At 40.4% G+C, this 71,694-nt stretch overlaps 4 protein-coding genes across 4 annotated transcripts; 3 read left to right on the top strand and 1 right to left on the bottom strand.

Moving 5' to 3' along the window:
* The first annotated feature begins 12,805 nt into the window (after positions 1 to 12,805).
* Positions 12,806 to 35,305, top strand: rbm20 (RNA binding motif protein 20). Its single transcript, XM_030056450.1, has 14 exons — positions 12,806 to 12,813; positions 14,211 to 15,267; positions 15,773 to 15,837; positions 16,212 to 16,321; positions 17,317 to 17,417; positions 26,063 to 26,209; positions 26,873 to 27,004; positions 27,100 to 27,179; positions 27,975 to 28,683; positions 28,872 to 28,958; positions 29,158 to 29,743; positions 29,864 to 29,929; positions 32,498 to 32,619; positions 35,080 to 35,305. The coding sequence occupies exons 1-14, from the start codon at positions 12,806 to 12,808 to the stop codon at positions 35,146 to 35,148; spliced, it is 3,339 nt and encodes a 1,112-aa protein (XP_029912310.1). The 3' UTR covers positions 35,149 to 35,305.
* A 1,931-nt stretch (positions 35,306 to 37,236) lies between these two features.
* Positions 37,237 to 46,319, top strand: pdcd4b (programmed cell death 4b). The gene is made up of 12 exons (XM_030054284.1): positions 37,237 to 37,378; positions 37,883 to 37,989; positions 38,293 to 38,610; positions 40,808 to 40,902; positions 41,277 to 41,390; positions 41,574 to 41,795; positions 43,605 to 43,702; positions 44,245 to 44,359; positions 44,750 to 44,857; positions 45,194 to 45,304; positions 45,417 to 45,556; positions 45,668 to 46,319. Exons 2-12 carry the CDS (start codon positions 37,947 to 37,949, stop codon positions 45,726 to 45,728), a joined length of 1,425 nt encoding a protein of 474 aa, XP_029910144.1. The 5' UTR covers positions 37,237 to 37,378; positions 37,883 to 37,946; the 3' UTR covers positions 45,729 to 46,319.
* On the bottom strand, positions 46,302 to 49,092 carry bbip1 (BBSome interacting protein 1). The gene is made up of 4 exons (XM_030054297.1): positions 49,074 to 49,092; positions 48,053 to 48,159; positions 47,715 to 47,783; positions 46,302 to 47,040 (listed from the first exon to the last, which is right to left on the bottom strand). Exons 2-4 carry the CDS (start codon positions 48,129 to 48,131, stop codon positions 46,883 to 46,885), a joined length of 306 nt encoding a protein of 101 aa, XP_029910157.1. The 5' UTR covers positions 48,132 to 48,159; positions 49,074 to 49,092; the 3' UTR covers positions 46,302 to 46,882.
* A 1,115-nt stretch (positions 49,093 to 50,207) lies between these two features.
* Positions 50,208 to 70,525, top strand: shoc2 (SHOC2 leucine rich repeat scaffold protein). Its single transcript, XM_030052843.1, is given in 10 exon segments — positions 50,208 to 50,341; positions 56,090 to 57,172; positions 58,296 to 58,433; positions 58,649 to 58,779; positions 59,276 to 59,464; positions 60,087 to 60,209; positions 62,159 to 62,296; positions 62,434 to 62,515; positions 62,518 to 62,550; positions 65,294 to 70,525. Coding segments are annotated over 9 exon segments (1,746 nt in total). The 5' UTR covers positions 50,208 to 50,341; positions 56,090 to 56,469; the 3' UTR covers positions 65,503 to 70,525.
* Positions 70,526 to 71,694: the final 1,169 nt, after the last annotated feature.

The raw sequence follows: 71,694 nt of genomic DNA, 5'->3' as shown, positions 1-71,694 counted from the left end.
TTCTGACCGTGTGAATCTGCCATGTTCAAAGTACCCACTGTTTGTTGTTTGAAGAATTGGTTCATTGCAATCTCACCAATAGAGCTTCAGCCATCATTTCACCTTCTGCTTCTTCTTTTTCTTAGTGTATGATTTGCAGCTTCCTCTTGCCATGAAAAATAGACACACAAACCTCATTTTTTGCTTTGCAAAATGAGGAGGTTAAGAACTGTTAAATCTTAATGTTCTACACATATGAATCTGTTTCACAAAATAAAGATAATCCATTCATCTTATTAATGAATTACAAGGGACCCAACATAATTGTCTCTGAATTTTTACCTAATCCACCCAGCAATTTTTATTTCATGAAAACAATAATAGAAATAAATTATTTAATTTCAGCTGTGGTGACATGGTTAATTATTTTATCAGTGATTTTTTTTTTTTTTTTTTTCTAATTCAGGTTAATCAAATCATACTGGGGAAAAAAGCGTTTTCTTTTCTCCATCTCCACCTACTTCTACTCTGTCTGATACTGTGCAGGCATTCTCATACAGGGAATCCTGTGCATCTGTGCCTTGACCGCTATCACTTTCAATCACATGCATGACAGAAAGCGAGAAGATCTGGGGGTGGTGGGGTGAGGGGTGCAGGCCACCCCGGAGGCCTTGCTTTGGACCTTACACCATCGCTCAGGCGCAGGGACATAATTTTCCTTGGGAGGGGATGGGAGTAACTGGAGGTTGTCCACAGACACTTGTCTGTGGTTAGTTTTTAAAATCTATTTAAAATAGTTTTGGCCATACTTCATATTTTAGTTATTTATTTTATGCTGTTAACCTGAGTGCCTTAAGCAGTGAGTAAACAGGCACAAATTGGAGTTGGATGGCGTTGTGGGGATTGTGCCTTTTAGTTCCTGGATGATCTCTTTGGCAACGGTGCACAACCACCTGTATCACTGGTGCTGAGCTTGGAGTGTTTGTAACATTCCTCTGGAGCAGCAGTGCTGTGCATTGGCCTGCTTTTCAGAATGTCCAGATTTGCAGATTCACTCAGAATTCACACTGTTGTAAAAAGAGAGCAAGAAAGGCGATTCCAAGTCAGTGCTCAAGGGCAATGAAGTAATGGCAAAATGGGTGGGAGGTAGGATGGGAACAGGGCTGTTATTGGCTGGGGAGGCCGACAGTGTTACAGTGCAAGTGGGTGTGATTGGTATTCACAAGCGTGACAGCGCTGACAGATGGTAAAATGCAACGCTTGCTTTGGACAGAGACGGAGAAGGGTGGGAGTGAGGTAAGAGGTGTGAGAGGGGGTGATATGAACAGAAGGAAAGAGGGAGAGAGGGGCTAAAGGAGATAGAGCGGGAAACATTGCTACGTCACCTTGTGCACTAATATAGCTCTGATGTTGCTGTCCACAGTCAGGGAAGACTGCGGCCGGACCATCCTTACTGTACAGCCAATCATGACTGTAGCCACTTAGTAAGCCTGAGCAAAACGTAATGCCCCTGTTTTATATGTCAAAATTTAAAACGGTGGGATTTCATAAAGAGGAATTATGGATCTGTTAGGTCCCAGGCACAGCCAATGAAAAAGAAATGTATTCTCTACAAGCAGGCAGCAGCTATAAATAACTCTTACAGAGCAGCGGGAAAAATGGCTGGTCAGGCTCAGTTGTCAAAGCCAACACAATCCTCCCCCACCCCGCGTATTACTTCACCTCTGAGTCTTGTGACGCTTCCTCTGCATGAATGCCCAACTCCACTCTATGCCTTTCCTAATCTACTGATAATAGTTGGAATATTTGCAATCTGTATGCACAAAATGATGGAAAAAATATTTCTGTAACCCACCTTGGACAGCATGAACATGAGGAGAAAGAATGGAATTTTTGTCTTTATCTGATTTGGACTCACTCTTTGCCCCAATTCTCCTTCCTACCTAGTTCTTTCCCCTCGTAAAGTGAATTGGCTGACTTGAGGACTAAGGGGACACGAGTTTTGTTTTTTTAAGCTCACGGCTACTGTGATGTAAGCTATAGCTGCTGTAAGTTTAGACTCTCCCTGCAGCCTGTGCGGTCGCCATCCTTCTTTTTGCCGGCAGCAACTTTGACAAGCCAGATGGATCTCTGATGTCACCCTGTACAAAGTCCAAGCAAGCTGTCCGAAGAGTCAGTCACCTGGCCCCCGGCTCTCAGCACCCAGTTTGACACTCAATGTCAGCGGACTCCAGGTAACTGGAGGGCTTTTCTTAGCCCTTGTCAGCACACTCTCATCAAACCTGGCTGCAGAACACCCGATAGGCCAGAAACGAGGCGAAGTGTTGATAAAATGTCAGAAAAACTTTGGTGCGGGAAGTCATGGTTTACTTTTCCAGGCTTTGCAGGTTTACTTAAGGAACTTTGAATAGTGAGCACATTTTTAGTTCATGCAAGAAAACATATAAAAATGTGTGCTGGCACGCTTTGATGGTTAAAAATATTGTCTTTCAAAAGTTAGAGGTTTGTCAAAGAGACACAGATCGACACTTCCAGTGATATTTTATTTCTTTAGCAAATGTTTAAAACAGGTGTAACTCCAAAGCCCTCCAGAAGCCACTTCGTCAGCAGAGCTATAAAGACTAATTGCAGTATTTCCTGCTAGGAACATATTTGTTGGAATGCTCTTAAAGTTGCACAGTTGGGAGGCAGCTGTCAAGTCAGGAGGTTGCTTTTGACCTGCATGTTTTTCTGTGACCCCGATATCCCATGTTACACCTTCCTAATGGGTGAAACAAGATCACCTACTGCTACTGTGTGCGTTCATGTGAGAGAAATGGAGAAAAATGTTTTCCCAGCCTCAGCTTCTTAGGGTTTAATCGCGTGTCTGTGGGTTGAACGCATGTGTGTGGGGGACCCAGGCGGTGACTTATCTCACCCCCATGAGCATGTGGTGCTAGCAGGTTTATTTGACAACAAGAGACAGCGGCCGGGCACATGTGACAGTTACAGTCTCCCCACTAAAATTGAGTTTATCTATTGGCATTACTTAATAAAACCACACCACTCATGTGCATCATAAATCTGCCCATTTTACAAGCATCATTGAAAGAACACTTGCTTCACTATTACTGCCACACGGTGTGAATCAAAGTGATGCATAAGTCTGGAGGGTCTGGCCTTATGGGGGTCACAAGGAGCCAGAACCCATGCCTCTGTGGCCAAGATGCCTCACCCATTCCTGTGGTGCCATAAATCAGGGAACCCCCCACCCCACCCCCTCACGTCTGTGCCAAATGTGGAGCTAAGCAAGCTGACCCAGCTTCCTCACCCATGTCTCCCCCCTGTACAAGCAAGCAGGCCTCACCCTGAACCTCATCAACCTCTCCTCAGGGCACGGTGATGGGCAGGGCTACGTGTCGGATTGGTTGAAAAAGTCGAATGAAGGCTCTGGAATGTCAGTCACTGATTCTGCTGTGGCAAGAAAAGGACCTGTGATTGCCTCTTCATTAACATCACAAAATACGGAATGTATATGTGCTTGTTTGTATGTGTCTCTTTGCATATATGTGTGCGTCCACCTGTACCGTGTGAGCATGTGTTGCCTACCATGAGCATTTTGTGCATATGGTGGTGATATTCTACATAAATCATTAGTTTAAGCGCACTTTCAGCCCACTCCAAAAGTGACTCACCAGAGTGACGTTGTGTTATGCATTATGTAAATCACTGCTTGCAAATGTAAACAACCTAACAGTCATTCTAGCAGGCTGGGTAAGAGCTACTGATCTGAATGAGTACAGTGCCCTCATATGGCTGACTCATATTCTTACTAGACCTCCTGGGGCCAGTTGAGGCCACCTAGTGGCTCAAGGGAAAAGTGTTTTATAAGACACCTACGCTTTTTGTGAATGTGTGTGTGTGTGTGTGTGTGTGTGTGTGTGTGTGTGTGTGTGTGTGTGTGTGTGTTGTTTTTGGTGGATGCTAAAGCCGCCATGACTACATAGATTTTTGGAGTGGGTGGCCACGGTGGGATCATATATGGAATCTCAGCTATAGAGCAAGTCTTGAGGCTGTAGTCCAGGCTCAGGCCCCATGATGCACTTGTACTGCATTCCCTCCTGTTCCCTTTGGCACATACTGGCGTATCATACAGTGATAGAGAAAACAGTGTTAAAGACATTTGTTTCCTCTGAATTAATTTAACTTAGCTCTAATGCAATCTAATACTAAACTATGTGCTATTCAGCTTTAGAGCTATTGATTATCTAGTAATTAAAAAACATTTTTAAAATTAGAACCTCAACTTAAAACATAACTGAGATCCAAGCAGCAACAGATATGCAACAAAACTAGAATTATTGCCCAAAGCACTACAACTTTATTCAAATTACAGAAGAAACACTGCTTAAAGAGGCAATAATTTCAAGTTTTACTGATTCATAGCTCAAAATGACCACAGTAACATCTGCAGGGGGCTGATTGGGTTGTTGATCAATACCAATGACCCAGCAATCACTTAATCAGGAACTAATATTTCTGGCCCATCTTATCACTGCCCACCATCGTCAGTAGACAGTTGGTCCACGGAAAGCTAAAAAGCCTTGCTCCAAAGGCAAACTGGAAATGACAAAGCAGTATTATCACATTGCATTGTGAGGTGTTACCTCTTTACTTCCTGTTTTATCTCTGCTCTAATAAAATGGCCTGTTTGTTTCTGTTTTGAAAATATATGGGAGCCAAAGGGTGGGGACTGTGCATGAGACTTAAACTGGATAAGTTCTTTCTTTGCTGCTGCAGTTTGCACTGGTTAGTGAGAGAGATTGTTAAAGATCGATTGATGACTTATTGCCCCTTTAATGATTTAAATAGTGGCAACACCGACACTGAACCACATCTGATCATGTGCACCATCTATTTTGATGATGGTGAAGCATATGCACAGCGGGTACAGTAATTTTTAAGCAGGGGAGAATTTGAAAAGCAGCTTTTAGTCTCTGTGTCATTCGGGTGTGATACTAACAGATGGAGTGACTGTAAATCTGTCGGAGTGACACCTCTCTGGGAATGGAATGCTTGTGTGCTAGGTAAAGGAGCGCTCATTTACAGCTGGTCAAAACCTACACATAGGGCACTAAACAGGAGGGTGGGATAGACAGGATGCCCATGTAAGTACTTATGCAGTTAGATGTATTTTTTGTCCTAGTTACCTTAATTATCATTAGCTTTTTTGTTGTCTTCAAACATAGAAAATCATGAATAAAGTGCGTTTGCAATTTTGTGGAAATGAAAGTGCATGGCAGCATGAAAAATAATGACCCAGTGAAAGTGAAAAAAAAAAAAAAAAACAGTTGTTGCAAAGTAGTAGAGGCATTATTTTAACAAATTGTAGTTTTTCCCCTAGCTCATAAGGTGTTGGTGATTAGTAACATGCAGGGTTTTGATTTGTTGATGTTTAAATTTTCATTTTTGTTATGAGCTAAATGGATTCAAATACGTCTGAGATATGAGCTTTTATTATAAACCATATGCTAGATAATATTGTTATTTAAATTCTAATACTAAGTCATTAAATGAAAAATACAGAAAAAGATAAGCAAAGGCAAATTGTTTTATTCCTTATTCTCTTGTAATCTTTATTGTATTTGCATTGTGATAAAACGTAAAGCCACGGTGAAGAAATTATTAATTTGTTCCAGTAGCATAAATATCCTTGGGGCTTATGAAAGCATCTTACCTGAAAATAAACATTGATGTCTGTAATTTATTTAATTAAAATTTGGCTTATAATAAAAGACACTTATTTGTAATTGTAATTGTAATTAAAGTAATTTGATTTTTAAAATCTAGTAATACATCTTCCAAATGATTTCATAGCTGTTATGTTAATGCATAATATATGAAATTATAATTATTTCCCAATAGAATGTCTTTCACCCCTTTGACGTTTTATTTTATTCAAGTTGCTGAAAAATGCTTATAACCTCTGCTCCAAATTTTGAATCCCCAAAACACTGAAGTGTAACAGCGTGAACAGGCTGTCACTTTCTTTTTTAAAAACTTCATTATGCATTTTGTATTCTGTCTTTTTTATATCTTCATGTCATTTATATCTCTTTTATTCTCTATAATCCAACAGCATGTTAAACTGTGTATGTGGTTTTAATTTAAGTTAGTTTATTATAACTTAATTAATATTCCTATCAACGTGTTAAAAGTGTAGATAATTTGTTTTGCTAAAAAAATTGCTTTGCTAAAATATTGTAATTGTAGATTCTTTTCTTGTTTTATCATAAATAATTGTGCATTTTCAAATTAAGGCAAAAAAGGAAAAATATTAATCGCCAGACGTACCCTTTTTTCATGAGAGTTAATGAATTACATTTCCTGCTTTTTTCTGTAGTGGTAAAGTAAGCAATATGAATACAAATATGAATATCTCCAAAAGAACAATTATTTCTAAATACATGTGGTTAAATGTAATAAAGAAGAAGCAGCTTATTGATATTGGTGACATGCTATAAATGTTTATATCAATGAAATTTTAAAATTAAAGTTAATAAATTAAAATGATTAATTAATTTACATAGACAAGGATTATTTGACATGTGTCAAATAATACTTTATAATACTTTACTATAATAGGTCCTAACACTCTTCTCACTTGTTTTGTAAAAGTTTCTCTATTTAGGCGTCATTTCAAATCTCCACCAGGAAATAATCCCTCAAAAACATGACACCGTACAAACTTTATATTTTACACAACAACAACAAAAGAGTGAAAAAATGACATACATGGTGTTGCAAAGTGATTGGTGAAATGTAAACTAAATGTAAAAAGTTGTAAATTAGAAATGAAAACAGAATTTAGTAAAGTGTTTTTTATTTAGTGATGAATGAAGACTTCATTTCTAACATGGATGGGAAAATGTCTTGTGTTTGAGATTGTCGGCCATTTGCTGTTTCTACTGCTTTGGAGCTGAATGCTGAGTCCAAACGCAGCTTCACCCAGCTTCAAGCTGTTGCCAGTGCGGAGGCTGCTGCCCCTGTGTAACATGGCAGAACCCGAAGCCATCTTCCTCCTCTTTATGTGTCGTTCGACCCCCGTCCATGCACACACATGCTAACCACTTGTGACATCTCATCACTTACACGTCTCCTCTGCCTGTCTGCTGGTAAATAACACAGGGCAGCAGGGGAAAGACCAGTCGCAGTGATGTTATGCTACTTTACATGTGCTAGTGTTAGCCGTCATGATAGTGGGTAGAGGGAGGTGGTAGCATGCCTGAGCCTCAGCCACTGGGCAGAGGTCATACTACAGAGGCGCAGTGTGGAGTAATAGTGTCAGAGCTGTAACTCGCTCTTCCGGTGCCGCTCTCTCAAGGTTTGTGTGTTTCTCCTGATCCCTGCAGGTCTGCTTCAGGACACAAGTGAGGCTTGTGTATGTGGAGGTAAATCTTGTCTTGTGTACTGTTGTGTGGAGGAGCCACTTAAAGACATGATTGATAGCTCTCTGTGGAGCTTGCTGCTGTTAGTTGGGATGTCGGTTAGGTGTGGGACGTCTCGGAGGAGCATTCCCTAGTCAGCCCGACTGGGATCCTTCCTTTAATTTGTTGCTTCCTCTGGTGAAGCTCTGTGCACTGGCTGAGCCCTTGTGGTGCACTGTTGTGTCTAGGCAGCTGTCTTTGATCTCTGTTAAAATGTGCGTGGTGTTTTGTGGGAGCTGTGGACCAGAGCTAAGATTTGCACAGGCATACTCACTCGTTTTGTTGAGTAATTGTGAGCACTCTCCAAAACTGGCCTGAAAAGCGCTGCTTGTTTGCTTATTGTTAAAAGCACATATCTTAATTGTGCCATGATGCAGTTGGGGCTTGTAGAGGAGTTACATGTGTTGACGTACTAGTGAATTTTTAGGAACTGCTGCAAATATTCAGAGCTGTTTTGAATTCAAGCTGAAGCACATAATCCATCCTAAAAGTTACTAAATGTTGTTTTTTCATCAGCACCAATCTATTGTATGTGCCCTTTAATATCAAACATCTTAATAGAAACAGAGATTGGAAATAGCTGTTATTAAATCCAGAAATAGGGAGTGCTGTGTTTATTTTTCTACTGTACTGTACTGTAGGATGTAGGACTGTTTCATTGAAAGAGTCCTACATCCCAGTCAGATGATTTTAATTAATATGTCACATGGGACAATGTGCTTGTTTTCAGCACTCATTTGTTGAAGTATTTTTTGATCAGGTGGAACGCCGCAGCAGTGGATCACACCACATTCATCCTCTGAGTGCTAACTGTCATTAAGAGCTCTTTAAGGTTGCTGCCACATAACATTGAGATTTAATTCTAATGTTTAGTTTTTATGTTGTTGTGAAGTTTTTTAAAAACATGGCTTATGAATGTGTGACATAATGAGAAACGTCGGTGATGCTTTTTTTCTAAATATAAACGCGCTTTACTGCATTGCTTGTGTTTTATTGATGTAGGACGTTTTTTTTCCTCCCGCGAATTATATTTCACGACTGCTCCAGCTTGTCTACAAAATGCGACGATGTGCAGTAACAGTATAAAGACACAGAATACGGCTCAAATCATTAGTTACGGAGTTGATCCTTTAGTTTGGCACAGGCAAGTACCAGATAGTGCGCCTAGGGTTTCCTATAATCATTTGTCAGATAAAAGTGGAGCTGTATGACGCTGTGTTGGGAGTTGGTGAAAGTCCTAATCCAGACAAATTAGTTTTTAGAGCCCGAGAGCACTGAACAGGAGGATGGTGAAACCGTACGGCTGCATCAAGACTGTATCAACTCTTAATTCACAATAATGTGTTTTTTTGGACATATTCTGTTGATTATTCCGTCTAATCAGGGTGTTATTTTCACCACACTGAGAATAACACCATCAACATACAGATTAATGCATCATTCATCGTTAAGGCATCAAACTAAACAAATAAATGCAGCCACTGATTTAACTTTTTTTTTTAACTTTCTATTTTATTATTTTTTTTATTTTACATTATCAGAAGGTAACTTTTAGCTTGATCGGAGCAGTTAACGTTGTGTAAAATTAAATATATCAAATTTAAATGCTGAAATGGGGAATGCTGTGTTATATCTGAATTTTTCTACAGGCCTTTACAAATGAACAGTCCCAAATCACAGTTAGATGATTTTAATGAATGTGTTACACTGGAAAATTAAATACACTAAATTATAATTTATGTATTTATTCCTAAATAAGAGAATCGTGATGTAGTTTTCATATCTATGTAGATGTTGGACAAATCAATCTCCCTTGAAATGAACATGATTAATAATTGACTAATAATTGATAATTTGACTGTTTTACATTTCTTTTTCTTTACAGGACATAAAAGTGGCGTGTCATTATCAGTGTATAGCTTATCTACAGATTTAGTAGAGGCATTATCGTTAATTACATTGTTGAAGAATTCAAACAAAATTACAAGACTGTCCTGTTTGAAGGCATTTTCACATTTATGAGGACATACAACACCCGCCTTATTGTTGTTAAGTGCTTTCCCAGCTATGAGCTTCTATATAAGAAAACAACAACATATCATAACGTAGCATATAAAGCATGTTGCCTTATTTTTACTTGAACGTTCCTCCCCACTGAGAATATGTAACACTGTTCAACTGAGAAAGTGGCTTACAAACCACATTGTTCCTACTCTGCTACTCCCTAACTTAACTTTGATGTTGGCAACTAAAGATACTGTAAGAGTACAAATGCCTCTTAATATTTTATTATGCTTAATTATTAGTTAGAAAGAAAACAGAAATAGAAAAACGATGTGTCAGTGTGCATGTGAGTTATTAAATGACTACCTCTGGCTATTCTTAAGACTGAGCTAAGTATACTGTCTGTTGGCGTTCAGGCTTCACTGTGACGTGGCTTTGTGTGTGAGAGGCTTTTTATGGCCATATAGGAGGAAAGGGCTCGGAGAGCAGCACAACAGCAGCAGATGAAAGCTGTCACAACACATGGGAAACAGAAAGCAATGTATATCAAATGTATATGTCATGTAATGAATGTTGCCAACATTGCATCTTAAAGTCATCTCATAGCCTGCTCTGTCAGGTTGTGTGATATTTTTTCCACAGTTAGTCTCTGAGATGTGAGAACAGGGGTGTGCAGCAAATACTGCATGCTTCTATACTGACTGGGCTTCTTGGTGCACCTGATGTTGAAGCTGATATTTGTTTTTTGCTTCACAGTTTATTAAATCAGTTGCTTGCATTCATAAGAAGGGAGTAGCATCTGTTCTCTTACAGTTAAATGTCATTCACTTCATGTTATTTTGCAATGGATCTACTACATTGAAAAGAGTGAGGCAAACAGTTGAGACAGATCATTCTTGTGCCATGATTTTTTTTTTTTTTTTGCTTCAAAAGCCAAACAATTTTAGTCTATAAACTCACAAATATTCCTGAAAAGATGCTGTTTATTCTATGACTCTTGTTCACTCTTGTTGATTTTTTTTTTAGAATTGTAGATATCACTGCAAAATAATACAACACTGTGAACATGTCCCTCAAAAATGTTGAATGCTTAACTTGTTTTTTTTTTTTTTTTCTTTTTTAAAGATCGCAGATTTTGAGAACTGTCTCAGCATTGTAACACTACACTCAAAGGAAGACCTTTATAGCAGCGTATAGGTTTTCACTTCATTTGCTGCTGTTCTCTTATTGGTCACCGCTGCCTTTTCATTCCTTTCTACAGCATCCCCTGTTTATGCTTTTCAAAAACAACCCTAGCACACCTGATTGCAATTCATTTGACACCCAAATCTTTTCCATATCTGCATCACAAGATGTCTGAAGTGTCTAGCGCTCTCAGCCAGCTGCCCAGGACGCCATATTAGTCTATTAAGGGCACTGCATGTCAGGATGGCAGAGGGCGACTAGTATTTATAGCTTTGAGTCATAAGCTGGAGACGTGTAAGTTTATCTCTCCATCAGCAAGCTTGTTCATTTAAGAGTGTGTACAACCGACAGGGAAGTTAGACAAGTCAAGTGTCCAAAATTAGTTAAATGTCATATTTACACGCTTTACCCAATTAAAATATAGGATGAGAGTGTACAAGTCCATGAGGAACGACGAGTTTTAGGGGTTTATTTTAATCTTTTCAATCATGAAGTCAGTTAGTCAGACAGTTTTGAGAGCATTTTTGGATTTTGCTGTAATCTTTTGACTAAAATCCCACTTAGATTTGGTTAAAATTGCATGCCATTTTGCTTTTATACCATTTCTTTTTCCAGTGGCTGCAGTCAGCCTGAATTAGGTTTCCAGAAGAGTTTTCAGCAAATTTCAAACTATGTCTGAGGGGATCTGTGGCTGCTTGAAATCAGTAGTGGGGCAAAAGGAAGTTAATTATATGATAAAGAATACACAGTACGTTTTTCAGCTGTCGTTTAAAAGGAAAAAAAGTTTGCAAAATATAGTTTTGTGTAAAGCTGCGGTTGTATCATGTTTTAGATAAATTAATATTTTGACTTTTTAATAGTTTAAATAAATTACAATCTTTATTGTTTAGTCATGTTAGAATATTTCTTGGAGAAAAAAATGTAGTTTAAGCAGTGTAATATGAAGTTCATGGTGTCAGATGTTGCTGTTGTAAAAATGTAACAGCTTTGTCCAAATAATATTATTATAAGTAACTTGAGTTGTTGGTTTGCAAACTGAATATTCTGTATTGTAGAGCAAAGGAATTGGGAACTTAAAGTAATGATATTTTTTCCAGCATGGATACTGTGTTTTGGAAAATATAAGATTAGTGTTTATTTGTCCCTTTGGTGAGTGGCAGGTCATAAACAGTATCAAATGGTATGTGGTTTATCTGCTGGAACTGGAACAGACATTATTGCGATATTATTGGAGCTTTAATGTTATGCAGCAGAGGGCACTTCATGTTTTTCACAGCTTGTCGGGCATAAGGCAGGACTTGAGTCTGTGTTTTAGGCAACCATCTTATTGGCTGCCTTTGAAGTAATTCATGGTTCACACCCGAGGCTCCGTTGTATACATTTCTTAAACCATTTGCACAAAAACCTTAGATCTTCAGGAAAGCCACAAGGATTCAAAGCACAGCTTTACTATACCAGACATTACAGTAATAAATCATGGCATGTGCTGTGAGGTGATTACAAAGTGAAAGCCATGAACAAGGTCATGTGTATGTCTGCAAGCCGGTCTGTAGCCCGGCTGTGGTCTGTAGTCTGTGGACACGACCTCAGAGATCAGTTGGTTCTGAATTGTCAGTTATTTTTTCTCTCACTTAAATTCACACAGCTGTATGAGTGAACAAACAACTTACAGTTTTTAGATGACATTCAGAAACATCAATCATTTGAAGACATACGGAACTAATAAACATTCCTCGTCTTTTTTTCTACTTCAAGTGAGATTTCAGACCATATGTTTAGACCATAGTTATTATACCAGCGGCAGGAATGTGAGTGATAATTACGATATGAAGAATTTACAGTGTGGCAATGTCTTTGTAAGACCATTTTGACAACTCAGGAAACCAGTAGGAACACAGACATAGAGGTGATAATCCTCCGCAAGATTTGGTTCCCCAAATTCATATTTGAAAATGTCTCATGCACTTTACATATTCAAGACGGGATGGCAATCACAGCCGTTGTAACCTATATCCGCATATCCAGTACAACCTTTCAGAGGATCAATATATGCCATGTTCAGAAATTCCAGTCATGTGTGCAAAACATGGCTGACAAAGTCTCAAGCAACTTTGGATTTCACTACGTCTGATCTGATTGGTCTCCTGCCTTTCTGCAGGGTGGGGAGAAGCATGGCTGGGTATGGCAGTGTCAGGTGCTTAACATGGATGATGTGATTAATAGTTGAGTAGACTAAGTTTAGACAGCATGTGAGAGAGTTCATCAGAAATTGAAAGGACAGGCCAGTCAGACAGGGTCACAGTGCCAGCAGGGTATGTGGTTTTGTGTGGTTCTATTACAGCACCTTTTGCTGTTTAGAGCTGGTGTCACTCATGTACAGTATAGCAATGCATAAACAAGCTCGTGGTGAGCTGCCCTGTTAACCTCTTGATATTTAAAGAGTTTTCTATCCAGCTAATTGAAGCATGTACAGATCCTTTTTGCATGTCATTACACAAGGCTCAGAAACATACGGCAAATCTGATAATTGTGTTGTCTGAGAATCTCCAGAAATGTCTGCAAAAGACAACTGACTTACTGGTAATTGATATAAATACAAGATCCATCCTAAAATAGTTTGGGTATTTGCCCAGCATACAGCATAATTATGAACAGTGAACCAAAGATGAAAAATGTTTTTTGTATGATGCACAACAAGACACATTCATGCTTATTCTTTTGGGGAAGACCACTCCTAGTGAAGTGCTCATTTTCATGACAGGGAAGGAGTTGACAGGTCAGACTTGGGGGATCTATTATATCTCGTATGGAGTAGCAAATACAGCCATAAGGGTAAAAGCCCAAATATCACTTTAACATTGTTCAAAACAGCTGTTGTTGATATACCTTTCTGTAGCATTATCACTGATATTTTAGATAAAAGAAAAATGTTTCAGCTCTGGTTAACATGAACAAATATCAGGCTTTGTCGTTAGCCCCTTAAAGAACAACAGCTTCCTTCTACATTTTGTACTGACATTCATCAATCATACAGTAAGAAATGTTTCTGCCAACAGTGGTCTCCAAAGACTAGAAAGCATTGCAAACAAAAGACATGGGGTCTATTTCATTATAGTAAATATGTTATAGTGTTATAGTAAATATTCATGTGCTGATAGCTCTGTCTGAGATGTAGGATATAAAACGTTGTCCTTGTAGGCAGAAGAAAGCGAGCTGTCATATAAGAGACAGAGGATCAGACATGCCAGCCGATTAATCTCTGCATTGAAAATTTTCACAGGGAAACTCTTTGGTAGTGATTCTCTGTTAGTGAAGCAACGTCAATCTACGTCAATAAACAGGGATCCAGAGACTTATTGCAAACAATTTCCTTGTACTTGTACAATGACAGTAAAAGAAATTAATTAAAACAAATCTGGGCATGTTGAGGGAAATACCAAAATGGTAAATTACAGCACCTTGTCACAAAAGACCTGCTTGAATGCACTGAACATTTCAACTTGATGATATCCAACAATGCATCTGATGGTGGGTTTATCCTGTTAGAAACTTAAGTCATTGATTGTTTGCTTGCAGCATTGGTGCGGCAGACAGTGCCGACAAGAAGGGACTCCCGGTGGGTGGTCCCCTGCCAGGTGGTGCCGTGCAGGCCGGGCAGCAACAGCAGCAGAACCAGCAGCTCCTCCTGACCCCAGCCAGCCTTCAGCTTGCTCAGCTCCAGGCCCAGCTCACCCTCCATCGCCTCAAACTGGCCCAGGGCACTGTGGGCGGCAACGCAGCCACTGCTGCCTCCGTCCTCAATCAGGTCCTTTCCAATGTGGCCATGTCCCAACCCTTGTTCAACCAGCTCCGGACTTCGGCCATGGTCGGAAACCCACAAGGTGCCTTTCCCTCAGGAGCCCTAGGTTTCCCCTCTCCGAATTCAGCCCTGGGGACTCTCGTGGGTGGGGGCTTCAACCAGAACCAAAGTAATGTGAGGCTGAACCATTACGGTGGTGCAGGTGCAGTGGGTCAACACGGAGGAGAATATGGCAAAAAGACAAGCTCAACCTACCCGTCTGATACCGACAGGCGTCTTCAGTACGGCTTCCTTGGAGGGACTTCTGCAGCATCAACTAAACCTGGGGAGGGACAGTTTGCATCCATAAATACTCAGGCAAAAAACACAAACAATGTTGGTTTTCAGAGAGATTTCTATGGGCAGGATATGCAGGGGCAGCAGGCTGGATTTGGTGTAAATGAACAGAATGTGAATGCTTATACCTCCGCTGGCCATAAGGAGCAGTGGAAAGGCCCTGCAAACCTGAGTCACACTGGAAAGGTAGATATGGTTCCTAATGCTGCTGCAGTGTGGACGGCAGCTGGGCAGCCGGTTCACCCCAGAGCAGAGTTGTACAACCCTGAGGAGCCCACACCTGACCCCAAGTTCAACCCCGGTGGAAGGGCCTCCTCTTTTGCCTCAGGTGGCACACAGGGGTTTGTGGGCTATCAGCCCCTACAGGGAGGTGAGGAAACCCTGTCTGGAGGCTCCATGACCCTGCAGCCCCACCAAGTCAGTGATTACAACGCTGTTACCCCCTCCCACCTGCCACACCAGTGCACCATCTGTGACAAGAAGGTCTACAACCTCAAGGTGGGTGTGTGGAGTAGAATGACCACATAGGAAGTGAAGTTGTAGAGTTTATACTTGAAACCTAATATAGTTTCACAACAGAAAAGTTAAAGATTCATCAGCACAAGCTTTATAAAACAATCTGCAAATATCTGTACTTTGTTGTGACATCAGTAAAACATTAGGTCTTTTAGATCTCTTAGTGACCTTTTATCCAAATCAGTCACATCCTCTTGTCCTGCGATGGCTTGGAGTGTGAGGAGGGCAGGTCTCAGAGTGAAAACAGCTGTGAAACAGAGTGAAAACTATGCTTTGTGATTCCAGCGATAGCCACTCCCTAATCCAAGTTGTTGTCTCTTTAATTTCTCCCTACTATAAGCTTATAGCATGAGTATGTCAGGGTGATCAAGGGAGGGCATACCGAGAGCTCCTTGTGTGTCCTAGCTGACTGAGTCTATGTTTGGATGGTGGCGTGTGTATGTGTGTGTGTGTGTGTGTGTGTGTGTGTGTGTGTGTGTGTTTTCAGGACTGGGACCAGCACGTGAAGGGAAAGCTACACCTGCAGAACCGATCGCTGTACGCGAATGAGAGGTGAGTTGGGAAGAGCTCTAAAATTCATTGGACAGTAGTTAAAATTACACTGTGATCGCAGAATCTGTTCTCCCCGTGCACTGTCACTTGGCTACCAGGCTTTGATTTTCAGGCAATTATCGCCTTATTTTTTTCCTATTATGATTATCCTTACCTGGTTTTATCCAACTCTTACCGTGTTTGAGTGTGAATTCAATCCTGAGTTTTAGTACTGTACGTATTAATCCTCTTGAGGCTCGGGGGCATTTGTTTTAGTTTTCCTTGCTCCATATACAGCTGTCTTAATGTTTCTATGAATATGAGCTCTGTCACAAGATATGAGTGAGCAAGGCAGGGGAGAGGCAGCTAAAACCAGCCTCCTATGGTTGTTGCAGCCCTGCAGTAGTAGCGGCCGGAGCTGTTCACTATGCTGTCAGCGGGCCTTCTGACGGAGGTCTGAGCGCCGGAGGGAATAACTCCATGGTCTACTCTGCTGCAAGTCAAGGTAAGACAACCCATCCGTCACCTCGATCTCCTCGTTTGCTGACGATGTTACAGTGTTATTTTTTGATAGCAGGAATATGTGAAACAGAGTGATAGATAGAGATCAGGGAGTATTTTTAGAGTAGCTAGTGGGTAAGGGGGAACATGCTATTATAACTTGACACGGTGTATGTTTACATTCACCGTGAGAATCTAGTATCTTAAGGCCCAAAATATGTCGGGTCACAGAGCACCAAACAGTCTGAACTTTTCATTTTCGAGCTTTGAAAGTACATTACATAGACCTGAGGATTTTAAGACACAACAGTGGTGTTTTCAGAAAAGACACTGGTGTATCCTTGTTCCCAGTTTGTTTACACCTTTTCAAAACTTTATCTGTCAAAGTGAACATGCCTTGCTTTCTGAGCTGACTGACCTCTGGGTTTTCTTTTCCTACATAGGAAATATTCAGTGATAATATTCAGTGATTGATTATTGACAAGATACAGGAAATAATGGAGCAGCTATCATTTTTAGCTTCCAAATAAAGTTCACATATCCACACTTCCACAACACGTCCTGAAGCCACAACATTACATTCAATTACATTCAATCTCCTGAAAGCAGCCTTAGATCACATATAGAATATTAAAACACTTTTTATTTCCTGCCAGATGATAGTTCTCAGCATTGATATGTTATGTTTTGAGAGCCTTTCTTGTAGTTATGCAGCCTTGCTGTTATGGTAGTCTCAAATTTCATAAACAAACAAATAAGAAAAAAAAAAAAAAAAAAAAAAAAAAAAACACCAGCAAACAAATACTGTTCATTTTTAATGTTGCTTTGTAACCTTACTTAAATGTTGAGTTTGAATGATACACAGACACTTGTTTGTAACTTTGTGCTGTGCTGCCAATACAATAAAATAATCCATAATTTTAAAATATTTTTTCCCAGAATAATGTCCCTTTTGTCTGTGTTCAGTTTCAGGCCTGATTTTCTGAATTGTTTTCATAGATGTATCCTCAGGAGCTGCTGCGTCATACTTGCCAGCTGCAGCCATGAAGACTTATCCCATGTCAGGCGCTGGATTCACCTCACACCAGCCAGGGTCAAAGGTCAGACAAATGTTTGCCTTTTTGCTTTGAAGGCTTATAGTTTGTTATGTGTATATAAATCATATTTCATGACCTTAGGAATGTTATTGATACTGTATATGAACAGCTGTTTGATCCCAGGATGTGATGCATGTTAGATGTACCTTGCTGCATGGAAATCAGAGAGTAAGCTTTTACATATTTGATTCACATGTGACACGCATCTGCGATTCCTCATACAGGAAATAGTTTTGGAGAATATAGGCCCATTCTCATTTGTTTGGTTGTATTTGGAGCTGAGTAATGGCAAAGTGTACAAACTACACCTAATTTGATAGTTACCTAATCTTAAATAATGATACGTTTATTAAAGTTAGTATTTTTTCAGTGTTACCTAAGCCCTGTCACAAGTAGAACATAATCACCAGGTCATGTTTATCTGAGCTGATCACCTTCACTTTGCATTATTGTTAGGTTCCACAATCTCAAGTCCATCCAGACATCAGGGGGATTTTAAACAGGTTTTCGACATGTCACAGCAAATAGAAAACAAATCACTTTTATGAAAATAATTAAAAAAAATCAAATCATAAATACCTTTTTTCACCCTCTATTTTTTTCTCCTGCCTGTTGTGGGTTAGCAGTTAATTGTCCTTATGTCCTTACCTGCAATAACAAATGATGCAGGACAGGTACCACTGAGTGGAGCAGTTCGCTGCACTCAGTGGTACCTGTCTCTCTGAGTGTTGGGTAGTTCAAAACATCACCAATAACTTAAAAGTGTCAATTTGTTAATAGACACTGTTACTAATAGAAGCCAGTATAGTATATAGTTTGAATCAAACTCTCAGACAGAGGACACAGCATGGTGAAAAACATCAATTTAGAGGAATTTTATCATCTACACATGGACCGTACATAGGAACACATACACAAACACACACACACACACACACACACACACACACACACACACACAGAGTGTGGCATCACAATAATAATGGTAATAATGATAATGGCAGTGGCAATGGCAATGGCGTTTAATGCTTAGTGTTTCCCCACAGAATATTAAGTTTTAAAAATAAAATCAAGCGTCCTTGTACATTGTACAGTGTACTGCATTTCTCATTATGTTAGGTAAGCCTACACCATAGTTTTAGATCTAGCTGTCTGGAATACATCTGTGTGCGGTATAGTGAGACTTTCAGACATAACATGTACCAGAAAAAAACACACTGAAATCCTTAACTGCAATTATTTGTATTACAATTAAACAGCCAAAATGTAATGATTGTGTCATAAATTTACCCTGTATCTTATTTTTTTTTAAATGATTAACAAATATTAATAACATTAGAGAGCAGCAGCACATAGGTGCCAGTTTTGTTGGGTGAGGGTGTTATGAATGGACCAGATCCATTGTTGACAGCTGCCTGGGCCCAACACCAGGTTTTGTCTGTGCCTGACAGCTCTTTTCAAATGAAGCAGATAGCCTGGCACGCTTTGTTATTAAATGCTGGCTTGACAACCTGTGCTGAGTTTTGGTTCATTTCTGTTTAGTTTATGTCATGGAAAAACCATTTAGTCATATTTTTCGTCAGCAAAATGAACACTGTAAAATAAATCATGGGAGTGTATGAATGAACAATACAGAGTGGAGCAAGAACAAATCACAGAGGCGTTAGGAAAAAAATAAACAATCCCAGATTCCATGAATTCTTAATTTATGTGTCATTGGCCAGAGGCTTAATTAAAAATTAACTATTAATATATTCATATTTTATTTATTCTGATGGATACCAGTAAATCTCTATTAACAAGGCTGACAGGAGACAGCATAAAATTGGTTAGAATTTACACACATATCCCTTATACTGTTGCTGCAAGTTGTCCTATTTATATTTATTGCAAGGTCTCGCAGTCTGCAAAGGCACTTAAACTTAACTGGGTGATTACAGTGTTGTGTACAAAGATCTTCAATTACAGGAATGTGGCGGGTGCACCAGCGTGGAGGCGCAAGTACATGTCAATCTCACCTCTTCGTCTTTGCCTAAAATTAATTTAGAGTATTCCTATGTGCATCTGTCGCTCCTTGCCGCCCTCCCCTCCGTAGATCCAAAATTGTTGGCCCTGACTGGCGTTGAAAAATAGCAGCTGTTGATAAGCGTCCATCAGGCGAGTTGTGTGAAAAGCTAGGTCCTGATGATGAGCAGGGTGAAAGGACCTCAAAATGAGCTCAGGCAAATCAGAGCAAAGTCCATTCCAGACTCCTGCAAGTAGCTTTCAACAAGCAAGCGTGCATGAATGTGCGTGTGCTGGTGTATACGCATATGTGACATACGCATACACACACACACACACACACACACACGCACACGCACATGAAGATATTGGTTGACAATCATGAAGCTTGTGCGGCCAATATGATCAAGTTGTGAGTGCAACCATCTCACTGACCCAGAGTGGGTGATGAGAAGAACTGTGTGTGTGTGTGTGTGTGTGTGTGTGTGTGTGTGTGTGTGTGTGTGTGTGTGTGTGTGTGCGTGTAATCATGCTGCCTGGCCTATGCAGTACTCAGCAAGGTGTTGAGTATCGCCTCCACAGCTGGACGTTGCCCCGCAATGTTAATCTCAAAAAAAACGATTAAGAGGATGTACTTGCACTAGTTTTGCTTAGTTCTTATTTCGGTTTGGACGGCTATATTGAGGCATCCATCTGCCATGAGATAACACTGTGTCGCTGCCAGTGGATGTGACTCAGTTTCCATGTGGAGCAAAGCTTTTCAGCGACCTTTGTCAACCAAGCCCCAAAGCACTGGGACTTCATGCCAGTGGAGCTTCTGCTGGCAAAATCTGTGCCTTCTTTTCATTTCGTCTTTCCTCTAGTTACATTTACATTTTGAAAACATGCCTTACCAGCAATTGTTTATTTGTGTGTAATTTTCTTTTTAATCAGTTTTTAACCCATGTGAGTCTGGATGTTTGATGCTTTGTTCATTATTATGTTGTCTATAAAGTACTGCTGTTCAGCTACAGTTAATCATTAGCATTAGTTAAGTAATGGATTAAACTTTATACAGTGTGTTTCATATATAATAATGCAATTAAGTGCACTTCAGACAGTAGAACAGATGGGACTTACTCACATTTCCTGCCCTCAACATTACTACAAGTGTGTGTACTTTTATTGCTTGAGTCATTTGTTCATCATATCTTTGCCAGAGAAATCCAGTCAACAGGCAGCTGAAACTCGGCCATGTACAGCTCCTATAGATGCTCGATTATTACAAAAGCTTTCGTCATAGTAGTGTGAAACATTTTCTTAGGCTATGCTACATGAGCTAATGTTAGCTGCTATAAACACACACCTGTCTCAATGTGACAGGTGGGGGTTTTACTGCCTTTACTGGGGAAAGATGGCAACCCTGTGGTCAAAAGAGAGCACACACACACACACACACACACACACACACACACACACACACACACACACACACACACAAGGATATGTGCACATGTACACGTTAAGTAAAAAAAAAATTGAAATGTGATCTAAATAAACCACCAAATTGTTACTTTTTGTAAAATAAGTAAAGCTGAAACAAAGTCACATGAAAATTTAATGTGATCAAAATAAAGGAAGAAATTACTATAGTAATGAGTAATACACACAAGCATGCACAGATGTGCACAAACATGCAACCATACAGATGCAAATACATTGCCGCTTCTCCCCAAAGTGTGATTGCAGCGGCTAGTAGCACAGGTTAAAGTAACACAGTGGCTTAATGTGAGAGCAAAAACACAAACAGAGATAAACACTGGATTACAGCTAACTACTGGTAGGAGCAGAGACCCGCAGCCTGCATAAAGACCCCGGTTGACACCCCCAGGTGTCAGGGTGTCAAGTTTCAGACTGGCGAGAGCCTCGTAAGGCGATCCGGGGGCAGGCGTGCATGGCCTATGTGCAGGAACGTAGGGAGAAACTGCGAAACCAGCCTGACCATCTCCCCTGGATCCACCAACATGGATGTCACTTTGTACAAACAAACAGGCATGTCCTTTGGGGAGAGTCCAGCTGGTGTCGGGCAGCAGGAACAGCAGGAAGAAGTCGAGAAAAGCATTGTGTGTCCTTTTGAATGGCGTCGCTTTTGGCTCTGGTAGTTTGGTTCAACTGCTTTTGTTAGGATGTGTGTGTGTTTTTTTTCCTTCAGGTTGAGGCTCTTGTGAAAAATGAAGAAGTAGGGTGTTCAGTGTCTTTGCAAACAGGGGAAAGGATAGAGCATTAAGTTTAGATTAATGGTGAGAACACACGTCAAAAAGAGATATTTGCATTGCTTGGACTGTTTTTTTCTTTAGACTCAAAATATCAGTCAAATCAAAGTAGTAGCTGAAAAGCAGAATGTACTGGTGTAGTGAAGCCTGCATTTAAACCAAAAGCTCCTGTGCAATTACACTGAAAGAGCAAATTTTCCATTATTGTTTAAGTGATGGCATGGCAGTGACAGTGGTTTGGAGTTTGTTGAGTGGAGAGTTGTTTGTTGACTCACAGAGCTCTTGATGCAGCTGCTGTGTAGAACTATATAAAAGTTTTGTCTGATGGGTACGTGCTTATATAAACACTGACATAATATTGACTTTTTTTAGCCTCTCAGTTGAGTTGGCACCGATGATTTTGTTATGATCACATCATCAAATATCCAATTCTATTCAGCCTAACCTCTTGATTTTTGAAATTGAAGTCATTTGGATAAATGGTGCACAAAATCTTTATTCCTCACAAGCAGTTTCAAATTCAAGTCTTTTAAAACCCCAGAAGTATTAAAAAAAAAATTCATACAGTCTTACACAGGAAACGGTCTTAACCATCATTATCTCATTTGTTGAGTCAGGAATATAATGTTTTATAGGTGTCGCCGCCAGATCAGATGGTGTGTTACCTCACCCACTTTATACCTCCAGCAGCTGTCAGCCAATTAAGTCAGATTGCAAGTATTACTTCAGCTCCTTAGCAACAGACTGGGCTGTGATGCAACTGTGATACAATCTCTCCTCTCAGTAATGTAGCCCACCGCCCTCGTCTAAATTTATTATGTAGTGTTTATTACCTGTCGTTGGGGAGCTCTAGCTGTAGACATGTCCCCACCCAAATCCAGAATATGACTGGACACTTGGCCCTTTTTATTCAGCTGGATGAAGTGACTTGGCACCCATCTACAGTGAATGTTTGATTCAGTTTTATCAGAGTAAAAACGATTCTGATGTTGTTTAGCTCACATGTGGCTTAAAAGAGAAACTCCTCTGTAACTGCATTTTTGTGATTAAAATATGCATTTTGACAAAATTTCTAGGGACAGGAACTGTCAGGGACTCCTCAATATGATATAAATCACAATAATTGTGATTCAGTATTCAGAGGTATGTGCTTCTGAACAGTTAAAGACTCTTTAATTTTGCAGTTATTGTAATTTATATATAACGATGAGAAATACAATCATACAAAATGAAATAATTAACAAAATTAAATAAGTAAAATAAAGTTAAAATTAAAAAAATTAAGAACTGCTAAAAATAAAATATAATAGTAAGGATGTCACTTACTACGTGAATGTATTTTCTAGATATTTTGATGCAGGTAATGTAATTTGATTTAATTCAGTTTAATTTAAATTTAGGACAAATTATTGATTCAGGGTCAGCATGGTGATATTATATAATTTTGCAGTAAAATTGTGTTTAAGTGCAAGTGACTGTATGTTAAGAAGACACTGACACACTTGGCCATCTGTCAATAAAATTGTATGTATAGGCAGTGGTGTGTCATCCCCGCTGCTGCCAGCTTTCAGCCGAGGTTTGTCGTCAACAGAAACAGCTACTGTCCGAAGCCTGAGCCAACCCTGACAGTGATATTGATGCTGTGGTCACACTGTAACCACTTTCAATCGTAGCCGACATTTTACAAGCCAAACACCAGCGAGCGCAGGCACCAACGAGCAAGACTCTTGTTCTCTCTAATATTCCAAGGACATAAACAGCGCCCTATTCCTGGATCTGTTTATTGAGCCCGACTTACAGTGACCTTTCTTACGTTTTCTGGTAGAGGCAGCGGCACTGGCACGACGCTGTTAATAGAATTATCGCTCTTGAATCTGAAGCTGTTAATGTCAGGTTGTGGGCTAGATGCCATTAAGTTGTGGCATAACAGTCTAACAATTCAGCGATCAGTCTGCAGGAGATTAGGTTTTGGTTGAGGTGGAATGGTAACACACAGTGACATGATCTTCCTGCAACTTGTACACAGGGATGACAGCAGTAAGTTGAATTATACCAAATTAAGACTGCAGATATGTACTGAAAACAGGTAGTTCCAATATTTAGAAGCCTGTAGAATGATTATTGTACTACCAGCAACACTATACTTTAAAAAGTACTACTATTGACTTTAATTCACTCGGTCAACTGCTATGCACCTCTTTATAAGTTTAAATTGATTATCAACGAGGCTTGTGTGAGATCTAGTCAGATGTGATTTCTGACCTATCTATGAACAGTACTCCATGTATATTTCAAATGCTGAGCCACTTGCCTCTGATTATGTTTCAGCTGGAATCAGCAGGCAAGCGCATGTCAACATGCATGCTAAAGCGGCTTTAGGAGCACAGCAGTCTCAAATTGCTCATTGCTTTTTCTTTTTTTGTGCCTTGCTCCTCTATATACATTCTGTGCTTGGTGGCTACTGGACCTGCTGTGAAGTGTAAGTTAGTGTTGGGTTTTCCCAGAACATATTGCTTATAAAAACAGAGACCCTGGGTGCTGGTTCAGTGAGGAATTAGGATCCCAGTCTGTCCCACACATGGGACTGTCTGTCAGGTCTGTCAGCCCGGGAAGGAGGAGGAGGAGGAGGTGCATTTGAAAAGTGGCAGCAGAATTTCTACAGAGGACTACACAATATAACCAGCTGAATTCACAGCACCATTCCACTAAAGCTGTTGTAAGAGCATTACAATGTGCCACAGCATGTGCACAGCCTGGTTTGTCGTGGCATGTCATGTCACATCATATCAAGTCAAGCCAAGATAAGATAAGCCAAGTGCATTTATAAAGGGCTTATAAAATTAGATTTATCACAGTGAACTATACAGAACAATCGAGAATATAAATAGTTAAAACAAGAGAGATCAAACATGAATGTTTGTACAAGAGCCAAAATCGTTCCTCTGACGCCTCACTGAATGAAATATGAGAGCAAAATAAAGTACAAAGTGTTGCATTAATCTTTTATATCTTTATTTATCGAAGGATGGGATTCACTGAGCATACTTGCTCATTTTTAGCGCCTCCCTTCATCACATCCATACAGCTATACACACATGTGTAACTCATTGACTTTCCAAACCAAGTAATTTGAATCAGCAAGGTGCCAGTCACAAACCACTTCTCCAGCTTTTATGTTACCAGCACTTGTAAAGTGATTAATCTCCCTCAGGTTCACTAGTTTTCCCACCTCGCAGCAATAAGGGAAGGGTGTTGATGCCTTTCTCATCTGCTCTCTTTGCTGGTCATCCATCATGGCTGGACTCCTCAGTGCTGCCCCGCTGTGGGCAGAGATAGCGGCTGGTGAACTCACCAGGTTGATTTAGCTTCTGGAAAACAAGCAGTACTGCAAATGTCAGATGGAAACCAAACAGCAGGGGGCAACTAGACAACTCCTCACCTCTCTTGAGGACACCATCAGATGGAAACAGGGAGGGAGTGATGTCCTTATAACTATTAACTTTATCTCTCTAGCACCTGTAAAGTAAAAGTATAAAAACAATTAGAGTAATAGGCACACATAATAAGCAATAAAATGCCATAAATTTATTTTAAAAAATACCTGCCTTTATTTAAAACACAATGCCAATAACAAAACCAAAAATAAATTATACAAAAAACCCTGGATCTAAAAATTTATTTTATTAAGTCATTTTATAGGTGACACTACTTGTGTCTATCTCCCTCTCAACCTACCTACTTTGTGTCTCATTAAAGAGAAATATATGATACTAATGCCCCCTCTCCTTTACAAAAAGAAGGAAAAAAAAGAGGCAAAAAAAATGTAGAGGCAGCTGTACTTTGCAGTCCAGAGGGATTAGAGACAAAATGTCTGACATGTCTGGGGCCTGTCAGCTATCACATCTCTAATTCCAAACAAGAAAACTCTCATTATCACTGTTGCCTCTTGCTGAGGCATTATTAATAGAAGCAAAGAGGTAGACTGTCTCAGGGTGGGAAACTTACATGGCAAACTGCACCATGTGATAGTGGAACACTGATAAGATATTTCTCTCAGTATGTTTGACGATGGATGACTGCACTTTATGTTAGGTCCTGTTGTACTAGTAGCACGTGTGTCAGTGTGTACAATGAAACTTGTGAGTCATCAGCAACTCTTTGTAACTGGGACACCAAAACAAATTCCTTGGTGGTAGTAGAAATTCTTATTTTGATTCTAATCAGATTTAAAAAAAAAAAAAAAAAAAAAAAAAAATGCATGTAAAACTTTTACATGAATGTTTTCCACTGAATGCAAATTGTTATGAGAGGTTCAGTAGATTCCTGATTGTGTGGTGCTGGAATCATTATTATTGGATGCTCAGGGTTAATTGTTTTTGTGATTATTTGCAGCCATTTCCTCCCAGGAAGTCCATTGCAGGGCGGGTTGTCCACATCTGCAACCTCCCAGAAGGCAGCTGCACAGAGAATGATGTCATCAACCTGGGACTGCCCTTTGGCAAAGTCACCAACTACATCCTGATGCGTTCTACCCATCAGGTGAAAGAAAGATTTATTTATTTGTAATTGTCATTCTGTTTTTGTTTTTTTTTTGTTTTTTCAACATTTTTAACATTTAGAAATGTATTTGCAAGCTTGCATATTGTTCTAAAAAGCATATAATTTGTATTTTATATTTTTGGTTCTTAGCTGACACCACTGCAACTTGACATGAGTACAAGAAGATTCATTTCTAAAATCACCAGCAACAGATAATACAAAGCCAAAGTCACAAAGTCACTTAGACAATACATGTAGCAAAGTTTAAGTTAAGTTAAGTCTAAGTTTAAGTCTTTTGGCTCAGAACAAAAGTTTGCCACATCCAGTCGGCCATTTTACTGCAGTGCATGATGTCTCACTCAGGTTCTAAGGTTCCATTTATCAGACATGTGATTATCATGTTAATATCACCCCTATCGAATTTAAAACGATGATACTAAAATCATGGTATTGGTTACAGGGATTAACTCAACCAGAGGAACAGTGCCATGAAGATTTATTATACTAATGAAATATGATATCTTACGATGATGGTTTAGAAAGATTTGCCTGCATCCAGTCTGACATGTGTTATGCGAAATATGTTTCTGCAGACGTCCTGCAAGAAAGACTATAAAACTGTCAGACAGGGACTGTTGTCTAAATTGGCTCCTCTTCCATCAGGCATTTCTGGAGATGGCGTATGTTGAGGCGGCTCAGGCTATGGTTCAATACTACCAGCTAACCCCAGCCATGATTAATGATCAGAAACTTCTCATTCGAATGTCCAAGAGGTACAAGGAGCTGCAGCTAAAGGTAAGATGGAGGAACAAAGTGAATAGGTTGACAGATAGGCTATGATTCATGATTGTTTGTCATGATATTGAATTTTCTATTTCACCTCTGTGAAGAAACCAGGTAAAGATGTTGAATCGATCATCCAGGATATCAACTCTCAAAGGGAAAGGGACGAGATGCAAGAGCTTGACCAGTAAGATGTTTCCTTCTCCTTTGTATCTCCTGCATGAATTTGCCTCCAATTCACATGTCCAGGACGGATATGCAAATAAACGAAGTTCTCGTTTTTTTACTGTTTTATCACCTCCACCAAGACAGTGAAGATCTCAGGCAGGAGGTTATGTAATTTCCCCTGTCTGTCTGTCTGTCTGTCTGTCAGCAAGATAACTCAAAAAAATCCTAAATGTATTCACACCAAATTTGGTAGGAAGTTTGGTTATGGGCCAGCGAACAAGACATGAATTTTCGGGGTATGGGTGCATGCCAGTGGACGGGGCTTAGAATTGTCAGCGATTTAGTTTGTAAACATATCCATGTAACATCACAAAATCCAATGGGAACATTGGTCACAGGTCAAGGAGACAATCACCACTTTCCCCACTTACTGGCCAAAAGGCATGTGTTCTATAACATGAGCATTCCCAAAAGGAGAGAGGCTTATCACAAATAGGAAACTTCAAGTTGCAAACTTGGTAAAGGTGTGCTCTCTACTGACTGTCCTCTTGTTTTGAAGGTGTCTTCGTCTACAGCCCTTCTTTAATCCCATTGATCTGATCTGTGAAATCTCAAAAACAACTCTTGATTATTCTCATCCCACTGCCATGGAGAGCAGCAAATTGAAATTTATGTTTGTGAAAATGTCACATTAACCTTTAACTCCTTTAACTTGAACTTGTGTAGTTTTCTGATTACAAAAACAGAGAGTACAAGTGCAAAATAAAAGGAATGGAAGAGTCCTTCATCTGATCTGCATGTTGTTTTCTTCCAGCTACATGCCAGAGAGAGCACGCTCTCGCAGTCCCATCAGCCGCTCTCTGAGTCCTCATTCCCACAGCCCCAGCTTTACGTCCTGTAGCTCAGCCCACAGCCCACAGGGGGCGCCGGGTAGGGGTCCCGAGAGAGCCAGTAATGGCATGGGCCCTCGCCGGGGCTCTTGGGACTGGTCATCACATCTGAGGAGGGGCGAGGAAGACAGGGAGAGGGAGCGGGACGACCTGTGGAGGAATGGGAGTAGTGTGGATGATGAGCGGCACAATGGACGTCGGAAGGTGTACCAAAAACCCTCAGATCATATCAGCTCCAGATCTGCAGAGGAACGAGGAGGAGGCGGAGGTGGGGGAGGCGGAGAGGGCATGAGGGGCAACAGAGACTGGTACCCACGAGGCAGCCCTCAAGGGATGTCCTTCAGCTCTTATAGAAACATGGAGGATGACTTCTACCTGAAGGAGCAGATGTATAAGGTGGAAAAGCCTCCAAGAACTCCATACCAAAGACATGATACCAAGTCAAAGAGGAGGGATGGAGGTGACTACCACGGTAGGTCGAGGCACTCTGAGTCCGAGCTGTCCGAGGAGCCGCTTCCTAGGACACCAGAAGTCAGGAAGCAGAGTTCGCCAGGCAGGGGCAGGAGCAAAAAATCAAGTTGGAGGCACACCACTGTGGAAAAGCAAGAGAGAGAAAACACTACTGAAAACAATGTGAGTACATGAATCCAGTGAAGGCATATTAATATTTGGTATGCAGCAGTACCACGTTCTAAATTATGATGCCAAATACAAAACTTAAAGCTTTTGGTGTGAGACATTAATATTGGGTAAAATTCATGACATGTATACTCCATTTTGATACATTCTTTAAGCATCCATAATGTTGTCTCTCTTGCCAGGATCGGCAGTCAAAAGAAAAATCGGTTTCACCTCCGCAGAGCAGCAAGCCAGTAGAAGCTACTGAATGTGAGAAAGACAAAGATGGTGTAAGCAAGAATTTTGATCTCCATCACACATTTATGTCACAAGTTCTGCCAACTGGATAAAAGATTTTAATATTTTAGGGGAAATTTAGCTTTTTTTTTTTTAACTTGTATTTGCCCAGGCAGATTGACTAATAACATGTTTTAAGGCAAGGAATGGTTGACAGTTCTTGCCTTGATCCATTTTTGTCTCGTCCCTCAGGTGGATGAGTGGGAGAGCGGGGATGACACCGAGGGGGAAAGCTGGTACCCAAAGAACATGGAGGAGCTGGTCACTGTCGATGAGGTTGGAGGGGAGGATGACTCCATCATTGAGCCAGACCTTCCTGAGCTGGCTGAGTCCACTTCCTGCCCCGAAGCATCTACGAAGCAAGAAATGGCAGAGGAGCTCGTACCACCACCAACCACCTCTTGCTCTGAGATGCAGGAGTCCTCCAACAAGGCGTCTGAGCAGGAAAAAAACAAGGGGAATGATGGAGTCGAGACAGAAGCACCTGTGGCTGAGAAAGCAGAGGATGTTTTGACTGGAGCCAGTCCTAAAGAGCAGACACTCAATCCAGTGGCTCCCGAGGTTCCCAGCACTGACATCAGGGACTTCCCCAGTGAGGAGTTCAAGGCTGCTCTGGAGGAGACATGTTTGCCGGATAAAGTACCAAACAGCGGGCCATCACAAGAGCTGCTGGAAAATCATGTTAGTGTATCTGAGGGTAGTAAGACCCAGGAAGTAGCACAGGTCACTGAGACAAACAGCAAAGGGGCACAGCACAAGGATGAGACTCTCAAAAAAGGTAGTTTGCATAAGAGGCTGAAGATAATGCATAGAGACATTGTTGGAAATCAAGATCTGTATCTGTCAGCATCATATTATATAAGTGTTCCATAACATTATCATAACGTGTATTTTATAGAGATTGAGGCCCCCTCGCCATCTCGAGACCAAGAAAAGGCTGTCAGCGAGCACAGCATCCCTTTGGGTAAGCGCAGCACATTGTATTATAAAGTCAATTATGACAGATTTTTTTTAACTAGGTGGTCATGCCAAAAAGGAGACCCATTCTGATTTCATTTGACTTGACTGTTTATAAATGGGAATGTCCCAATGCCATAGTTTTGATAATTAGTACCAATACCAGTAGATTCCATTGTTCTGTTCTACTCTATTTTATTTCAAAACTTTGTTTGAACGCAAGTTGACAAGGTGTTTCATATAGTATTTAAACTTACCAACAAAGGTACATGAGTTACAGTGTGAGTCATTGTATCTCCTGGATTAAGTCCGACAGATACTCAAAATCATAATCCATCAGCCACTGGAAAAATTTTCTTGTGAACACTCCTGAGGCTACAATTATAAACCTATTGTTTCAATATTTGGTCTGGAAATGGCTTGTGGTTAGGCCACACTACCTATTGATTTTCATTGCCATGGCAGCAGTATTACCTGACTAGGGTGCAGTTTTTTTGCTGACGCATTGCTTTTGAATACTCTAGAGCAGTGGTCTCCAACCCAGTCCTCAAGGACCCCCTTGAGGACTGGGTCCTGCATGTTTTTGTTTCAGCTCTACTCTTCCATACGTGATCCATTTAAGGGCTTCATGCTGATTGGTCAAAACAGGTGTACCTGAACACGGCGTGTGTGAAGGTATGTGGACCTTAACTGGGTCAGGTTTGCAAGAGTAGAGCTGAAACTCAGTAGAGCTGGGCTGGGGACCACTGCGCTAGAGGTCACAATTTTGGAAAAAACTCGTAGGTCTTAAAAATTTTGACGAAAACTACAGTTGCGGAAACTATTTCGGCAAAAGCTCCTAAATGTGGGATACACTCATGCAGTCATTGATGACCAATATTCTAGTTAAATGATAGTTATTAGCAGTACTAAAAACACTAGTATTGGTATCGCTTTCAAACTGTTAGTATTGATTTTTGTGACATCCCTATTTGAAGCACAACTCAAGTCGGTCTCTTTTCTCCTCGTGCTGGACTATATTTAACCCCTGACACACACAAAGGCTCGTGGAGCTCCAGCTAGTCAGGAGCTGATGGCTTTGGTCCTAAAGATAATACATTATCATAGATCATTAATAACTGCACCGACAACCTGTTGCATTAACACTCTAATTGACTGGAATGGAGCTGGATGAGTGGTAGTATCAGTTGCTTGGCCACTTGCAGGCTTATTTTAGTGAGCAGGTTGTGAAATACACCCTTGAGAGATGTGTATTTATATTATCATTAGGGCTGGAATGACACAGCAGAGCACGTGGCCAATGCCGGGCCTGCTGGAAAGAGGCCTACATAAGTGTCAGGGCAGCACAGTAACAATAGACCACAGTGCCCACTATGCTTTTGTTTTAAAAAATTTAAATGAAACAAAACTTTGTATTTCATTCATTTTGAGGAAAAAAAAATCAGACACAAATTTCGTTTAAGTTATATTTCATGATTTTCCTTGCTATTACATTTTAGAAGGAAGAGAGCATGCACTTTCCAATTTCATTTCTATTTATTTCTTAATTTCCCCATCCTTTGTTCTTTGATTGTCTGTGGTTATTGGACATGGATTTGCATGTATCCCGAAAGAGAATGCAAGTGCAGGGATAGTGAGGTTTGTACATTTTGGCCTGAGGATGGCACCAGAGGAAAAGATATAGTCACCAATATCAAAAGGAATCTTTATTTGAGAAGTATGAGTGCGCTTAACCAAATATCATGGCATCTACTACCTACATTTCATGATTGTGTGCAAAGTGATTGTGTGCAAAGTTGACATTTTTGGCTCAAAGGCGGCGCTACAATTAAGGGTCATGACGTCGCCAAAATTGAGAGGGTTCATCCTCTGTGGTGCATGAATGTGCTCATCAAATATCATGGCAACCCACCCAATAGGTTTCATGATATGTTCCCTCAGAGTTAAATGTTGAATACATGGACGCACCGATGCATCCATCCTTTGCCCCCACCTGCCAGTCAGACAGAAACATGCTGGTTAAGGTTGTTGATTTTGTGTCCAGCACTGTGTAAAGCACTCTGTATAATTTGTAGCTGTGTAGTTGTTTTTTTGGGAAGCACAGGGAAGTGCCTTATCATAGCTATGCACGCCATAGTCTAAGACAGTGACAAAAAGATTTGAATAAGTGTGAAATTCTGAATTTCAGTATTTCTTTTTTTACTTTAAAAACATTTTTTCTTTAAGCCACTTTAAGGCTTTTTATTTGCTTTGAAACATTTTTCTCGATCTTAAATGTTTTTCTTTTTTCAGTATGAAGATACAAATGTAACAATATATTAGATGCACCATTAAATCAGCTGTATTGCAATATCTGAGATTAGTGGCTAATGTTAAACAGCTTTTATTTATTTATTTATTTATTTATTTTTCAGGGACCATACATGCTAATCAACAGTTAAACTCTAAGTGAGTCAGAGTTAACCGGTGAGGCTAGTTTTGGAAATGCTCCTTATGAGGGCCAGAATTTCCAAAAACCCTTCTTCTTCTTTTTTTTTTTCTTTTTTTTTAATGGTTTGCGTTTGCTGTCCAATAGGAGTTGAGTTCATCGTGCCAAGGACGGGATTCTACTGTAAGCTGTGCGGACTCTTCTACACCAGTGAGGATGTGGCAAAGACAACCCACTGCCGCAGCACCATCCACTATAGGAACCTACAGGTAACCAGCATGGTGAAGATACTGATCATACTGGTGATACAGAGGAGGAGGAAGATGAGAATGATGATTATGAAAGCACTGATATTGCTGAGAAGGAGGAAAATGATGATAATCAGGGCTTAAGTGAATTTGGAATTAAGAATCCAACGAGTACTGCTTGCTTCCCTTTAAACTCCCATTTTAACTTAGATCAGGGGTGTCAAACTGGTGCCATGGAGGGCCGAGAGGCTGCAGGTTTTCATTCCAACCAACAACTCCTCCAGGTGATTTCACTGATCACCCTACCTCCAAACAGAGAGGCGGGACTAATCAGTGAAATCACCTGGTGGAGTTGTTGGTTGGAATGAAAACCTGCAGCCTCTCGGCCCTCCATGGCACGAGTTTGACACCCCTGACTTAGATCTTTTGAGGTAGCTACAAAGTTATTGTGAAACAATGTCACATACATTCTGGATCAGCTCTTCATTGAAGCTTCATCACACTTACATTCAGTGAAATATTCAAGGCCAAGATACCATTGTTTTATGACTAGCATCACATCAAATAGAAAATGTCTACATGTCTTGTGTATCATTTTATACCCATTTTACTGGAATTCAGTGGATTGTAATGGAAGCGTCCTCCTTGGGATCTCCACTAGAGTTTAAAATAAAGTTCTGTGGGTTTGAGGAGAGCAGGATGAATTTGTAATGACAAACCTACTGATGGGACCAGCAGGGTTGGGGCTAATGTTAAAGATACACACCTATATGCTTACACACACTGCTATACTAAGGCTGCTACTGGCGTGGCCCACAGCCAGTGTGGACTGATAGCCAAATTCATGAGATGTCACCGCCTGTTGCCGGGCTGGTGAGTAATCTCTTTGTCTCATACTTAGACGCTCAGCATGTGCATATTCAATTTACACAGACTTGTTGGGATGATAAATCACCTCCCGAAAATGTAATAGAATGTTACTCACCAATGCTGCAACATGCAGTGAAATTTTATCCATTTGGTGATTATAGTGGTTACACACACACACACACACACACACACACACCCACACCCACACACGTGCAGTCTTACAAGACATTTTATACATGTAGCCTCATCTTCATTCCTTTGTAGTATGGTGCAGTCACATGAGCAAACTCAGATGTGTACGCAAGCATATATGCAAACACACACAACCCCTCGTAGACACATGTTCCCACACACACACATGCATGCATACAAATTTGTGACTGTATTAAGTTTCTTATTAGTGGCCATTCAGCAGCGAGCGCTCCAGCCTCAGCAGCACAGCTGAGGAGAGCTGGAGGACGAGAGAATCCCCCACATTTGTTGGATTACATTCTGAGAAGAAAAAAAAGTTTGAAAAACACTTGTGCTGTCTGTCAAAGCGCCATATAAGCTGTGTGTATGTCTGTGTGTGTGTGTGTGTGTGTGTGTGTGTGTGTGTGTGTGTGTCTGTGTATGTGTGTGTGTGTGTGTGTGTGTGTGTGTGTGTGTGTGTGTCTGTGTGTATGTGTCTGTGTGTGTGTGTGGTGTGTGTCTCTGTGTGTGTGTGTGTGTGTGTGTGTGTGTGTGTGTGTGTGTGTGTGTGTGTGTGTGTGTTTGTGTGTGTGCGTGTGTGTGTGTCCTGGTTGTAACTGTAGATTTTTGGTTGAATTTGATCACAATGTTCGTTTTGGTTTCAGTTTCTGTTTGTTTGCTTAGTTTGCACATTTTTGGTTGTGGGTTCATGTCTGTGTTGATAGAAGTGTATTTTACTTGAATCAAATACTTATTTATTATGTTAATTTAAAGTTTCAAATTAAGGATTTATTTTTAGATTTTATTTTATTTTAGAAATTATACAACAGACCTATTTTATGTGTAACAGAAATGCAAATTTAGAATCACTGCTTTTATCATATTATCTGTTTTGTTACGTTTCAGAACATTTTTCAAAATGGTTTTAATGGTTTATTTTAGTTTCTAAAAATCTTTTACCCTTCCTAATGTTACGTTTTGTGTATTAAAACCACTTTGCTCTGTCTACATGAATGAGCGTCTAGAACTGTAAGAGAAGTGTCATTATGTGTGTGGACGTGACTTTAACTCAGCAGTTTTTCGTGGTAAACAGTTTTCAGTTGTTCCAGGCAGGGTGGAAGAGCCTCCAAAACAACATTGAGACCACTGGACACTGAAAGCCATACTATAGACATTCCCAGGCTGGTGAAACTGCTCAGAACTATCACGCCATCGTCTCCATCATATTCACAGCGGACAACAGTGATTGGCTGATACTGCATTTCTAATAAAATGCTAACATCTGTCAAATATATTTACAGGGACACAACTTTCTTATCCTGGTCTCTATCTGGATAAATAATGGTTAACAAATGATAGAGGTTTTAGCTTTTGCTCTAGATGGAGAGATCTGTTTTGAGACATCTTTGGGCTATAATTTGCTGCTGTCTTTGTCTACAGAAGTACCTGTCTCAGCTGGCAGAGGAGAGCCTCCTGGGCGCACTCGCTGAGCCTTCGTCCTCAGAGTGACCACAGCTTGACCTTTCACCTCCTGTACAGCTAACAGCAGAAGAAAGCTCTGTGAATGTGTGTTGTTGTTGTGGCCCTATTGGCCATGCTGTGGCCAATATGACTTAAGTTATTACATTTGGAAATTTTTCAGAGTATGGTTTTGATGGGTGATAGATTGGGGAAACTGTGTGGATATACAATATGTCTAGATTGGTGCTGACAATCCCAGCCATAGCTGCCCTCAATTTGTACATAATAAAATTATAATGTATAGTGCCTCAGTGTTTCATAGAAAATTGCATTGTTTTTGCATTTAGCAATTTTCCTACAGTTTTCATCGGGTGATACTGTGCAGCATCAAAGTTTTTCACCAAAGATTTTTGTTTGATATAACTAATTTGTTATTCTTATACAATGGAAATGTATATGTCATATTTAATGACTGATAAGACAAAACATATGATAAAGTATTGTCCTGTCTCAGTACATTTGCTATTTTTTAAATCTATTTTTTCCTATTAGAAAACCTCTGTTTAACTATTTTGAATTTAGACATGTCCTAGTAATTTCGTGATACACTTTTTTTGTGCAAAAATGACTTGAAAATAAGTGCCAAAGAATGGTTTTACTCAGTTAAAAAAAACTGAGGTAAATTCTCAGGTTTGTTGCATTCGTTGAACAGATTTGAATGTATAGCTCAGTATGAACCGTACATTTTTGTCCATTAATGATGGCTTTAGAGATCCTAGTTTCTTTTTTTTTTCTTTTTTTCCTGCTCAATCCAAAATTTTGAATATTGGAATAATAATACTACTGCAATTCTGGGGGAGAGGGGGGAGTTTTTGACGTTATATATAATGCCTTTGGGGTTTAAGCCTTATACTGGACCATGTGTTTAATTTATCAGAGTTAAATGAACACTGTTTCCAACTGAGATGTCTAAAAGAGACTGTTTCAGCAGGAATATCAAGCCATCCTCTGTTTTGTACACTGTGAATACTGATCCTCCGACATCAAAGATGGTGTTGCTTTCTTTGATTAACTTTTCATATGATTTTTCTGATGCAAAAAAGGGGAAAAAACTTGAATAAACATTTCAAAGCAGCTGCCTCCCATTCTTTTCTTTCTTTCTTTTTTTTTTTCAAAAAAATGCAAAGTATGCCTAAAGGCTTGGAACTGGTGCAACAGGTCATATGCAAAAACACTAAATGTCACTCCATGCACTTGTACTACACACTCCCAAAGCCAGTATGAAACAAACATGTTACTTTGTTTGTTATGATTATTTTCATTATTATTTTATCTGGATAATACTTTTGTTGCCACTTCTTTTACATTGCAGAAACAGTTACTTTCTGTATGTCGACAAGAATGTACAACATAATTCCTTCAAGCATTTTAATGTACTGGTAATCATGAGAATCCCTGAAGTACATGGTGTTCAGTTCTTGTGGGAGGACTTCTGGGACTGTTGGAGGAGAGCGCCCTCAAGTGTTGAGGCAAAAAACCGTACATCTGAGTCCTGAAACAAAGTTCAGGTGAAAGCCGCAAGTACTCATTCAAACCATCAGCAGCTGTGTTTTTGGGACACTATGGGCACACATTGGAGTATTCTAAAGCCAGCAATTTATTAGGCTACTCTATACTTTTTTTTTTTTTTTTTTTTTTTTTACAATCAAATTCTATTTATTTGACCCATGCAGGGAAGTGGTACAACATATACCCTCTATGCAAATCCTCAGCAAGTTAGTGTTTAATCTTGGAAGACTGTAGCAAGGAGTGAAATTATACTTGCAGCTGTCTGTATTTGAACCATGCAGTCTATGTTTTGATCAGTCTAGGTTACTCAGACTATTACTATGGTTTAACATTGTATCAAGTGGACAGCTTCACCTTGGGATGAAACAACTAATTTTGTTTATTCAGGAAGACCTAAAAGAGAGGGAAAAAAAGTCATCAACATTTTCTTCACATGACCGACAGATTATGGCAAAATGTAGAAATTACGTAAATAAAAACTGCTGTTCTGTAAACCAAATGATGGGGGCAGCACGTTAGTGGGACACACAATACAGAATATGCCAGAAGAAAAGCCAGTGCTGCATTCCCATTGGCCCTCTGCTTTTAAAAACCCACGTCCCTCCAGCCAATCAGATAACGAAAACACAGGACTACGTGCCAGCGTTGCTGGGTAGATAAAACAAAAACAGCGTTCGTATCAGAGTTTGGAGCTTGGACACCAGAGACGGTCAGTGATTTTCTTGTTAGCTTTTTAAAGGAGACAGCAAGAGGGTTATTAGTTGCATATTTTATCTGGCACTGTTGTTGTTTTCGAGGTTTGAACCAGAACAAACGGTTTAGCCAGAGCTGTTAAAGCGAGCTGGCTAGCAAACACGAGCAGTTTGTTGTTTTTTCAGACATTTGTGTTGCCATAGCAGGGAAATGTCGAGTCAGCGTTCACTCATAACCGAAAGCTAACCGTAAACTGTCAATTTTGACTTTGCGCAGGGCTTATAATGATTTCATAGTTATATTTAGTAGAGATAAGCCGCAGATAAACGGTCGCCGTTTGACGCAGCTCTTTCCGCTACAGTGCAGCGATCAGTAAAGCTAACGTTAGCTATTGTTTATCAACAGTGCCTATGAATGAACTGGGGGGAGGGGAACCTAGCTGTTGCACTGCTGCAAGTCTGGACATGTTGTTCACGTTTGTCTGCATCCATAATTTTGTATTTCTCCCCCGCTATTTCAGGTATCATCTGAAATTCTTTGATTTGCACGCAGTTCCGCTGCATAATATACATTTAACTTGAAACATGGCAACTGACTGCGAGGCCTGGCTGAACGCAAACCCTGTCGGTGAGTGTGAAGTAGTCGTCTGGATTTATAAAGCCCCATCAGCTGTCTGCAGATGCCTCTGATCTGGGGCACTGGGACTTTTCATGCGGTAGTGGTGGGTTGCTTATTGCTTGCAGTGCGTGCATTTACCACTACAATTCGGTACTGTGGATGATGAATCAGCGCAGTTTTGACATTGCAAAATGATGCAGTGATGCAATGATACAGTCCATTGTGTAACATAATGATGATCATGACCAAATGGCTCAGAGCTTGGTTAACCCAAACTCACGCTCTCCCCCACCTTTCCTTGAAATCTAACAGAGGCTGAGAACCTGAGTGACTCCTTTGTATCTGGTGATGAAGACAACGGAGGAGCACCAACCTCCATCAGAAACATAAACAATGAGATCAACGGCAACTGGCTGTCCTCCTCCAGCAACAGCATCCATGAAGCGCGTCTGAAGGCCAAGGCGAAGAGGAGGCTGAGGAAGAACTCCTCCAGGGACTCGGGCAGGGGAGACTCTCTCAGTGATAACGGAGACGCAGTCAGGGGAACCTCTGCGGCACCCACCAGCCCCAAGAGCAAACTGCTGGACAGAAAGTCTCGACTGGGCAAGGGCAGAGGCCTGCCAAAGAAAGGTATTTAGACTTGACACCAAATAAAGAACTCGTATTTATAATGAAGGTGATAAATGCTGTGCAATTTGTTAGACTAATATGGCCAACGATATGATTTTGCTCATCCCTTCTTAATGACAAAGTGATTAACCATTTACAATAGGCTTTTGCAAGATAAGCAAAGAGCTGGTCCTTTGGTATGTGCACCATATGGTCTGGAGTGCCTGTATGGTTTTTGTCACCTGTTGCCTGGTCATCTAGCAGCAGTAAACCAATTAGCATGCAAACAAATGGTGAGGTGATCCTGAGCAGCTCACGCCCACTTACATGCACTCTTTTCTTTTCTTCTTCTTTTGGCATCTGCATGGCCCGGCATTTCTGGAAATTTCCACTAGAAGCCAAAGAATAATCTTGCCTACATGTACTAGAATAAAAGATGCATTTGTTTGTGATAACACATGGCACAGGCTGAAGGTATTCTACTGTGAGTGCTTACATAGAAACCAAGCTTTGATTTTATGAGAAACTGAGAACTGACCTTTTTCTTAAAGCACATTGTGTATTTGTGCTGTGTTTGATTTGGAAACTGTCTCCCTTTGTGCAGCTGATGTAAGAGGACTATTTATCAAAGGGCACAGTGATAGCTATGATAAGTGCATGGCTGTTGTGTTTCACTTTAGTAACAACAGCATTAGAGAATCTGATGTTTAGTGTAATGATTTACCAGTAAATCTGTGACTCCTTGTTCAATTCACATATTAAGGCAATGACAGAGCTACATGCAGCTGACCCATCGTCTGCTCCCAATAATCAGCTGCATTTTATCTAAAACACAAACCCATCTCCTACTTTTGAGAATAATGAAAGCTGGTGAGTATCAGTATCTTAAAGATGCAGCTGTCGCTCACTGCAGGTTCTAGTTGGGTGATGTCAGTGTGCAGCGCCCACACACACACGCCTCCATACAGCAGTAGAATGAACGGTCTGCAGTGGTACAGTTCAGTCACTTTGCTCGTGCTATGGGCTGCGGCACTGGACACAGGGTAGTTTCTCTTGGCATGCTGTCAGCCCATTTCTCTGGTTATGTAACATAACCTCCACCCAGTTGAAATCTCCTGCGGTTTATAAGCTTCATGCTCCATGCGTAGTGTTTTTGGAATTCGTGCAGCGAGGGCAGTGAATGTGTGGAGTCCCCCTGCGAGGGCGAGCCAGAGAGAACACAGTGTTTCATGCTGAAAAACGGGTCGGCACAGTCTGTGGGCCGAGCTAAATATAGCAGGATGTAATGTGTCACATACTGGGTTGGACTTAAGGAAGGGTTGAACCATGTCACCCAAGCTGCTTTGCTATCAGGCTTCTTAAATTGTCTGCAATCTGTTGTTGCTGACCCCGAGGCCCAACAGATGTTTGTTTGTATAACACTTCTGAACCCATCACCTCATCTAAATCTGGACCAGTTTGGTCTTAATGTTGGTCAAAAAAGCACAGCTACGTGCAGAGATATCTAAGTTGACTTAAGTGATATTGCTATGGTATTGACAATAATACCAAAGTTTGGGTCTTATGTTGTTTACTAAAGCCCAAGTTTTTTCACTCTCGTGTCACAGGATGTCATGGTGGCCATGTGGTTAGCCTAGATATTGTTCTGTAGCAGGAAGGTCACAAGTTTGATCTCCGCTGTTTCAATTGGAGCAGTTCATGAAGAACCTGCCTGCTCACTCATTATAAATTGCTCAAAAGAAGGGTATCATCTAAAGCTGATACCTGACAAATGGGGGAAAAAAAAACCCTCTTCCAAAACGTCAGGATGTTTCAGTGCTAAAGAGCAGCATCATCTTTCTGTTTCCACAGCTATGTTGTATTTGGATGCATGACATCATGGTCTGTAGCCCTCACTGCCCCGCCTCCCTGTGTCCGCTGTGAAAAGGCTCTCCAAGGTGTTTCTCTGGGGTTGTATTTCAAGACATCCTGTCAGAAGAGAGCCCCGCGCTCTCAAAAGTGTGCACTGGCCTCTTGTTCAGCACTAACCATGTGATGTGAACTGTTAAATGTAAATGTTGAAGATGTTTTCTTTTCCAAAGCAACTCATGTTTCAGGTGACCAGGATATGTGGGTCGCTGCATCTATTGAAAATGACACCCCTCAGGTTCCTAACACAGATCCTGATGTTGTCAGCTATCTTTTCTTAAATGACATTATCACTGACCTTTGTCCGCAGGTGGGGCCGGAGGCAAAGGTGTGTGGGGTCGGTCAGGTGAAGTGTATGAGCCAGAAGAAGTAGATGTGAAAGACCCTAACTATGATGAAGCTCAGGTACTGATTGCACTGTTGATCATCTACATCTGCATAATGTATCAACCAGTATCACTTGCCAACGGCTGACTGACTAAAAAAATATCCCTGCCTTGAATGATTTTTACCAGATGAAAATAATTGATGTCACACTACATACTTCCAGTACTATTTTGTATATAGAATTGGGCACTGACCATTAATTTAAACTTGCTCACTCACTTGCACAGTGGATCAAATTTGTAAATTATTAAGAGATGCGACAACGTTTAAAATATGAAAAAGCTTTTGAAGTGCAGATTAAAAGAATAGACTAAGACCAAAAACTATTGATTCAGACTGTGATTTAAGCAGCATTAATTTCTTGTCAATGTCCCATGTGTGTGTTTTGACAGGAAAACTGTGTGTATGAGACAGTGGTCCCCCCGCTGGAAGAGAGGGACTTTGAGAAGACAGTTACCCCCATAGTGCAGGAGTACTTTGAGCACGGAGACACAAATGAAGTAGCAGTAAGTGCCATTAGACCACTGTAGAGCTTGCAAGACAAAACCAACAGACCTGACAAAGTGAAATCTACACAGAATACCTACACATATATGACACTTTTCATTCTCAAATTCTGTCATAAAACCACAATTATGCACAGTTAAAGACAAAGCGTGGGCCTAGTTCAAACTTGTGTCTGCCTCCAGGAGCTGCTAGGGGAGCTGAACCTGGGGCCCATGCGCAGTGGGGTGCCCACGCTGGCTGTGTCTCTGGCCCTGGAGGCCAAGGCCAGCCACCGCGAGCTCACCTCCAGGCTGCTGGCTGACCTGTGTGGGCCCGTCCTGGCTCGCAGCGATGTGGAGAACGCCTTCGACAGACTACTACGAGAGCTCCCAGATCTGGTGCTGGACACACCCGGAGCCCCGCAGGTGGGTACCCATGAAGGATTTTGGGGAATTGTGTGTGTGTGTGTGTGTGTGTGTGTGTGTCTACATAAGGATGTGGATTTCCCTAAAAATTCCAAAATTTAATTGCAAACATTATTCTTATCACGGGGACTGGGCGATGTATTGATATCATGATATGAGACTAGACAGAGTGCACTGAAGACTGCATTAAAATAAATGGATGCAGTTTGTTTTAACTCACTAGACTCTGTTGTCATGTCCTTATTAAAAATGGTTGTTTATCAAAAAGTCTGTTGTGGATACCGAGATATTCAGTCAATGATATTGTAATATATAGTTCATATGACCCAGCAATAGTTTTTGTCTCATGGCACAAGTGTTATTTAGAGTTGTGTGAACTGATTAGCTCTCTGTTCAGAGAAAATATAGGTCATTTGCTATTACATTTCCATAATGTAACCCCCTGCAGCTGTGTGCATTTCATATACTTTTTCTCATGCAGATTATCACTGTTAAGGAAATGAAAGGGTCAGAGGAATCAAAGGGTCAGAGCCCAATCACTAATACTATTCCTGTGGCCCATGAATGGCAAAAAATTATGAATATTGGGAAAATTAGGAGGATGATATGTGTAAACATTTGCAGCTGTTTGTCCTAAGATGCATGCGCACTCCTTGTTCAGTTTAGATAGTGGCATCTGCTATGAAAATGGTGGCTCTGTAGAAGTCATCTGCCAGTGTAATTACAATGGGGGAAAAAAGACTGCAGACAAGTCAGCTGAAAGTATCATTTTGGTGCGAGGCGTGCGCTCATCTAAAACCTCCACACAGCCCGTGGTGGAGCACAGGGGAAGAACACTGTGGTCTGACGTGTGTGTGGGTGAACTAGCGTGTGTATTTCAGCTCTTTCCTTTCAGCCTGCACAGACATGAGATCTCTGGCCATTGTCTCTGCGCGCCGGCAAAATGCTAGCTCAGCGTAGGAGGCTAAAAGGGTTATTCATCCTCCTCTCCCCACCCCTCCTTTCACACTGTCTCACTTTCTCTCACTCGCTCATTTCTGTCCCACTCTCCTTTCTCTGTTGTTTTAAAGGGGCATTATGGCTCTGCCCCTCCCCCACCTCTCCCTTTCTCACTCTCCAACACTCTCACTCTTTCACACACACACACACACACACACAGAGGTCACTCCTCTCATTCACTTCATGTGCCTGCCAGTCTAGCCACAGCTACAGGTCAGATGAGATGGAGCTGCCTTTTCGTCTGTACAGGAACAATGGCTGCTGATTGTCCAGGCCAGAAGAGCAAAGCCAGCTCTTTCGTTTCCCAGCTCACGGGCCTGTACTACTGTAAACAAACACACACACAAACACACACATGTGCCCATGAGGCCACTGTCTGTCATCTATTCGGTCAGTGTTTTTGAGGGGCCTCCAGTTCTTTGGGATTAAAGGTGTTGGTATGTTTTTTTTTTTTTTTTTTTTTGTATGGATCTTTTCAAACATCAATCAGTGTTTAATCATCGGTGCATTCTTAGAGTTTTTATGTTAAAAAGAGAGAGAGATTAGGTTATGGATGTGAAATTTTTTTTTTTTTTTAAATTGTGAATACAGCCATGACATATGTCTAAACAATATCTGCTAACTTTTGTTGCTTGTAATAAACTTGATTTTAACCATGCAAGGAACCTGGCAATCCATGGGTCCAAGGAGGCTGGACAGTGATGATTCAAGGCTGTGCTCGCTGAAAGGCTCACACCCCACCCTGATGTTGGGTTATGTAATTTGTTTTGAATTGTTAACATTTTTTCCCCTCTTGTATTGGTCTTTCAGCTGGTGGGCCAGTTCATTGCGCGGGCTGTCAAAGACCAAATCCTGTCCAAGAGCTACATCGAGGGTTACAAAGGCAGAGTTGACTGTGAACATGCAAGGTATTATTTGTCAAGCATATGTATATATGTATGTACTGTACGTATTTATAAACGCTGCGGTCATGACAGTCTCAGAGGTTATGTCAGGGTTTTCAAACAGGCTGTCTGTGGATCATACTGACTGTTGAAGATTTGTTGAAAAAGACATGGTGTAAACAAGCCTCTGTAGGAAACAAAGTAACTTCATTTCATGAACCATATGTAGTAAAAGTTTGTGTCTTCAGGTAGGGCAGTGAGGCTATGCAGGAACAGGAGAATCCAAAGTTCTCTGGGGTTCGATGCCCACAAGAAATAGTTACAGAGAGGAGGAAAGGTTTCAGGGTACTCTAGGGGTTTTGGTTTACAAACTGTATATAGGATGGAATTAAATTTCACCCTTTGAGCGTTTTGTTGAGTCTTACTTAGAGTATCTTAATAAATACAACAATATAGTGAATGTTATTTCCTAGATCAGCATTACAACCACTGATGCAGAGGGCCAGCATCAAAGCCAGTAAGGGAGATGGACCAGTAATGAAAGTGGAGTGTTTTTGTTCCTGCAGGGCGGCGCTAGATCGGGCAGCAGTGCTGCTGAAGATGAGTATGGGTGGTCTTCGCATTGACAACCTGTGGGGGACAGGCGGGGGCCAGAGACCTGTCACACAGCTCATCAAAGAGGTGAGGCCAAAGTTCAAACAAGAGGCAGACCTTAGGACACTCAGCAGAACAAAGCTCTGTCAGCCATGATTGTTTGATATTCCTTTAACTTGTTTGTTCATGCATGCATGTATTTATCTCAGAGTCAGGACTAATGATTTTCTGTTGTAAAGCTAATTTCTGTGCAAATACTGCACCAGACTAAATGACATTTTAAGCATTCGAGCTGCTTTTGAGGATCTTGGTTTTTGCAGTGATTGGTAATAACACCACTTCTGCTGAGAGATCCTTGATGGAGCCAGCAGTGCACGTCTTCTCTTTTTAATACAACTGATTGTCTAATATGCTTTTTTCAATGCACTTTCCGTTTCTTATGTCACAGTTCTAATTATTGTCTTTGTGTCCTCTCAGATGAACCTGCTGCTGAAGGAGTACATCCTGTCTGGAGACAGCAAGGAGGCTGAGAGATGCCTGAGAGACCTGGAGGTTCCCCATTTCTACCATGAGTTTGTCTATGAGGTAAACACTGTGTGAATCAGCTCATCCAAAAACTGGATCTGCACCTGACCACCTGAGCAACAAACTGCCACGTGCTCAGGTGGGACGGTACAAAACCAGATCAAATAACCCGATCCATTAACAAGACCGGCATGACTGTATTTAGAATGAACATAAATGCATACAAATGTGTATATGTATATCCATACAACTTTTTTGCACACCTCTACCATGGCATTTAGTTGTCATGTTTAGCATAAAAATGTTTGACAGCATCATGAAATATGTGAATATTTGCTGTGCTGTCAGAAACACGGTATTTATGAAAATTCACCCACTGTATCTCATTTTCTACAGGCAATTGTCATGGTCTTGGAATCCAAAGGAGAAAAAACCTGCAAAATGATCCTGCAGCTACTGAAATTCCTCTGTGAGTCCTCCATCATCACTGTGGACCAAATGAGAAGGGTAATGTGCCACCTGGTGTTTCAATAATGCATTACACACAGCCACCCAGCAGCCACAGCTCAACTACCTATTGCAAGATGCTGCTCATTATAACATAATTTATTTTTTGTAGGGTTATGAAAGAGTTTACATGGACATTGCTGAAATCAACATTGATGTCCCCCGTGCATACTTCATTTTGGAGCAGTTTGTTGACAAGAGTTTCAGTGCAGGAGTCATTGATGAAAAGCTAAGGGACCTTTGTCCCTGTCGGTAAGTGTACACCACTGGTTTGTGATCACATCCTTAAATGTTTCAACAGATCTGTTAAAGGCAACGGGACAAGCATTCTTTTAACACGATCTTGGTCTTTTTTCTCATCAGGGGCCGCAAGAGATTTGTAAGCGAGGGAGACGGTGGCCGTGTGAAACTTGAAAGCTACTGAGCCCTTTTTGTGCCAGATTTCCCTAAAAACAGGAGGAAAAAGCTACTTTTTACGTAACATATTTTGTCATAATAGTCGGGTACAACTTTTTCCCCTTCTAACAGTGAAAAGAATGTACGTTTTTGAAAAAAGGGGTAGGGTCAAATAATGGCACTTTCTACTGAAACTTAAGACAAGTAGTAACTTTTTTTCCAAGGTGTTTCCAGGTGTATATACATATACATAAGCTAACCCATAAAGTGCCACACCTCTCAGTGTCAGTCATTCCATGTTATTTTGTACAGTATTTTCTTGATTTCACTGCCACTCCTTTTCTGTTTTCTAGAAAGCAGTGTTTGTACAGAAATGACTGGTTTGTGTTAAGAGCTTTATAATGGGGTAAAATATAAGGGGGCACATTATTTCTAAGCAATACTGGCTCCCTAACTAGCTGCTGTTTTTATGCTGTGCTTGACTTTTTTTTCTTTTACCCTTTAAATCACACAAAGATGTCATTACTGAAGGCAACAAGACATTAGTACAGTTAAAAAAAAAAAAAAAAAAAAAAACACCAGTTGGGATAATTTCACAAAATGGTGTTCAGAGTGTTTATTTTTATATTTGGGGGATACTGGTGTGTCAAATGTACCAAGTATTGCTCCTCGTTTGTTCAATAAATCACTGAAACAATCCATGTGTCTGTGTTTTGTGAATGTTTATTTTGCTAAACCCTCATTCATTTAGGTTGGTGGCTGATGTTTCCTTTAAAATTAAATCAATTTATCAGATTTAGAGTACATGATGTGACTAAAAGGATTCACAGTCCATGCATAATAATGGCCTGCAGTAAGTCTAAAGGCTATGAAATGAGACTGCCCTCTCAAAGTTACACGTTGTATTTCTGAAAGAAAAGATGACTAACCTAGTGAGCTCCACCACCTATTCAGATCAGGTCAGGACCAGGCAACATGATCACCGCTCTTCAGAGAGGGGATTTCAACGAGGGAAATCTCCACAATTTCATCAGTGCTTCATGCAACATTACTCAGTGTCTTAACAGGACTGTACATGACTGTAAGTGTACTTGGTACGCCAGCAGTGCCATGGAGCGCTCTAAAAGCAACTGTTATGCCGATCTGACAGTTCCTGCGGTTGCAAATCCCCCTGCTGGGCTTCTACTGAGATGGCTCCTTCGATGCCAGCTCCTGCTGTTTGACGGCCTCTTGAGCCTCCATCTGCATCTTTTCCAGTTTCTCTAGAGTGACTGATTTGAGAGGGAGCAGCTTGGGCTTACACAGGACCAAGGTAGGAACATCCTCCATGGAAAGTTGCCCTGTGGACATTCCCAAAAAGAAAATGTTTTTAGAAGAGATCTGGCTGGAGTATTGCTATATTGCTCAAATGTCTCCCACACAATAGAAACAGAGGTGTTTTCTTCCCAAACAGACTAAAAAAAAAAAAACAGGTGAAAACATGAAAACCCAAACAGGTTTGTAAGCCAGTTTCAACCTGCAACACGGCAGTAGCCTGGAAACCCCGGTGCAGTACATGGGGCTGTCACACAACACCACAATAGGTCTAATTTCTAACTTCCTGTTTTTTTTTTTCTCTCTATTTGTCTGTTGTAGTGGTAGTTTTAACAAATCAGTCAAAGTGGCACAGAGTTGACTGACTAAATGGGAAATTTTGTCCTTTCACACACTGGTGCTTGATGCTACCACTGAACTATTGTTACACATAAAAGGCACAATTTTAACACCACAACAGGACTATACTATCCAGCTGTGGTGCTGAGCCCACTACTGTACACGACTTAGTTTATACATATCATCTTTGTCTATAGTGCAACAACAGCAATGAGCAGCAGCTCTGAAAAGAGACTGTGAGCACAACACACAGCAGTGTGTATGCAGTGGGTGGTTTGGTGAATGCCAACAGTTCACATGTTGTATTTGGGGCCAACAAACACACTTTTGTTGGAAAACAGCTATCCACTGCTGTACTAACCTTGTTTAGGCAGGACTTCTCTGAATATTGACTTGACCTCCGGCATTGTATCTTCTGAGTGTGCAACTGCTGAAAAATAGCAAGACAAAATGAGTTTATTACATTATCATTGTCATTTCCCAGCTAGAAGTAGCTGAAAGAGCTATTCCTGAGGTTGGTATTCCTGAGTTATTCCTGAGGTTGGGGACAGTCCACTCTGTGTTTGTGAGGGCAGCTCTCTCTGAGGGCCGAGGTTTGCCTAGACTTGCTTCTGAGAGATCACACAGATGGCTGCAGCTCTGATAGTGATGGATGGGCAAGATAATGGGTATTTCTCAAAGGAAAATTAATGAACTGACTTGTCATATCCATGCAAAGTGTAACTCCATTACAGCATGGTTGTAGCATCAATGACATCATCCTGGCCTCCCATCCCATACCACAATGCAACAGCTTCCCAGCAGGCCCAAACTTATAAGAGACGCCCTTTTCAAAGTCCTTGGATACCAGCAATCTACATATGTGAGCACACAAGCATGGCGTACAGTTCATTTATTTTTGTATATTTACTTGCACAATGATAAAGATCTGTGTGTTTTTATACTGTCTGTTGTCTTATGGCACTGTGTCTGGTAGCAGCCATGGAGCCAGCTGTTTATTGTCTGAGAGCGTCCTCTATGACAATAATCTCACCTCAGCTCAGCTCAACTAAAAATGTATTCATATAGCACCTTTCATGCAAACACTGCAGCCCAGAGTGATGCACAATGCAAGATAAAAAGATCACAAATAAAAAATACAAACAATCGGCAACAATAAAAAAGATACTGAACCAAAAATTACAACAATGAAAATTATAAAATGTTAAAAACAAATAAAAAGACAATAAAACAAAAAAATTAAAATAAAATAAAACAAACACAAGGATAAAAAATTTATATGAAAATCAGTGATTAAGCTGAAAGACTAAGACTGAGACATTACTCCAAAATAAAAGCCAGATTAAAAACATGGAGACAGGCACAGAGAGGAATAGGCATCGTATGTAGCTTTGGGATATATAACAATAGGTTTAATGTTCATTCATAAAACTTCATACTCTATAACAGCGGGCAGCCTCTCATAAAATGCTAAGATAACGTTACTTTTATCGTGAAGTGACTGACTGAGTGGTACAACTTCACTAACGTTAACACGCTAGGCTTAAACGTAACGTTAGCTCAATTCGACGTCAGCGCAGAAAAAAGCCATCTTAAAAACACCCGCTCAGTTAGCTGACTTTTAAACGTTGGTCGCTGCTTCTAACACAGCGATATACTCCCGTTATTCTTTCTGCTTGGATAACCTTGTTCAAAATAGCGAAACATCTGATAATCTCACCGTTAGCAGCAGGCGAAGATTATGACGGTTGTCAAGCCAACGCTTCCGTGAGAGTCACGTGACCTTCTTCTGGCGCTGGGTCTTAAAGGCGCAGTGCTTTAGCGACATCTAGAGGCGCATCTAGGAACAGCTCCAATTCACTGCTGTGCACTCGAGACAACCTTTGGTTTTTCCCTTTTCTAATCCCTGCAATATTCCCAGTGCAACATGGCAGTGTGGAATTTCTTTTGAAATGGTTATCCACTAAAAGAACATAGGGAGTTTTGGTGTTAAGTATTGATGGACGTATAAATACTGTTATTGTTAAATACACAGCGGGCCTCAGAACATTATTCCATTTTCTGCGTGCCTATCATTCACTGGGTTCACTTATTTTTATTTATTTATTTATTTTTTTGCCAGTGCCCCAAACAGTTATTTTCGTTCACTCTTCTTTAGGATTCATTTCAATTAATTTTTACTGATTTCAAATAAAAATAATCTCAGGTTAAAAAAAAGTACATCACCAATTCAAGGGGGGGAAAAAACAAACAAAAAATGTATGTGTGTGTGTGTGTGTGTGTGTGTGTGTGTGTGTGTGTGTGTGTACAGCTATCTATATATATACATTTACGTATATAATATATTTAAACACACACACACACACACAGAGAGAGAGAGAGAGAGAGAGAGATATGACTATTGGAGTAAAGATTTCAATTTATTATTATTGATTGAAGAAATCACATGTTAAAAAGTAACAATGTCATCACCAATTCAAGAAAAGAAAACATATCTATCTCCATAGCTTTATTTATTTATTCATTCAGACATTCATTCATTCATTCATTTATGGTCCCAAATTAGAAATTTACAAATTTAGAAATTTGCAGCAATTTCGCCCAAAATGTCCTGTTATGAAGCTGATAGCAGCCCTCGCGTCCAAACAAATCTATGCTGTCACTATAACTAATGTATATGCATATATGTAGGCTGTGTTTATGAGGAATATTTGATCGTACTGTATTTCAAAGTCTCGTGATACATTGGTTAGGCGTGCGAGTGACGCAATTTGGTGGCAGGGGAGGGGACCAGAGCAGCAGCAGTGTAGGGAAGAGGAGGAAGCAGGGATGGCGGAGTCACACCTCTGAAGGTAAAACAGTTATATTATCACATAGCCGCGACTGTTTTTGCCTCTGAACGACGTTACGGGTGGTTCCAGAGATCACAGACGTTTCCCTCGTCAGCCTTTCGCCTCGGTGTGTCCGGCGGCAGTGTCATTTTGCGGGGTGAGAACGTACTCTTTTGTTCAGCTTCGGAATGGCCGCTGTTTTCAGAATGTGTTTTCTTTTTTCCTCCACTAAAATTCAGTGAGGGAGGCGAGGGAACGCTGCTCACAGACTGTGTTGTGTAGCAGCCGGAGAGCCGCCGTGTCCCCTCTGTGCGCTAAAACATTATTACGGACACCACGGCTGCCCTTCTCCGGGTGTCAGTGCAGTTGTAGACGGTGGAGCCGACTGCGCACGACCAGCTGCAGCAGCGGTCCCCCCCGGCTGGGCTCAGTGTGCTCGGCTTGGAGCTCCACGTCTGACAGCTGCTCGGTTCGGGCCTAACGGCAGGACCACAGACACAGCCAGCCCCGTTAGCCCCAGCTACAGGCGCTGAATATCAATTCATGTCCTGGAAGTCGACAAGACCGACACCAGTTTTACCATTATGTGCTGTGGTTTGTTTCAATGCGTTCATTTTACCGTAGCTGTCGCTCCCCCGCTCGATTGGAAGGATCGTTCACTAAAAATGCAGTTAGCTAGTTGGCTAGCTTGCTAGCTAACGTTAGCAACCTAGCATACTGACGTTGGCATTGCTGTTGACGTTTACTTTTTATTTCCTGCCTTGTTGTCAGTCCCTTTGGCCAGTTTTGACTGCCACAGTTACGATAGTGTAACAATGAAGGATGAATGTCAAACACATATGTGGTAGAAATTCCTTGCCAATCCGTTTAAAGGCAGGTTTGGCTGGCGTTACATGGGTAGACAGCCTACGTTAGACGGCTAACGACAATTAGCAAGCTAATGTTGGGTTGAGATTGACAACGTATAGTGTATACTCAGGGCATTTTGTCCCACAGATTATTAGATAATGCAGTCTTTACAATGCCATCGTGTGTTCCTAAGGTTTGTGTCTCTCTTATGTAAAATCAATTAATCTTGGTAGGTGACTTCTCCGAACTGGCACAGTTTTGTCGATAATCTCTTTCCGTGGATTTGTCATTGGCTTGTGTAGCTCCAGCTAGCTACATCCTGTGAAGTGTTGTTCACTCGTACAAGACAGTTGCCATCTCATCTACGTTTTTTGGCATGTCACGTTATTCAAGGTTTGTTGAAACTTTGTTGCGTTAGGTTATTAGGAAATTGATAAGCAAACAACACTAGCTAGTTTGCATGAATCCTCCGACGTGGTGCGGTGTATTGCACATATTTTGTCCCCACACTTCAATTTTATCTACCAGCTTTTCACCGGGCATGCACTTCATTGTAACGACTTATTAGCGATCAGTGATGCATTTCTTGATCAAATAGCCAGTGTAATGGAGAAACACAAGCTGGAGAACATTAGACAGTGTTGCCAAGGCCTAAATGCATTGGCATTATTAGATGGGGCCCATGATATCCTTAATGGAAACCTCATTTATCTATGTGGGTTTAGAAGTGGCGAGAGGTCTCAGCCTATAGCAGCTTTCCATGGTGTCGTTGATATGTTAAAGTTGATGGGCATATAATACACTCTCAAATCTACATGAGTAGAGCCTCACATTTAAATTTACCCAACAGCCCTTCTCTAGACATTGCTTAGTCATACAAAAAGAATTAATATGTGTCACTGCAGGAGTCAAGACTTGCATTAAAATCGTATTGCATTAATATTTTCATATGATCCAACCCGATTGACTGCACAAGGAGAATGTTCCATAAATCCCTAACCCCTTATCACTATAGTAGACAGCTGCTAATGCAACAGCTTGAAACAGACACACCGCCGCACAAATAATATGTACAGTTTAATCTGTAGTTTTGAATGCATTTAGGTCTTGTATCAAGAAATGAAATTTTGTATACAGCTAGTATACTGTTACGTTTGCATTGCAACATGTTTTGGGCCTCAACTAATGATTATTTTCACTGTCAATTAATTTGTTGATAATTTTTACAGTTAATTAAGAAGCCAAAAAAACCCAAGTGTTTCATTTTAGATCCACATAAATGGAGAACAGCAGGTAATTCGAAGTATTTGTGAAGCTGTAACCAATACATTTTTGGTATTTTTACTGGATAAACAACTAAAACAAATTTTCAGTTATCAAAATTACAATGTATTAATTTTCTGCTGATTGATTAATCGACTAATCATTTCAGCCATAGACATATTCCTCTTCTGTTATTTTTTTCACAGGGTTATGGCCAAGTTAGGGTAAATCAGACTGTCGTCCAGTTCTGACATTCATGCACTTCCCAATAGACACTAGGAAAGGCTTCAACACTGGATATGAATGAGGGCAGAACAGTTTTTTTTTTCTTTGACAAACACACAATTTTGTACTCATGGCAATTGCAGGAACTGAAATGTAGTTCCAATGAACAGCTACTCCTGCAATCCAGAAAATATCATGTAGATCTGAGAATAAATGGGGTGGTGATGGTATAATAATTCAGCTGCTGCAGTCTGTTGCTTTGGGACAGGAAAATTCCAGCATTTCTTGTGCATGGAAAGCATAATCTGTGGCTTGACAAGAAACCACCAAACTTAGCCTGCTACGCTGGTATTGACACATTGTGCTAAACTGTGGCTCCTTCTTATTGATTGTTCCTCATAGAGAATTGTAAAAAATGTTGCGTGAATTGTAGCCTGGCCCTAAGCTTTTTTGTGTTGTCAGGGATGAAAAATAACTGGAAAGTTATTCAGTGTGAACCCTGGCTCTGTGCTTTTTCTAACAGCAATCGCCCACAAGTGTGTCTTTTTTCCCTCTTCTTTTTATTCTTCTGGAGTGAGAGCTTCTTTGGTCACCTGCATATTAAACTGCAGCGTTGTTTTTCAGTACCTTTGTGCACATTTTAAAGATGCAGTTAAGAATATACCTACTTAGGTTTGGTTAATCCTTTGTTTTGATGACCGGGACAAACATGACCAAAGAGTCACTGGCTCTAGGATAAACAGGCCTTGGATTATAAGGCTATGCGACTAAGCTTGATTCTTTTGCCAGAATTTAACATTTGACTTTTATGGCAATTCTAAGTAGTAAAAAATATCACATACTTGAATACTTTGCTCAACTGGATCGAGAACCTTTTGCTGTTCTCGTTTTTGTCTTTTCAAAGTTAAGAATGGGAGAAACTGAGAATAAAATGATCCATTAACTGCAGTTTGTTACACAGAGGATGGTGTACTGTGGCCAGTCCATATAGAATAGAACCATAAAAGGAAGTTTCTTTTGGTTTAGACTGTCCTTGAGATGAGACTGGCCTGGCTATGCTCAAAGTTTGTATGGTACACAAGTAGGCCTGCTACTCCTGGTTTTAAATGTTCATCGTCTTATTTATGACTGTAAGCAACGGTGGTGCATGCCTTTTTATATTTACAGAACACACTGTCAAGTACTCTGTCATGTGAGGGGTGCTGCTATTGACCCCCTTTTTCTTCCACCCAAAAGGTCACATGACCTGGTGTTGTGGGGACTTGATGCTTTGAAGGCCACTTCTAAAGATTACTCTCAGCAGTCCTAACCTTTTCACTTAGCTCTGATCCTGAGCCAAACCTGCCTCACTTTTTTTTCCACGGCTTAGCTTGTACTAGTGCTGGAGAGCTGTACAACAGCAACAGAGACTACACAAAGACTGGCTGCCAGAGACACACAGACTCGCTTTGTCGTTGTTAAGATCCGAGGGCTGTATCTTTTGGTCTGTATGTCTTTCTGTATGACATACAAAATCAAAGTGGTTGTTGTGCTGCAGACTTTATTATGGAGAGCTACCCGGCAGAATGTATATTTAGGTGGGGCTGTAGGCTTACAGCAGTGTCAACACCCGCAAGGCCATGTTTGTTTAGTTTGAGTAAGTTGCTGTGAGGTTATGCCTTGTACATTCAACAGATTTACGTAGACTGTCACTGGCACAATGCACTCAATTCCAAGTATCTGATGCCACTGTCAACCTACCAAACCTGTTGAAGTGTTTGGTTTTCTGTCTGCTGTATGAAGAACATTGTTGGGGCAGGGTTCTGGCCCTTACACCCTTTTACTGTTGGTTGTTTTTAATTTTAGTGATTGAGGAATCAGTATAATTTAAAAAAAAAATAAATAAACATTAACATTTTGTATATATTGGACCATATGTCAGAAATGAATTTGTTTCTCCCTAATATCAGTATCGACTGATACCTATTGTTCGGGCTCCAATATTCTTTCTATGAGGTCTGAAGTTGAAGTTGAAGTTGGGGGTTGAAGTTGACTCTGCAGAAGGGCTGATGGATTTAGACAAAATCAAATCAAATATCACAATATTTTTCTCTCAATACCTCAATAGAAATATTGTAGGGGTGACTATTGGGGATTGGATACGCTTATTACTGGTTTTTATTTATTTATTTATTTTGCACAGTATAAGTAGTAGTAAGTAGTCACTCAGTGTGTAGGGTTTATGGTGAGTGTGCAGTCGAGAGCAGTATAGCTATGAATGTAGCAGATCAGTATGTGTACAATTTAGGCTGATTGTCACTGAGTAAATGCTACAGCTCCTCAAGACCCAAGCCAGGTTCCCATGTTTCTTAGCCCTGAAGTTAGCAACAATGGTTTAGCCTAACATGATTAGTCTCACTTAAGGTGGACTGACCTTAAGTTAGACTGACCTAATTCCTGTGAAACAGAGTATCTTAAATAATGACAGCATCCTGCATCAGTGGGCAAACTGTGTTTCTCTCTCAAGCTCGAATCCTATTGGGTTAGGGTTTAGTCTGCCCCACTCAAACACCCTGTTTCAACAGAAAATACATCAAATTAAGAAATTAAGAGTCTATTTCATGGGGTCTTTAAGGTGGACCAGCTATTGTCATCTTAGTGACAACGCCAGCCGCTTCTACACAGAGAACAGGGAATTGTTTCGCTGCTCACTCTCTCCCAAGAGAAGTTTTGCTGATTGTGAAATAAGCAGACGTATGGTTTTTAGCAGCTGTATAAAATTCCAAAATCTTGGAACTGGCTCTAATTAATTTTTGTTTAATAAATTTTCATTGTGTTCATATAGGAGCTGTCATAACTAATTAAGAGAAGATTGTTTTCAATCTAACCAGCAGTAGCATTGAATAAACACACAACCCTAACTATAAGAGAAATTCTTGAGGCTGGTAAATCTCTCTTCATTCATCTCGCCAGTTGCATTAATTGGGCTGGACCCACCTCCTTCTCAGGTACAGGCTGTGTGCTGCTGGCTCTTGTCATGGTCTTCAGGTGTGGATTTCCAATAATTGTGTCTTGTAGTGCATGCATGGAAACCCTATGGCTTTGTAACATCACAACACATTAAATTTTTGTGACTTGACAATAAAAAATTTGAAAAGTGGGAGAAAATGCAGTTGGAAAGATTTTGGTCATGCCTCTCGGTTTTTGGGTCACAGAATAGAAACACTGTAATCACAACCCCCCCACACAACTCTCTGGATGCTAGGTTCCTGATTCTATCACTGACCTGGTGTTCAGTCAGAAAAATAGAAGGGAAAAAAACACATACAAAAATATAAAAATGAGAGAAGACAATTGCCAGAGCACAACAGGAAAGATGCTGACTTTTTACTCTTTTCAGGCTGACCAATCAGCTGTTGTATTCAGCCGGTACCTGGCCAGGCCATCAGTGTTTAACCCTGCTCTGCTGTTACACTCATTGTAATCCACTCTAGATAAGAGTGTCTTCTGCATGCTGAAAGTGTGAAATGTAATAGGATTAAGTACAAAATTGTAAGTCTGAACTTTAATTCTTTTTTTTCTTCAACAGCAAAGCCACACAGGATGAAAACCTTGATGACCTTTAAAGCCTGAACTCACTTCTACCTGAAGGCCCAGGGATTGTAAACGGTTCAAACGTTTAAGCATGTGGCTCATGGCTGCCACAATCCAGCTACTTCAAAGGATTTTTTCTCCCATGGCATTTTAACAAAGGAAAGGAGTATCGAAAGTATATAAAAAAAAAAAAAACACTGGATCACAAGGCCTTTCTTTCAAGGATAATCATAAATGTATAGGCCTGCACAGGGATGTATCAACATATTTTTCTATAAAGGCCTCCCTGGCTTTCTGTGTCCCTTTTTCCAGAATAAGTAACCTGACAAAAGAGACTCCCATGAGCAACTCTGCAGGAGGTCCGGTAACGTCGACATGAGTAGTACTTTAGGCAAAGAAAAAGACTCGAAAGAAAAGGACCCAAAAGGGGGTCCAGCGGGGAAAGAAAGGGAAAAGGAGGCCAAGGCTCTGGCCAGCTTAGTCAAGGATGGTGGCAAGGAGACCAAAACCAAAGGGAAAGATGCCAAAGAAGGAAAGAAGGACACCAGCAGCACACCGCCGGCTGTCGCCTTCTCCGTTGACAACACGATAAAGCGGCCGAACCCGGCGCCAGGTACGCGCAAGAAGTCCAGCAATGCCGAAGTGATCAAAGAGCTCAACAAGTGCCGAGAGGAGAACTCAATGAGGCTGGACCTGTCCAAACGGTCCATTCACATGCTGCCCACCTCCATCAAGGAGCTGACACAGCTGGCTGAACTCTACTTGTACAGCAACAAGCTGCAGAGCCTGCCCGCCGAGGTGGGCTGCCTCTCGGGCCTTGTCACCTTGGCCCTGAGCGAGAACTCCCTGACCAGCCTGCCTGACTCGCTGGACTCCCTGAAGAAGCTGCGGATGCTCGACCTCCGGCACAACAAACTGAGAGAGATCCCTGCTGTTGTCTATCGGGTGACATCGCTGACCACATTGTATCTGCGCTTCAACCGTATCACAGCAGTTGAGAAGGACATCAGAAACTTGTCCAAGCTCACCATGCTCAGCATCCGTGAGAACAAGATTAAACAACTTCCCGCCGAGATAGGTGAGTAAAAACAAAAGGATATTGGATGATCAGATTTGGGAAGGGCTGGAAGCGAACGTTCTCTGTCCACCAGGCATACCCCTTAATTGAAGCTCAAACAATAAGTTGATTAATTGATTTGTCAATTGGCAGTTATTGATCAAGTTAAAACACCAAACATTTGCTGGTTACAGCTTCACATATGCTAAGAATTATTTGCTTTTGTGAGTTTCATACTATTACTAAGTGCAAACGAATAACCTCTACACACCTGACGTATTTATGCAAGTGTGTAGACACAAAAATGGAAGGAGGCAGTCCCACACACTGCTGTAACTTGCAACATGTCATTTACCACACAAACGGTCAGCTGTTTTGATATCCAGTACAATTTTGCTTGGTAAATCATGTGTTGTCATGTGTCAGTTAATGATTGTTTGTTATTTCATGTATGCCTGGCAGAGGTCTTATAAAATCAGGAGGTTTTGCAAGTTACAACAGTGTGCAGTTCTACCACTGTCTGACATATTGCAAAATAAAAAATGTGAGGTTTTTGGCTGCTGGTCAAACTAAGGAAGGAATTTGAAAACTTTGTGCCCTAGGAACTACTGATAAGAATTTCTGATTACTTTAAAAATTCTATAGAACAAGTGATTAATCAAAAATAATTGACAGGTTAATTGACAATATTTGTTAGTTGCACACTTACTGAATCACAAAATCGCCAGCCGCATTTGCTAATCTGTCAACTGACTTTATTTTTACACTAGAATAGGACCTCTAAATGATGGCTGGTTACCTGCCAAACTGGCTGTTAAAGCAGGCAGCCTCACTCGCCGCAGCCAAAATCTAACAGCATTTGGTTTGTGTTCATTTTCCATCCAGCATGTAGGTTTTTCTGTGCTCATAATTTAGTTCACGCTTTCTGTTCAGTGTGTCATTTTCATGTTACACCAGACTAACACAAACTCCTGTACAGTTTGTGTAGTTAGCAGTCAATATTATACTGATTCCGTACAGAGGGATTTTTTCAAAATGAGGCAGGTTTGTCATTGGGGCAGATTAAAGGGAGGTGAATGAACTGTTATCTTGAAATGACCAAAGCATCTAAAATGGTCTCCTGTTCCTGTGTGTCTTCCTGCAGGGGAGCTATGTAACCTCATTACTCTGGACGTAGCCCATAACCAGTTGGAGCACCTACCGAAAGAGATTGGGAATTGCACACAAATAACCAACCTTGACTTGCAGCACAACGAGCTCTTGGATCTCCCAGAGACTATAGGTGCGCTGAGAAAATTTTAGGCTTCTCTGCACTTTTAATGCGTTGTCTTCAGCCTATGTCTGTGTTGAGTTTTTTGTTGTTGTTTTTTCTCAAAGCTTTTGAGGTACACCTTTGATATGAGATTTTTAGGGTAAAGAAAATGATAAATAAGCTAGATAAACAATAGGAAAACAATTCTAATGCTATTGTCAATGAAATACTCTTTATTGTTGCAGGCAATCTGGCAAGCATAAATCGCTTAGGTCTGAGGTACAACAGACTGTCAGCTATCCCCAGATCGTTGGCCAAATGCCGAGAACTGGAGGAACTAAATCTAGAAAACAACAACATCTCAGTGTTGCCAGAGGTGAGTAGAGTATCCGATGGGGTTTCATTTCAAAGGTAATTTTAACTTTGTCTTCTAGTGTCTCTAGAAGTCATCCACCACAGGGTGTCTTTTGAGTTTGTACTACCTGAATGGTCAACTTTTTCCCACGGTGGTATCAAAACAGCACAGTAGGCATCAAATTATTCTTGGACACTTGGCTCTTCTATTTCTGTGCTCTGTCAAACTTCAACAAATAAAAATGGAACTGTGACTCTTTACACTTTGGCTACATACCTCCACTCAAGTCTGACAATCCTCTCATATCCACAAAGATTTATGTCATTACTGGGAATGTGTTGTGGGCCTTTGCAGAATCTGTGCTTGTTTATCATAAATACCTGTTGTTTGCCATGTATATTTCCTGTCGATTGTAATTATTGTCTTCATCCGAGGGCTACTTTGGTATCCAGTGTGAAAACTGCAGCTTGTGTGGTCACTTTGTCACCGTGTGTTTTCTGTCTTGGCGCTCGTTCAGGGCCTCCTGTCAAGTTTGGTGAACCTGACTAGTCTGACGCTGGCGAGGAACTGCTTCCAGTCGTACCCAGTGGGTGTGACCCTCCAGTTCTCCACCATCTACTCCCTCAACATGGAGCACAACCGTATCAACAAGATCCCCTTCGGCATCTTCTCCAGGGCCAAAGTGCTGAGCAAGCTCAACATGAAGGTGTGTGTGCGTGCGTAGGTGCATGTGCATATCTGCTGGAAAGATAATTCAGAGGCTTGTTGAAAGAAAGATCATTGCAAATCAGAGGGTTTCAAAAAAATACAGAAAAACTGGCAACAAAAGGAACCCTTGCCTTCCTGATATTTCCTTATTTCTCCTTTTACTCTGCCAAAGTCAAGATCTTAGTATTACTTTAGAGATTAATTTTGATGTAGCTGAGCTATCCTGTTTCCATAGCTGAAAATATGCACTTACAGTACTGTGAGCTTTCATATTTCAACAAATCATAAATGGTGAGAAATGTAAATCTAAGCTGTTAAGTTCACAGACTTGTACTTGTACAGGTGTCAATCATCATATGTTGCGGGCTTGGCTGTTCCAATTGAGAGTTCCAGTTGAGCAGATCGACATATAAACTCTTTGACTTTCATTTTTTTTAATCAGCGATGGATCTGGGCAGGATTTGGATCGCTGCTCTCTCTAAAATGTTATTGTGGTGGCAGGTGACAAAGCTGTCATAGTGCACTGAAGTGGTCTCCTTAGCCTCTTGAACAGTGCTGTGTTTGTGTCTGTGCTTGAAATTGTTATTTTGTCAATAAAGGTATGTCACTGTCTTGCTCAGGACAACCAGTTAACGTCTCTTCCGTTGGACTTTGGCACATGGACTAGCATGGTGGAGCTTAACCTTGCCACCAATCAGCTGACCAAGATCCCAGAGGACGTCTGTGGCCTTGTTTCTCTTGAGGTGAGCCTTGGACACACATACATTTGTATTTTAGACATTTAGCTGGCACATTTAACCAGAAGAAGCAGCCTCAGGTGTGTAATACAATAGAATAAGCCTCAATTTGTAGAGGACATATTCAAAGAAAGCGATCATTTAGGGCACTACCAGGGCCCAGCAATAAAGGTGGCCCAGTTGTGTTCAGCAGCCAGTTTTGGGCCACTGTCAACCATTTAGGAATTTCTGGTTCCCCGTGCTGACAACTACTTTGAACATGTCAAAAAATTCCCTGCTATTTCATAAAGAAAAGCTGTTGACCAGAGCCACCGTGTATTAAGTTGCAGTTAGCTAATTTTAGGGCTTAAACTACAAAAGTTGGCAGACTATTTTATTCAAAATGTTTTCAAAATAGTTTGCCCATTTCCACAAGGTTACAGTATGTACCTGTCAAATCTGGCAAGGCGTGTCATTTTCATTCTTGTCATTCATGTTCTTTATAAGCAACTGTGCACTTCGGTAACAAAGCAGCCAGTTTCCAAAGGTGGCACATCATATTGGTGACTCTACATTTGCAAAAGGCTGCTTCCTGTCACTGGAAACTTCCAAATCTTCAGAGTAAAATTCCAGACAAATTATTGCAGATCTGATAGCAACTACATGTTTTATTTCTCACCTCAAACCAATTTCTGTGGACAGTTAAAGGTGAAATAAGGCACTTTCCAAACAAGTAACCATGTTTCTTCTGTTTGACAAATGGAGACAAAAACCAAGGACAGTGCAAGTCTCTCCAGTCAGGTGCAGACTTCAGCTCATGGCAGATGTAAAAACAAAGCTTTGCAGCCAAAGTTTGAAATGAGCCAGGGAAGACATTCCTTTTGGTTTTAATATTTGGGAAAAGTTTGTGCTTGTTTGAGGAAGGACAGCCTTTGTCAGTCATCTTTAAGGACATTGCTTGCTTCATCATTTTCAGTGTCATGCCTGTGAAACGACCAATATTGGGAAGCGGCACAATCCTTTCCATAAATGATACCCCAGTGGACATTTACAGTCACTGTTGTAGCCGCCACTTATCATAGTATTTCCAGTGTGTGTTTCGAGAGTGTTCAGTGGCATGCGAGTCGGCAGTGTCTTAAACAAGCAGAGGCAGCCTACCTTCATTTGAAAGCCAGCAAGTCACTGCTGTGGAGGTGTAGCATGTATTACAGCAAGGGATGAAAATAAGAGACACCTGTTGATTGATTTTGAAGGAGGTTGCTCCATATTTGGGCATTTGGGGAGGCCCTAGAAATGGAACAAAATCAAACTAGGCCAATATTTTGTGCTGTTGTTATACAACATTTGGGAATTACTGGAGAAAGATATGACAGTGACTAAGTCATTTTTGTTTGGTGGCATCAAAGATTTACATTTTTTTTATATGAGGTGTACGTATATATTATGTTATGGGATGTGTGCAATATGGCGATATGTATGTGTTGTGTTCCGGGTAATGTGCAATATTGTCATGTTATGTAATTGTTGGTGTTGGTATGGCTGAGGTTGTATTGTTTGTGTCATTGTGGCCATCAAGGCATTCATGGTGCAGCTACAGAGTCCAAGACAAATTTCCCTGAGCGGGACAATAAAGTTTATCGTATCGTATTGTATCGTATGAAAATAAGGATGAATCTCACCAATCCTACAAATAACTGTTTTCAAAGATCATACAAATTGAACTTACTGCTTCTGCTTTTGTAGGGTCTCTGAGTTTGTTTGTTTTTTACTACCCTCTGGAGAGACTTCATTAAAAACTTAAAAGTTAAAAAGTTAATCGATTGAAAACAATTTAGACTAAACTGTCTAAGATAATTGAAAGAAGACATGAGAATTCTGAGTTGATTTCTGTGATCACTAAAGGAAAGTATGGCATGATGTCTCATTTTTAGTTTTATGCTGTGCTTTATTACAAAAAACTTTCTTTCTCTTCACAGGTGTTAATATTGTCCAATAATCTTCTGAAGAAGTTACCACATGGTATTGGGAATTTGAGAAAGCTACGGGAACTTGACTTAGAGGAGAACAAGTTGGAATCCCTACCTAATGAAATTGCTTACCTTAAAGATTTACAGGTAAGATTTACAGACACTGGTTTGGTGTGCCAGAGATTTAGTATTATTCTTCTGTGTGATGCCTGAAATTTGGCATCATTTCTTTTTCAAAATTTAGTTGCTTTGCTGATTCAAATCTTTCCCTCCTCTCCCATTAGAAACTGGTGTTGACCAATAATCAGCTGACTACGTTACCCCGAGGCATCGGCCACCTCACCAACCTGACTCATTTGGGTCTTGGGAGAACCTACTCCAACACCTGCCTGAGGAGATTGGTAAATCATTCCTCAACTATTTAGCTCTACCTAGGGACCTTCACAAGTAGTTGACCTGTTTAAGATTGAGCACCTGCTACTGTTTTTTTTTCCTTGTCTTTGAAAGTCCACGTCTTAAATTAAATAGGAGTGATTAAATGATGGAATTAGTTAAGACACAATTCACCGTTTGTAAACAGCAGTGCAGTCTGTGAAGTCAAGAAGTCAGATTGTAGATTTTTAAAAGTTAGTTGTACAGTGTGGGGGGCAAACCAATGGAGGAGGAGCAGGAAAACGCTCGGCTCCTTCACCATCCTCGGGCAAAAACAAGGCCATTCTATGGAGACTTGACTTCCATGTTACTCTAGAGTTTATCATGGTCATTTTTGGACCCCAACCACTCCCACTCATCTGTTTCATTCCAAATCATGTAAGATGAAAAATATTTCCAACTCTTTGCCAGAACTGAAGATAGATATCTATATATATATATATATATATATATAGATATCTATATATTGAGTTACTGTGAGCTTAGTGGCAAGTCTTTTAATCATATAAACCGTGCTCCCATTGCCATTGTATTTACAGTAAATGCAAGCATCTATTATGTGAGCAAAGATACAATTGTATGCAAAAACAAACAAAAAAAACATTGGGAACTTAACATTTCCTGGTGCTGCCGTAATTCATGTTAACTTTGACATCTATTTACATTTTCTTTTGAAATTCTATTCCCTTTTTTTTACCACTTGTTGACTAAAAATATAACTTATGTTAAACTGTAAGACACCGATTCACTGATATTATCTGATCTAATGGAGGTGCAATTTATTTAATTAGTAGTAGTAGTTCATGTAACTATAGTAATTAATAGTTTTATCCTTTAAAAAAGATGATAGGTAAAATGTAACTTGTTAGAGTTTGTAAACAGCAGTGCGGTCTGTGAAGTCAAGAAGTCATATTGTAGATTTTTAAAAGCTAGTTGTTAGAATGAAGGAGATGAATAGATGAGTGTCATCTGCATAAAAGCAGATATCACTAGTTTTAATATCATCACTCACATTATTTCTGTATTGGGTAAATATGGCACCCAGGATCAATCCCTGTGGTACTCCCTTAATGACAGCAATAAGCAATAGACTGGTGACCATTGGCAGGGCTCAAGACCTATCAGAGAGGAAATTGTGAAACCGGTTGCGTCTTTATTTAAAGCAAAAAAATCAGGTTTCTGTAAAGTATAGTATGAGCCACTGTGTCAAATGCTTTTGAAAGTGTTAGACCAGGCCTTTCAATATAGGAAGACGTGCCGCTTTAATGTAACGGAGTCCATGTCCAGAACACCCTACATCCATTTTAGGGCACAGAATATTCCATATCCTCAAAACATAGGCAACAAGTCTTTAAATGTTGTCAGTCTGTAAAACAAGAAAATAAGTTGTCTAATAACTTAAAAAGTAGAATCAATCAAAGCAGTACCAAGCATTAGGTTTTTTTTCCAGTGGACGGTTATTTCGATTATTTTTGAGTTTAACTATTGAGTTGTAGCTTTTTTTTCCCTCTCCTTAACTGTAGCGTGTTGTTTCTTGATAAAAGTTCAAATCCCACCAGCAGGATTAAAGCTCTTAAGAGGCTACGATGTGACCCCTCCTGCCCTTCCTGTGAGCGGTCATTGGTTGGTCCAACATGGCTGTACTAGCGACTTCTTCAGTAAAGAGTTAAGCCAGAGATTAAAATAGGTGGAGGAAAAGGATGGTTGTATTTTTAGAGTGGTCAAACTGGGTTTAAGACTTAATAATGCCTGCAGCTTCCTGGGCTTTAGTTTGACCTTAACAGGTTGATCTTACATTTCAAAACATTTGACAGCATGACAGCTGTGTATGAGTGCATCACCAACAACCTCATCAGCATTTTTTGTGCACCACCCCCCAAACTCTTGCCTTAGTTTGAATGATTTTATTCAAATATCCCACTGAACTATGTATCTCCTTCCTTGTCTCCACTTTACTGGTTTATTTAATTGCATATACGTGTGATAAAACACAGTAAACATGCAGATGAGATAAAAATAAAACAAGAGGAGTAAAACAAAGGTCTGACTTTAGAACAACAGGATTTAAGATGATAGCCTGAAGACTCTAGAAATGCCTCACTTCACTCGTGTCATATCCCCTTTCTCATGTCCATCTCCTCTCCTACTCCTGGAAAAAAAATCCTCCCTACCACTCTCCTTAGCTGTTACTATATTATGTATTTCTGTTTCTTTTCTTAGCACTTCCCTCTTACATTTTCACTAGAGGGTCACAGGAATATTGCCAACAAGATACTTGCAATAATTATCTTTTTATAAAACAGGTTCTATAACATGCTTTACTAGTAAAATAAAAGTAAGCATCATACTAATGAAGTAAATTAAAAGAAGATGTCACCATTATATAAAAAAATTAAAGTAGGTGATTTAAAAGATGAAAGATGATGGTACCAGTCAAGGCTCTTCAGGCCATTTTTTTTCCAAACTCCAATGACATAAGCCCATTCTTCTGGAGTTTAAAGCCTGGAGTTTGGACTGGTGAGAAGGATCATAGACAGTTACAAGGTCTGTCATATAGGTGGGGGTCAGAGATCAGACTTTGCGATTTGGGTTTGGTGTTCAGTAACTCTTAACTCATGCTTTAAAAATGATCAGTTCAATATTAAACCACTGAAGAGATGCCTCAAGTGAAGTGATTTGCTTTTTGTCTGTTTGCACCACCTCCATCCTCAGGTACACTGGAGAACTTGGAGGAACTGTACCTCAATGATAACCCCAACCTGCACAGCCTCCCGTTCGAGCTGGCCCTCTGCAGCAAGCTGTCCATCATGAGCATCGAGAACTGTCCGCTCAGCCACCTGCCGCCCCAGATCGTCGCAGGAGGACCCTCCTTCATCATCCAGTTCCTCAAGATGCAGGGACCGTACCGTGCCATGGTCTGAGCCGAGGGCAGCTCGGTAGCTCCAGTCCTACTTAACCCCCCAAGCCCCTGCCCCACAGCCTCTCGCCTGACCGCCCCATCACGCGTGTCATACACTGTAAAGAAAAAAGAACTCGCCACAAGCAGTGTGGGGGGCAAACCAATGGAGGAGGAGCAGGAAAACGCTCGGCTCCTTCACCATCCTCGGGCAAAAACAAGGCCATTCTATGGAGACTTGACTTCCACGTTACTCTAGAGTTTATCATGGTCATTTTTGGACCCCAACCACTCCCACTCATCTGTTTCATTCCAAATCATGTAAGATGAAAAATATTTCCAACTCTTTGCCAAAACTGAAGATATATATAGATATATATATTGAGTAACTGTGAGCTAAGTGGCAGTCTTTTATCATATAAACCGTGCTCCCATTGCCAATGTATTTACAGTAAATGCAAGCATCTATTATGTGAGCAAAGATACAATTGTATGCAAAAACAAACAAAAAAACATTGGGAACTTCACATTTCCTGCTGCTGCCGTAATTCATGTTAACTTTGACATCTATTCACATTTTCTTTTGATATTTTATTCCCTTTTTTTTTTACCACTTGTTGACTAAAATATAAACTTATGTTAATAGCTTCTTGACGATAGAGAACAAAGGTCTAATGATTGCGTGTTCATGATTTTTTTTTTTTTTAATGTTTTCAAAAACTGTGCCTAAGTTTAGAATGACCCAATGGTTCATCTCTAAACAGAATTGTCCATGAGAATACAAAGGTATAAATTATTTCTATAATTTTTTTTTTATTATTACTGCTGTTCTTGCTTTTTATTTTTTCCTTTTTTATCGTTCCTTTTGCTGTTGCATTAATCTGTAAAAGCAAACGATATCAGTTGTAAAATAAGGTGATCGGAGATCTTCTTAACAAATAGCAGCAGTAGTTGTTAAACCTTAAGCTAGTAACGTATACATACAAGAAATGCAAATCATAAATGCTTAAAAAAAAAATAAGTTGAACTGAAAATTCTCCAAAATGGGCGGTGCTGTGGCCCCCATATATATTACTTTGGTGTGACAACATGGTATTGAAAGTTAAAAACATACATAGGTGATGGGATAAGTGATTGGAGACATTTTTATATATGTATACAAATCCTGGTTGTTGCCTTGAGTGCAGTTTTTAGTTCTTATGTTTACTTGTTGGATATTATCTTCAGTGTTGGGCCGCACAGCTGTCATCCAGTTGATCACTGACCAACATATCAAACATTTTTAAAGTCGCTATCTTGGCCTCTGGAACAAGTGGTTGAGTATGTCAGAGCTTCAGAAACGGTATGGAAAACCATCGACAATAATCGCTCATTTCCTCTCCGCTATTTTCGATACTTCCCCATTTTAGCTATCCTTAGATTTCTAGCAATGTCTCCTACAAAGAGTCCTCTGATTATGTCATGGAAGATGTTCCCTGGATTGTATTTTTTGTTTTAATTTTAGTATTTTATTTTGTCCCACACTGTCCCAGCAATGCTGCTGCTCTTATGCACTTTTTTTTTCTTTTTTTCTTTTTTTTTTAATCAAGACATTGGCATCCTCTATATTATGGAAAAACTCAATAGCCTCTCATTGGTTCTTTTGGATGGGTGCATTTTGTTTCATAAATGAGTAAGTATTTTATCTGATAAATGAACGGTTTATCATGTAAATTTGTGTCAATTGAATATTAATGTGGAGTTTCACAGGCTCAGAATATGGTAGTAATTTTCTATGGGGGAGGTTTCATCCTGCCAATATTAAATGGAACTTGCTTTCTTGAACTGTAAAGAGTCTTAAAGGGTCTGTGTGGCTTTTGAGATTCCCATATCCTGCTTTCTTCACTGCTAGCAAAAACGGCTTAAGTTGATTTGTTTCAGTTCAGATCAGCGTAGTTTATTTTGAATCATTTTACATTTTAGTGTTGTTGGGTTTTTTTTTAAGTTCTAAATGATGAAATGTGTATTCAATTAGTATTATTTCAAGTGACTGTACATTAAAAATCCCAACAAAGGTAATCAAACCAAATTTTTTTTTTCTTTTTTTTTTTTTTCCTTTTTTGGAAAATGTGTTGCGTCCAAACTCTATATTCAATCATTACTCTATTTTGTATTGAAATGTGTGGGTCTACTTTTTTTGGCAGCAGCTTGGTGTTTGTTTTTTTTTGTTTTTGTTTTTGTTTTTGTTTTTTTGTTTTGTTTTTTGTTTTTTGTTGTGGGGTGTGTGGACCGATCTCCACGGGAGACTCAAGTGAGAGCACCGCAGCCCACCTGGGGAGGGGGAGGGTGGGGGTGGAGGGGGTCAGGCAATGTACCGCTGCTTCTAATTTACCAGCAGAACCTGTTGCTGCTTTTGTGAACTGAAACATATGCTGTACAAGACAGGGGGCCGGGGAGGGAGGGGCCCGGGAAATCGATCTGCTCCTAACACTGATACAGACTCCACTCCAAAACATGGCGGGGGACAAATCCACTGACCTTTTGACCTTTTCCGAATTGGCATCAGGCCTGGTGGTTTTCAAACAGATCAAATCGTTTGGACCCAACGACGAGACAACAACAACAACAACAACAACAACAAGGTGCATATATGAGCTTCAACGCAGTTCCAGTACAAGACTGTCGGAAAAAAGACAAAAAAATGTAAAAAGGGCTTTTCTCTGTTTATGCTCAACAATACAACCGGAGGCATTGCATTCCTGGGTTTTATATAAGAAGCTTCGGAAAGATTTTGTTTTTATTTGTGTATTTACTTTTAGCTGTAAACAATTGTGTGAAAAAATGCCTTCAACGAGTTCTCAAAAGTGAGATGTGCATTAGGTATGCAGCGAGAGTGCTGTGTCCCATTTTTACATTCAGTCTCTCTGTTTTTACTTTTGTCATGTGCCATTTTGCAAGGTTGAGAATGCCGGTGTGCGAAGACACGGAGAGAGGCGGGCGGGGGCAGGTGGAAGCTGAGGCTGAAACAGGCTGATCCAGCAGAGAGCATTTATCAGAAATTGGGAATGTAGTTTTAATGTGCTTTGGAGGAAACGGAGATCACCGACTGGCTGCCCAGTTAAAGGTGCGCTCAGCGTGACCCGGTATTGGATCACGATCACGATGTATTGCATAGGCTACTGGTGCATCCAAAATAATTGGAGTATAATTGGTGTTTATTTTTCTATTGTCTGTGATTTTCGGCCATGGAGAGCGTCTCAGAATCAAGGCCATTTTGTTCCTTTCACTTTTTTTTTTCCTTTTGTCTTTTTTCTTTTTGAATTGTGCAACTGTCTCTTTGGTCTCCTTTCCTTGCCTGGTTATGTTGTATAGGAAACAAGCATGTTAAAAACACATTTGACATGATTTGTATGGGTCGGAATCAGGCGTTTTACATAGAGGACTTTGATTTAGTGGCTGTTTGGTATCTGTAAATGCTCTTGATTTTTTTTTTTCTCTTCTTTTGTATATTGCAAAGGGTATCAAAGCATTGTGTGGCAATGCTTAACATACTTACTCTACATTGACAAGCAGCCTTAATGGTCCTTTTTTTTTTTTTTTTTTTTTTTTTTTTTGCCTGTTCCTTGTGTCTATGGCCACTGACTGTACTTGATTACAAGCAACTGGTCGCTACAATGTAAATTTGGGTCTAGTTTCTTTCCGTCATTATTTTCCTTTCGCTCTGTACAGTTAATCTGACGTCAAGGTAGACTCAGCAGTAGGTCCAGATTACAGATGGGTAGTGTGGTGAGAATCCTGCAGAAGACAAAGCGTGCAGTGGAAGGTAATGCCATTGTGCTGCCCAGTGGATGTGCACTGGCTTGCGTCTCACTCGTCTCCGGCATTAAAGGGGAATTCCATCAAAATAGTCTTGCGTTGTTATTCTGCACAGGCAGTCTTTTGTTGTTTTTCTTTTTTTTCTCTCTTAATTCTGTGTCTTGGCTTTTGAGCTAAAAAAAAAAAAATCCTGAGATCAATCAAAAAAAAAAAAAAACAACAACTTTGTCATCATCAAATCTAAATTCCCTGTGATCATTTCCCCCTCCTCCTTTTGTATTCAGCCAAAATATTTGTAATAGAGCCACAGCAACACAGCTGTCATAAATACATACAATAATATATATAGAATATTTTTCCCATCTCAGGCAGTTTGGTGTGTTAATATAAGATTGTCACGCTTCTCATCTTGAGTAACACAGTGTCCACTTTTGCAGAATAACAACTCTGTTTTAGTGGAAAAGCCCTTTTAATGTGAAGCCTCTCCTACTGCTCATCTACCTGAGACCCTGACTACCCCCAACCCACCCACCCCCCACCCACACCAACACACACACACACCTTCTATAGTATCTGCATACATTTACTTGACTGCCTTATGTGCACCAAGCGAAACCTTTACAACAGTTTGATTTAATCAACAAAGACAGATAATCAGTCTCTTTTTCTTTTCTTCTTTGTTTTTCTTTCTTTTTTTAATGACGGTGAAAGGATCTGGGTCCATGGATTGAACACGTTTAGGCAGCAAAGTTTTTCGGTCACTCCCTTCTCGACTGGATGAGCAGATGCAGACATGACTACCTCTATGCGAGTCTTCATTGCTAACTACAGTGACCAAGATCCAGTCTGAGGTGTTTCTACCTGTGTACATACAAGAGCTGTGTGGGATCTGGTGGCAGCGGGAACTTGGATTTGGACCAGCAGTTCAACAATTTCTTTTACTACGCATCCTCTCTGTTCTGTTTTTTTTTTTTTCCCTTTGGTTGGGTTCTTTTTTTTTTTTTTTTTTTGAAATATGCCTTTACTAAGTATTATTTGGCAAATGAAAAAGAGGAAAACTACACTGATTTGTTTGCTTGGTTGTAAATGACAAACTTAATCAATGCCGCCCCATTGTAAGACAGCTCTCCTGAAACCAACTCGTTGCAAAGAGCGCTACTTTGCAAATGGATGAAAATGACCATGTTTGGTGATGTTCTGTATGTACATACATCTTTTTAACTGTAATAAACCGATAAATATTTACAAGTTCACGATGTGTGATAACTGTTTCACTGCCCCTTCCGCTGAACACCACAAGTAGCAGCCAGCAGTCTGAGACTGAGAATTTTTCAGAACACAAAACAAATTTTATTTGATGAACAGCTGTTCTCTTATCCACATCAGGCCTTTCACACACTCACCTCTTTCCTGTTTTTTTTTTTTTTTTTCTCTTGTCTAGGCAAACGCTGTGTGTAGAATAAGGTTCAGAATTGGATATTCAACAAAAATCAGTTAGTGCTTTCTGTCCACTCATGAGATTTGTTTCTTGCGTTCATGATGAAGAATCTGTTCTCTCGAGATAAGCAGCTCTCCCCTGACATTCACGACACTCATGTTCAGCCAGAACACCAGCAACACCCCCTTTGTCCACCCCTGGCTGTCCCCTCACTAATCAAGAACCTAAGCGTTTCCAGCGATTCTAAAACCAATCAATAAATCAATCCAATTAATAGAAATTAAATGTCACTGATCCTGCGGCACTGATTGGCTCCTGCCTCGTGCCTCACATTTTCCCTCCTAAGTTAATTAGATCACTTTTATAAGATGTGCTGGTGTTTTCAGGGATAGAGGTGGAAGATGTGTTGCCAGAGCAGTGGACTGTGTGGTGCTCCGGTACAACAGCGCCCCCTGCTGGCTAAACAACACATTATTATCACTGCAGGACACAAGCATAGATACAAGTTATCAAGAGTCAAGATTCCTTTATTGTCATTGTCATACAACGAAACTGTGAAACAATCCTCCTGACGGTGCATGCACATGTAATTTCCATTAAAAAAAAAAAAAAAAATAGAAAGACTTCAAACTAACCAAAATAGAAAATAGTAAAAAAAAAAAAAAAAAAAAAAAAAAAAAACTAAGAGTTAAACTAAAGAACTATTTAAGGTGCCCAAAATGTATAGTAAATGTATAAAATATTAAAAAAAAAAAAAAAAAAAAAAAAAAGTAAAAATATAAATGTTTTCTGTAACCTATAAAAGCAAGATATAAACAAAATAATTTCAGAAAAATGGTACAAGTTATTAGCAGCGATTGGGAAATTGCAATTGCCCGGTGTACAGTTAGGAATACATACATACAAATAATAAAAAACACGCTATGGACTGTTATGGTAGAGAATGAAATTTTTAGCAGCTGAAACGTGTATCCAGTAGTGTAG

This window comes from Myripristis murdjan, chromosome 1, assembly GCF_902150065.1.
Source record: "Myripristis murdjan chromosome 1, fMyrMur1.1, whole genome shotgun sequence".
NCBI classification, from domain to species: Eukaryota; Metazoa; Chordata; class Actinopteri; order Holocentriformes; family Holocentridae; genus Myripristis; species Myripristis murdjan.
This window is presented reverse-complemented; position numbering and strand designations above follow the sequence as displayed.

What these genes read in the sequence shown, in the direction of transcription:
- pdcd4b (XM_030054284.1), top strand. Translation starts at nt 37,947, where the DNA reads ATGGCAACTGACTGCGAGGCCTGGCTGAACGCAAACCCTGTCG. An exon ending in ACCATGAGTTTGTCTATGAG is followed by an intron (nt 44,858 to 45,193) that starts GTAAACACTGTG and finishes CATTTTCTACAG; the next exon opens with GCAATTGTCATGGTCTTGGA. An exon ending in CTGTGGACCAAATGAGAAGG is followed by an intron (nt 45,305 to 45,416) that starts GTAATGTGCCAC and finishes TATTTTTTGTAG; the next exon opens with GGTTATGAAAGAGTTTACAT.
- rbm20 (XM_030056450.1), top strand. An exon ending in AGAAGGTCTACAACCTCAAG is followed by an intron (nt 15,268 to 15,772) that starts GTGGGTGTGTGG and finishes GTGTGTTTTCAG; the next exon opens with GACTGGGACCAGCACGTGAA. An exon ending in GGATGAGACTCTCAAAAAAG is followed by an intron (nt 29,744 to 29,863) that starts GTAGTTTGCATA and finishes TGTATTTTATAG; the next exon opens with AGATTGAGGCCCCCTCGCCA.
- bbip1 (XM_030054297.1), bottom strand. Translation starts at nt 48,131, where the DNA reads ATGGGATGGGAGGCCAGGATGATGTCATTGATGCTACAACCATGCTGT. An exon ending in ACTTTGCATGGATATGACAA is followed by an intron (nt 47,784 to 48,052) that starts GTCAGTTCATTA and finishes GCTATTTTTCAG; the next exon opens with CAGTTGCACACTCAGAAGAT. An exon ending in AGAAGTCCTGCCTAAACAAG is followed by an intron (nt 47,041 to 47,714) that starts GTTAGTACAGCA and finishes GAATGTCCACAG; the next exon opens with GGCAACTTTCCATGGAGGAT.